The 72,089-nt window shown below is 36.7% G+C and overlaps 1 protein-coding gene across 4 annotated transcripts; it reads left to right on the top strand.

The window, feature by feature from the left end:
• The first annotated feature begins 19,957 nt into the window (after positions 1-19,957).
• Positions 19,958-52,788, top strand: LOC138715517 (zinc finger protein 227-like). 4 transcript variants are annotated; one of them, XM_069848530.1, is made up of 6 exons: positions 19,958-20,029; positions 30,185-30,282; positions 37,255-37,392; positions 42,450-42,532; positions 50,916-50,985; positions 51,097-52,788. In XM_069848530.1, exons 1-6 carry the CDS (start codon positions 19,960-19,962, stop codon positions 52,303-52,305), a joined length of 1,668 nt encoding a protein of 555 aa, XP_069704631.1. In that variant the 5' UTR covers positions 19,958-19,959; the 3' UTR covers positions 52,306-52,788. The 4 variants fall into 4 exon arrangements, with proteins under 4 accessions (XP_069704631.1, XP_069704630.1, XP_069704633.1 ...); XM_069848529.1 differs by having other exon boundaries at positions 37,252-37,392; XM_069848532.1 differs by lacking the exon at positions 19,958-20,029 and adding an exon at positions 20,551-20,707.
• The last annotated feature ends 19,301 nt before the right edge of the window (positions 52,789-72,089 follow it).

The following is a 72,089-nucleotide window of genomic DNA, read 5'->3' as shown; positions in this document are numbered from 1 at the left end:
TGAGGTGATTTTTTGCAAATCTCGTCATAAAGCGCTCGAAGCGGTTAGCAACTAGAAGCAATAGACTGTCCACGGTCGACTTTGGACTGTGTCGTATTTCCATCGAGTGCTAGCTCGTTGCGTATTTCACATTGATGCTTGTGAAATGTTCGTTATTGGTTGTAATGAAAATGTTAATGGCTAAAATACAATAATTGGAATAATAATATTTTACTAGAGACGTAGAAAAATTAAGTTTGTTTTAATGAAATTTATTGATCACGATTTATTTTCAATTCTGGTGGGATTATTATTGCTTAGGCCCACTTTTTTTTTTCAAAGGAAATGTTTTTAATTATAGGTGTTAATTTTGTTGTTATTTTTATTTGTTACTTAACTAGAGACGTAGAAAAAGTCTGTTACAATAAAATTTATCGATCACGTTTTATTTCCAATTCTGGTGTGATTATTATTGCTTAACCTCATCCCACTTTGTTAACTACGTAAGCCTACACTACAAGTACAGGTACACGTAAGTTACTCCATTAATTCATATTTCCATTATTATTGTTGTAAAGGGAAATGCAAATTAATATTTATTGGTTTCATAGTTAATTATCGCTATAATCTTGAATGAGTGAAGCGATTATAGTAAATTTCAGTTCGTTTTGCACAAACAAAAATAATATTAACTTATTTCTTGCAGGTATCTTCGAGTTTATGGTGGAATTTAATATACTTAATTAAAATAATAAATTAACTTTATGCATTTAATATTTCAATAATGGAAGGAAGGTGTTAATTTTTCCAAAAGAACACAACGAAAGTGTAACATATTTTGTCGTCTACTAGGACAGAGATCTGCTATGACGAGGCGATAGTAGCGATCCTAGTGGTGGGCAACTACCCATGTTTGCATTTTTACTACATATTGAGCTTCGCGACTGTATATAGTAGACTGTGGCTATATGCAGTCTTCACAGACATTCCTCACTGGGCGCACCATCTATGATATACAGTGACTTTCACTTTCGCCCATTTGGACAGTTCCAGAGTTTTAGAATAGTATAAACAGACTCTCCGATAGATTACATGGTGTTCAAGGACCGAAGAACAAGACTGAGTATGAAATTGAGCACAATGGTAGGAAATTATGTGTTAACCCGTAATATGTTTCCAGAAGCAACTTCTGCAGTGCAGTGCATATGGTGGATGCCACCTGAGGGATACGGTTTTTAAAAAATACCTTCAATTGTATAAACAAACAATATAAAATGTATAAATTAGCTTGCTCAAATACGTATTTTATTCACTCCATAAAGTTTTACCACACATTAAAAATAGTTCGCTGAAAATGCCCCACCTTTTCTAGCATAGCTAAAGTTTCGTGCTAATGTTATTTCGGAGAATCTTGCTGTAGTTTCATCCCAAATATTTGTATTCAATACCTCTCCTTCATTGTACGTTTGGGTATCTGGAGCGTGTATTCTTTGATATATAGTCACATTGTGCATAATAAGCGCATTAATAAATTGCAATTTATTATAATTTTTTTCCAGTGATTTTAATGCTTGGTAGTTACTTTGCCTTGTATAATATTCAGGGCATTCAGCTTTCTTCCTGCTGGGAACAAGTGCATCAGATATGCTTCATTATTTTCGATTCATTACCGCCCTTGTGTTTTTACTAATATGCCTTTTATTAATTATAGCATGCACACAATTATATTTTTATTTCGTGATGAGTATTAACTTGTGTTATAGGATTTGTTCGAAGTGATGTCAGTCTGTATTCTTACATTCCCAATATCTTTCAATGAAATTTTTATTCACACCGTAAAATAATCCTAAAAATGTTTCAGTACGGTGTACAGGAATAAACTACGAACTATAGACGGACGTAGAGACAGTATAAGAAGGGAAAATAGAAGCATTACAGAAATGCATAGAATTTTTACGTTTGAAAATAATTTTGGGAACTTATGAATGGAGAGAGACACCTCTTTGAACAACTCCTATAATACAGGTTAGTACTAATTTGATTATGAAATGAAAGGATAATTGTATGCATGCTATTTTTAAAGGTGGCCTGTGTGAGTAAAAATACACTGGAGCTTACTGATCGATAATGGCTCTGTCGACACTAGTTAAGGAGCCCTGTATGATGCGCATCTTGAAGGCAAGGATCGAGGTGAGATAAACTGTTTTTTGTCACTACTACCGTCATTTCCCCATTATTACCACTGCTTTACTAATACTGTACGATTACAAGTGCTATTATTACTGTACTCATATTATCTCTTAATACTATTTCTCCTACTACTACTACTACTGCTACTACTACTACTACTACTACTGCTACTGCTGCTGCTGCTGCTGCTGCACAAATTCCACAATTTGGGACATCTGGCCAACATCTACGGCTGACCACTAGGATCCAGAATACAAAGCAGAGGTTAAATTAAAAATACAATATGATTGCGGAGAGAATACAGAACAATGATAAATTTAAAAATAAAGTACAATTTGATTTCGGAGAAACATGAGATGAAAGTACATTGAAGAGTAATGAAATGAAGTAAAAAAAATACGTAGTATTATACAAGTGATTGTGTAAAATGGATAATGTATCTCTCAAGACCATTAGACAAATTTTGTTAATGTCCTCACTAGAAAATTTAAGAGAAAGGAGAGTGGTTTTGGTTAACTTAAATGAAGTTCCCTAGCTCCAAAAAGAAGTCCTTTCACTTCTCATGTATTAATATTCATTTTGTATCTCTCACTGAAGTGAGGAATACGTGGGTTGTAAATAGACCTCTTTTCATCGTTAACATTATTGGCTTGTTGATCATCCTTCTCAAAACGGACAGTGGGATCAAGAATGAGGCTTCTTTGATTCCGGCATTCAATGGCTATAATGTCTGTTCTTTTGGTTGACCCATTCTCAGCCAAGCAGTGCACTTCTTTGTAAACCTCCCACTTTGCCTTCCGAAGAGTGGTTGCGATGGATTTTCTCACTTTATGGTGGCGATTGTTCCTCAGTAGTTCTCCTTTAAGGCAATAACCCAAAACATGCCCAAGGATTTCTACTTCGCTGCATCCTGGATGACGACAGTTTTGATCTTGATAGGAACGACCTGGCACAAATCGTACTGCTGCGATATTTGTGGACATCTTTATGGCATTGGTCCACTCTGAGGATGATATCCCTCTTCTGTTACTAATCCAAGAGTTGTTTTTTGGATCTGCACTGTAAGTTACCGCTCCTTTACCTTCTTGTGGAAGATGACACCAATTATTAAATTACCTTAAATGATCTTAAACTTCGTCCTGTCATCGAATGTGCTTCTGCGTTGTTGGGAATGTTCAATTGTGAAAGAGCTTCTTGTTTTTCAGTTTCAAGATTCCTGCAGAAATGGAGATGTTCGTCATTTATTTTTAGCAGACTTCTGGCAATGTTATAGTGTAGAAGGTGTACTTCTCATTCAGCATTAAATAAACCAAGGCCACGAAGATTCTTCGGAGCATATAGCATGTCATTCGGATAATCATGTGGTAAACCCACAATTTCCTTAGCACCTGTCCGGACAATTTTATCAATATCGTGTAAGAAAGATTTTGGAATCTTATTCAGTGGTGTACTTTGGAGTGAATAAATGATCTTAGGCCATGTATGCTGATTCATACCATTCAGTTTTTGATCAGGTTTCAGTAAATTAGTGATGGTTAACTTGTCAATATATTTACCAAAAGTTAGAATAATACTTGGTTGATGAAATAAAATTTCTGCAGAAAAAGTAATTCCCAAATATTTGACGATTTTACCCGGTCCAAATAGAATTAATTACATTTCCACAATTCAAAGTGATAGTGTCTTGGCTGAGATTACCATTTTTAATGTTAATGAGACTACATTTTTGGGGGTTAATATTCAAACCTATTTTTGATAAATTTTGAATCGTCAAATCCGTTAATATAGGAACTGACTCGAGGTCCTTACTAATGAGGGCCAAATCATCGGCGAAGGCAAGAATTGAGACAGGGCTAACAGTAGGAGATAACTGGTAACCGAATTCTTGGGCTATTTCAGGTTCAGTTAATTCTTTAAGAATATTATCAATAGCCAAGTTGAAGAGAACCGGGGATAAAGGAGAACCTTGAGCTACTCCTTTATTAAGGTGTATGTCGCCACTTTTATTTAAGCCTGTTTCTATTTTGATAATGTTATCTTCCATTAAATTAATAATTAAGTCTCTGAGATTGTTTGGCATATCCATATGGTAGAGAGATTGTTTTAAATGCTCACGTCCTATATTATCGTAGGCTTTACTTTTGTCAAGGAAAGCTACGCAACAGTTCTTCTTCCCCAATTTTGCATCCTGAAGACACCCGTTGATAACTGGTGAATTTATATGAGTGCCAGGTATAGATATAAACCCCCATTGCTGATTTGACAAGTTAACGAAATTGCGGAGAAATTTATCAAGAACCTTCTCTATTATTCTTCTCACTACTGAAAATATTGATATCAGTCTCCAGTTCGTCAACTTGTCTTCTTCACCATCTTTAAATAGTAAAATTGTCCTAGCTGTCTTAAGAACATGAGGACATCTTTAAACTTCACCATGGCGTAGCTAGTAAGCAAAGTACTTTACTCGTCTTTAGTTCCTTTATTGTTCTCATGATTACACGATCCGGACCAGAAGACGTGTCAACTTTAATTTTTGAGACTACCATATTTATATCATGTTCAGATATCTGAATGTCCTCTTCTGAAGATATAGGATCAATAAGCTCTAGTGGTAAGTCATTTGTTTTACCAAACCTATTTGTAAAATATTCAGAAATATTACTAATAGGTATTTTACACATTTTATTATTTTGACTATTCATTATGTTTCTCACTACTTCATGCCGTTGATTAAAATCTGATACTGGGCCACTTCATATTGATATCGTTCTTTGTGCTGTTTTCGTTTTCTTGCAGCTAATCTACCAGGATTTTTCGTAGATAAGTGGGAAATATGCCTTGTTTTCTTATGGGCTTTACATTTGTTATAATAACGTATTGCAGGATGTCTAGGACCTCGCAACTTGTTAATAGCATTTGCCAAATAGTCAATGAAATCAACGACGATTTTCTCAAACTCCTCCATGTCACCATTAGTAATAACAGTCGTAAACTTCGTAAACTTATTTTCAAATTCTACAATACCTTGAGATTTACCATTTGGTGGGCTTGTGTGTGAAGACTGTAACTCAGTATCCCGAAGATCATTTCCATTTTCCTCTCTCCCAGGACTAGATGCATAGCAATGTCCCCTCAACTGGTTAGTTGCTTTGTTCACATCATACGAAGGGGATCCAGGAAATAACGACCGTTCGCGCATACCTGCCGCGCAGCTGACTCCCCTTCCTTGTTTGAAGGTCAACTGGCTTCCTTAACATGTGTTCTCATAATGTTGTGAATACTGGTTGCAACAAGTCGCCATTGTGCATTTTGTGTTACTTCAAAATGAACGACGTGATTGATAATCCCGCCGACTGTGAGGTGAGGAGTGTGATTCGATTTTTGAATGCCCGACATTTGAAACCTGCAGAAATTTACCGGAAATTGAAAGAAGTGTCTGGTGATACCGTAATGAATGAAAGAAATGTGAGAAAATGGTGCGAAATGTTCAACAATGGGCGAACTAAGTCCACGATGAAACTCGACCCAGACGCCCATCACTCATCACAGAAGACCTGAAGACTAAAGTGAACGACAGAATCTTGCAAGACAGGCACACATCACTCGACGAATTGCATATTGCCTTTCCTGACATTTCTCGTTCTTTGCTTGGTGAAATTGTGTCGCAACATCTTTGCTACCACAAAATCTGGGCCCGCCCGCACACTGCTGCTTCAACTCGAGAATTGCTGGATCAATTCGGTTGGGAAATCTTTGATCATCTGCCCTATAGTCTAGACCTTGCTCCTAGTGATTTTCACCTTTTCACTAAGCTGAAAGACTTTCTGGGTGGTACGCGTTTTGGAAGTGATGAATAGTTGAAGAAGACAGTGAACACCTGGCTTAATGAACTGGCGGCAGAGGAGTATAACACGGGAATTCTAAAGCTAGTGAACAGATACGACAAATGTTTAAATGTAGGTGGTGATAATGTAGAGAAGTAAAGGAAGCTTCAGTTATGTAACAGACTTTGTTTTTTCAAATAAATATTTTTTTTTAATTATTACAACAAAACGGTCGTTATTTCCTGGATCCCCCTCGTATTTAGATATAATATCCTTGTGATGAACATCCGGGCGCGCTTTACTTATATGAATGGTTACACTTTTGAAGAGTTTACCACAATATTCACACCGTTGAGTATTTTGACTATTATTCATTAGTATAAGTTACATGGCTGGTAATAAACAAACGTAAATTGCTCGCAAATAAATTGAAGATATCATTAATGCACAAAGTTATTAATAAAGCATATCACACTACAAAATTTCACTTTCAGAATCTTGATAAGAACGCAAATATTGATTTATATAATTGAATATGTGGTAACTATGTAAACAAACAACTAGTCCTGATAAGAACTATTATTCCTGTTGTAAATTCCGATAAAGATGTTAAATTTCCTTATACCAACACTAACACAGGTAGATAAGCGTTGGTTCTAACTCTTGAAGCCAATATAGAAATATATGAGTTCCGAGAATTTAATTATATTACAACAGTATATGCTTATAAACGTATTGCATCAAACTCACGCTGGTTTAGAATATTCTCATGCTTCTGCTGCTGCCGCCACCTCATAAATTGACTACATTTCCTTTTTCTCTATTTTACAACATATCACTTATTATTCCCTACTATTCTATTTCTATAACACTGAAACGGAAAGTCATGAAATTTCTAAATAAACACGAATATTAGTGTAATACTCGTATTACAGAAGTTGTTTCTGCTGCTCTGTTATGACTCGTACACCCGCAGAGTTGCTCAGGATGGCTTGACCTCGGCTGGGTCTGCCTTCTTCTTGGAGCTCTTCGCTCTCGTCTTGAAGATCGCAGGGTCGAGGTGGTTATACGGCATGTCACACCAGTCCACGCTCTGTGTGAGTGGGTTATTCACATCAGATTGGAGCAGATGCGGTTCGATCAACACGAACATTTGCTCAGCCCACGGTGTTAGGTCCATGGGCGTGAATTTAAACTGCCACTGGGGGAGACCCTGGTGTACCAGCATCATGCGGAAGTACTGCGTGAAGTCTGCAGCCAGGTAGTGCCACCCGAAACTTCAGTCCAGCAGCCAGATCTTGGGGTCCTCTCGTTTTAGATCGGATTCGCACTCACTCTTGTCCATGTACACCAGACACACCTTTCCGATGCCTTGGCAAGCGTCCAGTTCGAAGATCTTGCACTTGACGCCGAAGTTGGGGCGCTGAATGGGGTCGTCCTGCTCGCTGCAGATCTCGATGTCCAGCAGCGTGGGGCATTCCGCATCGCCCATGCTCTTGACGCCGGCCAGCCGTCGTAACTCAGACATAGAGTTGATCTTCATGTTGCCGATGGGGAGCACCTCGCCTTGTGGATATTCTCGACCATGGCTTCATTAAAGATCGGACATCCTCTCTTCTTTCTTCGTGGAAGTTTTGTTCTTGTGAACTTTCTACCCGTGCTCAAGCAGGTACGCTACACATTAAATGAGAAAGATCTCTTCTAACGAAACAGAGTTAGGAAATGATCCCAGGATGGAGGCAGCATTCCCTCGCTGAACCGCTATTCCAATGCGTTGACGAAGGAAATTGATACATCTAGGATCGCCGGTACGGGACAGTAGGCGTGTACCAATTTGGGTGAGTAGATCTTTAGCGTCTCTCTATACTCTATATATTTACGTATTTCTCTTTTTCTCTTCACTTCACTCGTAAATTTCCTTTTTTATTACCTCCTCCCAATCCACAACATTGAAAAATATGAAATATTTAATTCACTTAATTACGCTTCCAATTTCTCTCTCTTCCACTACGGATTTGTTCAGATGTCTTGTCAGTTTAATTTTCATCTATTCATTGTTTGTACGTCTATCTTACTACATTCTTAACTTAACACTTTCTTCACTATTCCTATTCTATTACTCTTGCCACCCCTGACTTTCTTGCACTCACTTTTTAGCACTCTCCTTCCTCGCTAGTTCCATCCTCCTCACTATTCCGTTTTCCATTTCGCATTTAATAACCTCTCGAAAGCCCTATCAATATTTTCTTCCTCACAATCACTACTGTCTGGTAGTTGCTTCGCCTTTGCTCAATCTTCTCTTGCATTTCCTCCGTTAGTCTTGTCTATGCTCCTGACCTCAGACATTTCCAACTGTTTCCATAATTCTTCATCAGCAGTATTTTCTATCTACCTCACATTTTGTTTTCCTCCTCCTTAGTTTATTCTGGTCAGCTGTTTCATTCTCAAAGTCGCCGTCACGTATCAACATTGCCTCATTTCACTGTTATTGAAGTTTTGTGTCGACTACACTTTTTCTTTCTTCCTAGTATGCTGCCTTGACGTACGCATATTTCGACGTTCATTGCACCACTGCTTGATTGCATCTTGATTCATCTGACATATATTATGGCGCCATGTTGGAAGACCTGGTCGCGTCGGGGAAGTTGCGCACACATCTAGTGCGAGGGAAGGTGTGGGGTAACACAGAGCAGAGGACCAGGGGGGAACATCTAGAAAACGTATCCCTCTGGAAGTTTCGAAAAGCCACGCGAACCGAAATTCGAGAAAGTGTGATGTAATAAATAAAAGCGCGAGCAATCTTCAAGTCAGTCAGCTGCGAGAGAGCTAGTTAGTCTTCAAGCAAGGTGAACCTGAGTTCGATGTGCAGTGAACTTGAGTGGGTCCGCAACTGTGGCAGCGTCCAGGCGAGTGAGGCATATCCGGAAGTCTTGGGTTCGAAGTGCAGTGAACTTTATCTGAAAGACTTGAGTTCAATGTACAGTGAACTTGAGTGAGTGAGCTAGAAGAACTAGCCAAGCCGAGCGAACTATTTTGTTTTGTACATAGTGCTTTGTGAACATTAGTTTAAATTAGGAGTACATTGTTGTTCTGCTCACTAATACACGTGAATCGTCATTGTCGTTCGGTGGAGTGCAATAATGACTACTGTGTTGCTGTGTTGAGTGAAATACCCATTGTTGACAGGTGTGTTATTAAAGTTAGAAATGAAAGTCACATTATTGTTGTGAATACAAGTTACAATATATATGGCTTTTATGGATCCAGGAGGTTCATTGCCGCCCTCACTTAAGCCCACTGTCAGTCCCTATTCTGAGAAAAGTTAATTCAGTCCCTATCATAATATCCTACATCCCTCAAATAAATTTTAATATTATCCTTCCATCTACGTTTCGGCCTTCTCAAAGGTCTTTTTACCTCTGACCTTTCAATTAACACTATATGCATTTCTGGATTCGCCCATATATGCTACATTTCTGCCCATCTTAAACGTCTGGATTTAATGTTCATAGTCATGTCAGGTGAAGAATACAATGCGTGCAGTTCTGCATTGTGTAACTTTCTCCATTCTCCTGTAACTTCATTCCTCTTGGCCCCAAATATTTTTCTAAGCACCCTTAACTCTGTTCCTCTCTCAAAATGATAATTCAAGTTTCACAGCCATGCAAAACAGCCAAAATATAACTTTTATAAATTCTTCAGTTTTTTTTGACAGCAGACTGGACGACAAAAGCTTCTTAACTGAATAATAACAGTCAATTCCCATATTTATTGTGTGTTTAATTTCCTCTGGAGTGTCATTTATATTTGTTACTGTTGCTCCAAGATATTCGAATTTTTCCACCTCTTCAAAGGATAGATCTCCAATTTTTATAGTATTTCTATTTCGTACAATATTCTGGTCACGAGACATAATCATATACTTTGTCTTTTCGGGATTTACTTCCAAACCTGTCTCTTTAATTGCTTCAAGTAAAATTCCCGTGTTTTCTCTAATAATTTGTATATTTTCTCCTAACATATTCATGTCATCCACATAGAGAAGCAGCTGATGTAACCCGTTCAATTCTAAACCCACTCTGTTATCCTGAACTTTCCTAATGGCATATTCTAGAGTGAAGTTAAAAAGTAAAGGTGATAGTACATGTCCTTGCTTTAGCCGACAGTGAATTGGAAAATCATCTGACAGAAACTGGCCTATGCGGACTCTGCTGTACGTTTCACTGAGACACATTTTAATTAATCGAATTAGTTTCTTCGGGATACCAAATTCACAAGAATATCATATAAAACTTCTCTCTTAACCGAGTCATATGCCATTTTGAAATTTATGAATAACGGATGTACTGTACCCTTATACTCCCATTTTTCTCCAATATCTGTCTAATACAAAAAATCTAATCAATAGTCGATCTATTACGCCTAAAACCACACTGATGATCCCCAATAATTTCATGTACATATGGAGTTAATCTTCTCAAAAGAATATTGGACAAAATTTTATATGACGTCAACAAAGTGATATTCCTCGAAAGTTACCACAGTTAGTCTTATTCCCCTTCTTAAAAATATGTACAATTATGGACTTCTTCTATTGTTGTGCTAGATAATGTGCTTCCACCCTGTTGTATTAATTCTGCTGAAATTTGATCAATACCTGGAGACTTGTACTTTTTCTCTTTTCTATCGCAATTTTGATTTCAGAAAGTGTGGGTTCGGGTATAAATGGCTCAGCATGTATTTGAATTTCGTCCCGATCATTTCTAATTGGCCTATGTACATTTAGTAGTTGCCCAAAATAGTTTTTCCATCTGTTCAGGATTGAATAAGATTCTGCAAGTGATGATATATATACATACACACACACAGACACATACACACATATATGTACATACATACATACATACATACCAGGTGTTTCAGACCACCCGTATCAGCCTTTTTTCTCGAAAACTATATGATACTGGTTGTTCATAAAAAAATTTTGATGACCAAAACCTAGTTAAGAATCGATTGATGGTAGTACTATTTCCTGTAACAAACCGGAAGTAGGAGTACCTGTGATCAGTTTCGAAATTCCAAATGAGAATATGAGTCATTGAAAGTACCATTGGAAACTACTTTTAAAAAGAAACAACTTTTACTGAAACTTTTTTTTTGTTTACTCACAAAGCAACAAAAATGGTATCTTCTGAGAAATGTATGTTGTTTATGTACGTACACTCTTCACAGTCAGTGTTCAAAATGTACGCCACCCTGTGCTAAACAATGTTTTGATCACCTCCTAACATCCGTGATTGCACTTCAGCACAGCTGAGAGACCCACAGGCTTCTCTAATTCTTTGTTTGATGTGTTCTCTAGTTGTTGGACGCACCTGGTAGACCATGTCTTTAATTCTCCCCCACAAGAAGGATTGCCCGTGATTCAGGATTGCATCACAGTACAGTGTTCAGAATTCTCAAATTTCATTCATACCATATCCATCAGGAACTTGGAGGACATGACTTCCAGACTCGTGTTGATAGCTGTAACTGGTTTCTAAACACGGACTGTGATTTCGAGGTCAGAATCTTGTGGACTGATGAGGCAATATTCAAAAGTAATGGTCAGGTGAATCTCTACAATGCCCATTACTGGTCTTCAGTTAATCCATACTGGCTACGTGAAGTGGATTACCAATACATGATGTGGCCTCCTCGGACACCGAGTCATAGGACTTACTTTTTTTGAGGAGAATTTGAATGTAGAACATACGCTTCCTCCCAAATATTTTGCACCAGTTGCTTCATAATGTTCTCCTTGCACTTTGGTTAATGGTGTGGCTCCTGCAGACAGCTGTCCGATTCACATTTCACGTAGGGCTCGAGTTATTAACTGGTTATTTCCCCTATGTTGGATTGGACGAGGAGGACCAGTGTAAATAACAAAATGAATTTATTACCAAATGTTATGTACAAGTTTATTGTGATATGATTCAAAATGACGTTTTGTTGTGTACCATTGTGTACTTCGAATAGAAAAAAAGAGTGGAGGAGCAATATCATTCCACGAATTTCCGAGTGATAGGGAAAGATGATTATATTTCGTGACCAGAATATTATACGAAGTGGAAATATAAAAATTGGCGTTGTATCCTTCGAAGAGGTGGAAAAATTCAAATATTTTATTTTAATAGGTTATTTTACGACGCTTTATCAACATCTTAGGCTATTTAGCGGACGTCTCGACATCTCTGAGGAGCAGTCTTGTACTTTTTGTGAGTTTGTGTCTATTTTACAAGTCCTGATCACTAGGCCCCGGGAAAAGCATTGCTATCAGCTTAGTATGCAATATAGCATACCAGTACCTGCTTTGAGAGGGATGGGGTAAACAACAACACACAGCGTGACGTTGGCAGTAGTACAGTTTGGTTCATGAGAAATGAAGTAATACATGAAAGTCTCATTATTTGTGCGTCCTTTTGACTAGTTTCCAGTGATCAGCTATGAAGCTTACAAAGTGCAATTCTAATTTATTCTCATTAAGAGACCTAAATATTTCATTGTACTTGACATACTAGTAATGATATTATTTACGTATTCAATTGTTGCAATGAACAATGATATCCATGACCAAGACATGTAACGTGTATTATATTCGGATAACGTGTTTCAAGAAACTTAGCAGATTTCTTCATATAGCTTGCAGCATCTGTAACATATAGTAACACATTTTCGGATTGCACACATGATGGCCATAGCAACTCCATAGCACTATCATAAAGTTCACATATTATGGTGGAATAATTAACCCTGTCTAACACTTCACTCATTAAGAGATAGGGTCTACAGCAACATTCCGCACTAAGGGCACTTACAACCACATTTGCAACGTGACGTCCAACGGAGTCCATGCTTTCATCAATAGAAAAAAAACCATATCTTCTCATTTTGTAATTTACACTTCACTTCACGCAGACATTTCTCATATCCATGTTGCACATACTTCTTCCGCAGTGTTGCTTTTTTAGGAATTTGTCTTCCAGTGTACTTTTCTGAAAAGCCACGGAGTTTCACGTTTTCTAATTTGTTTAACGGAATATTTGAAGCAATAAATGCGTCACACATATATTCGTAAAATGTTCGTTCAAGTAGTAGTTGTAAAGGAGATTCCTGCTGTATCTTGCTTAAATTCTGTTGTCTTTTACATGTGCGTTTATGCTTATTGCTATTTATATGCTTCTTAACGTTGCACGCCATGTCGGCTGCCAATTTCACGTGACACAATTCACAAAACAGTTCATTACCATGGATAGAAAACACATTTTCACCATATTGACGAACGTATTTCCATAGTGCTTCTATCTTGCGTACTTTTGGTCTCGGCATTCTGAAGACCCGTGTCGATTGCTTTTGACTGCGTTGTACTAAGCTGCACCGGCACTACTCCCACCTGCACAGTGATGCGTGCAAGAGTCCTCGGTTCATAAACATTAGCTATACTACATCGCGCGTTTCCCTGTAAGCAATACTTTCCCCGGGGTCTACAGTGATCACAGAATGTAGGGACGACTATTTTATTCTTATGCCAATTATTAAACTTTCCTGTAAAACTGAAACGTATTTTTATAACATTCATTATTAGCTTGTTTATATTTTAATACAATTTAATTAAAGATTCTATACTCCTACGGTCTTACTAATAAAAACTCTATATACAGACGTTTAACTGTCTTATACTTAAACAATGAGTAACTCGTTTATAAGTCGTGTATAAATTCCTTACTAATAATCACTACATACGTCGTGTATAACAGTATAACTGTTACACAGCTACGTCATAGTTTCGTCATTACTTCAATACGAAAGGTAATAGAATATCTGAGGTTCTCTACTGGATCCGGTAGAGCGCTCTAGTGTGGCGTGTTAAATATCGATAGTACAATTGGCTCTAATCGATTACCACACTACATTTTGATCAAAGAGTACAAGCTACAGCAATATTATTCTAATAATTCTATGATCTTTGGTTTGTTCTTCTGTGGTTACAAGGTAAACATCATCATAAAATGACAGTCGATACGAACAGCTATATACAACGCTTAAACAAGGGGTTTCGTGTATATAACTACTGCAAAGCAATTCCCATTGTATAGTTACAGCCTGTTTATACGTCCATAGCTTATTCACGGTTTATTAGTAACGTTTTCTGTCTCAACTCTGCATAAGTATCGTATAAAAACTATACACGGTTTATTAGTAAGACTGCTATTGTACTCCTTCAACCTTCCGACAGATGGCCTGAATGCACCGGAATGCTATTCGAATTTAAAATTTTGATTGCTTGTTGCCGACATGGAGGGGTTGAACTCCAAAGTAACTGGTAGCAGTGTTTCCAACTGGACGGAAATTCCGTCAAACCTGACGGAATTCCAATGTAGCGGACGGGAAAAGAATGGCTTTGACGGGTGACGGATTTTCTGGCAGAAATTACGATTTGCATCATCTTTTGACTTTTTTAGCTGCTGTCACTTTTAATTGTTTAATTTTTTTTTGGGGAACGTAGACCAACCCAGCACATCAACTGCAGAACTAGAGGCAGATGATGTGGCTGAATTATTATTATGTTAATCAAGATTGGTAAGGAAGTTGCGTTAATATTTTCTTTCATTTGTACACCGTGTTCCGCTTATAAGTATAACAAAAGAAATAGCTATAACTTCTGAATTAATACAAGTATATAGTTGAAACCAACTGCTACAAAGAATGAAAACTGGGAATTTTTGTTACCTTATGTTCCATAAACCTCAACATGGCTTCCATTGGTGGCACGGGAAATATCCAACCGGTATTCAACCTCGACCCAAGTGTTATGAAGCATCTGTGGTGTAACATTGTTGACAGCAGCATAAATTCTTTCTTGTAAGTCTGCCAAATCACGTACTGGCGTCCTGTAGACCTGGTCCTTAACAAACCCCCACAGGAAAAAATCAGGTGGTGTTAGATCTGGTGATCTGGCAGGCCATGTGATGTACGGTGATCCTCTTCCGATCCATCTTGCAGGGAATTGTTCGTCTAAGAATGTGCGAACCATGTTGGCAAAGTGTGGTGGAGCCCCATCTTGCTGGAAAATTGCTCCATCTGGGAGTTGTGGCACAGCATACAGTTGCAACATATCCAGGTACGTGTTTGCAGTGACTGTCTTTTCAGCAAAGAAATAGGGACCAATGATTCTGTCACGCATGATCCCACACCAAACATTCCATTTAGGGGAATCCCGTTGGTGTTCAATTACGACACTTGGATTTTCCGACCCCCAGATGCGACAATTGTGTCGGTTTACTTTTCCACTGACGTGGAAGGTTGCCTCATCTGAGAAACAGACTCGAGTTAGAAATGTGTCGTCATCGTCCACTTTATCCAACATTGTTTCTGCAAAGCGTTTTCGTTCCAGTTTATCATTCGGCGTAATCATCTGATGAAGTTGCAGCTTGTACGCTCGCAAACGCAATCTTTTATGGAGCACTGTATGCACTGTTGTTGGTGGGATGTTCAACTGCACACTAGCCTGTCGAATGGATTTCCGCGGGCTTCTCTGAAATGCCTCGCGAATGCGTTCGACATTTTCGTCAGACACTTTACGCTTGGAATGTTTACCTGCATTAGACAACAAACTTCCTGTTTCTCTGAGCTGCCTATCCCATTTCATTATTGAGACGTACGTCGGTACAGCTTCCCTCGGTCTAAGATTGTACTGACGGCGAAACAAGCGCTGTACACGAATTATGGATCTATGTTCTGCTAATGACAGCACACAAAAGGCTTTCTGCTGTGGCGTCCACATGCTGACTGACTAAAGATACGATACGAATTCTCTTATTTAATGATCTGCGCATGCGTGAGTCTTCTAAAAATAAGTAACAACAATGGATTAAAACTTCCCAATTTCCTCTTTACAATGGTACCAATCTTAACCCATTTGCATGCATTGTTATGAAATTATAACTATTTCTTTTATTATACTTATAAGCGGAACACGGTGTATATAGATATATTGAGTAAGTCTTATTTCTTTTTTTTTTTAACTTTAACGGATTCTGACTGATTTCCAGGTGTAATACTGACAGGGAATTCAGGGGCGTATTTTGCGGGCTACCGGGGCTACCGGTGGTAGCCCAAGGAAATTACAAAAGAAAAAGTTTATAATATAACATAATGTAATAATTTTGTATTATTAGTTTTACCATAGTAATTAAAATTAAAGTAATTGTTAGATATATTTTGTGTAATAATAGGGTCAGCGGTAGCCCAAACCCTTTAACCAGTATACGCCTCTGACAGGGATACAATTATGTGTCGGGAACACTGATTGACAGATTCTGCAGCATGAACTTCACACTGCTCAGGTAGTGAGTAGATTAACCACATTTTAACGACTTTTTAAAAATAAATTTCCCATATTGTAGCGCACTCACATTTTCAGCCACGAGCCGCCACTGGTGGTATGGTAAATGTCTTGTCTAAAATTAAGGAAGATAGATTGAAATTGAAATCACAATATAATTTTTTTTTTTTTTTTTAAACCTCAAAATAGCTTCCATTCTAAACTTAAAATGTTGACGCGAACAGATTATGTTAACATGTAAATTTCTCTTCACCAGGGGCGGCTTTCGAAGGGGGGCTGCGGAGCTGCAGCACCCCCAGACATTTGTGGCTCTTGTCTCGTTTTATGTTGTGAAATACATTTATTATACGGTCTCTATTTAGCGGCTCGAATTAAAAAAAAAAGCTCTCATTGACATGCACTCAATCGTTAGTGAAGTCACTTCCTCCCCTGGTGCTGCCAGAGCGAAACGAGAGACAAGGACGGATTGGTGAAGCCACTTCCTCTCCTGGAGCTGGCAGTCTCGTCTCGGATGCTTTGCGCGTTAGTTTTACCCCTCCCCCTGCTGTCCCTCGCCGTGGATCCAGGGTTTCCAGGCGCTGCAAAATTTGCAGCAGTTTGTCAGTAGCGCGCAGTTTTAAATACATTTTCTTTAATGTTGTGAGTATAACAAGTACAACAATGTTTAATTCTGTACAATATTTACAGTCTATTCAGTTCAATACCTTAACAATTCAGGAGAAATGTGAAATTAAGTGCCTGTCAGTTGAATCTCATAATGGAAAGAGCCTCTAAACAAAATAGCCCACAAAGCTCGCATATTTTTTGCTAATTTATCCAGTATCCCTGCTTTCTTCTCTCAATCTCCACTCAGTCTGTATTAGATTAATGTGTTTCAAAGACAATTCCATCAGCTGGGAAAACAAGATGGAGTTTTAAAATAAGAACAGTAAATGTTCATGAGAAGGAGCCATTGCTAGAATGTTTTCAAACCATAATGGAATCTGAAACATCTAACAACATCACATTAAATTAGTCAAGCGACCTGGTGCGTACTCTTGAAGATCCTGAATTCAATTTCTGGCTCGGTTTTTTTTTCTTCATTTATTGATGTATCATGTAGATCTAGTATACAACCAACTACACCATCGCCAGTTAGATATTTCTAAGGTTCAAATCTCCATATAACAAATTAAGTTATGGTTTATTTCACGACACTCGCAACTGCAGGGTTATATCAGCGTCGCCGGTGTGCCGGAATTTTTTCCCGCAGGATTCTTTTAAATGCCAGTAAACCTACTGACATGAGCCTGTCTCATTTAAACACATTTAAATGCCATCGACCTGGGCCGGGATCGAACCCGCAACCGACTATGCTACCGAGGCCGACTCTGCATCTCAAGCTTTGTTAATGTCATACAGACAATACGGAACAGTGCACAGTAATTTTGAGCAGCGAGATCTGTGAAAATTAAAACCCTAAAAAGCGTCGTAAGGTCGAAGGGATTCAGACGAGGGTTGCGGCAGCCTAGGAAGTATGTGACCTCATTTTCACACAAACTAACACCCGATTCCAGTTCATAGATCATCTGATATTATCTTCTCTTCTGTGTCAAGAAAAATTTGAATGCTACAAAAGCTCATTTCCTGAAAATGACGTAAATGTATGTATGAAGCTTTTTCCAATGTTCGATAAAGACAAACTAAAAACGGAACTCACTGTGTTGTATCAGAGACAAGAATTCAGAAATATCAGTGACGCAATTAAGATCTTGCAGGCCTCATTTTCAGAAGTTGTGGTACTACGCATAGCTATCACCACACCAATGACAATTTCCGAACCAGAACGTTGTTTTTCGTGTTTGAAGAGAGTAAAATCCTATCTCAGAAATACGATGAGAGAAGAGAGACTGACCGCATTAGCTATGTTTTGTATTGTAAAGACTATGTTAAACGAAAACGACATCGGATTTTAATAAGAAGATGATTCAAAAGTTTGCAACCTACTAGACAAGGCGCATGGAACTAATCTTTAAATAAGGTAAGTTGCACGGTTTATTTTTGTATGCAGCCCCCCTGAATTCAATACCCACGAGCCGCCACTGCTCTTCACATTAAAATAACACAGTTTTGTAATTATTTCTGCAACATAATTATTATGCAACAAGAAGTAAACGGAACTTATGGACACATTACACTAAATAAAGCTTAGCAATGATACGCAATAAAGTAATAATATAATATTTCTCTGAGCTCCATACACTGAAATAGAAAACCCAAACAAACATTACGGCTGGTCTAGATCGAAAAGGCATTCATTGACTGTGCCGAATTTCGCATTTTTATGAAAAGCTATGTAAACTGTGATATATTAGTTATCGGTTGTAATAACTGTAAATGGCTAAAATACAATAATTTGAATACCGGTAATAATATGGGACAAGGAGACGTTTGCGGTACTATAAATTGTAAGAAAAATAGGTTAGAGGGTAATTTCATAGAAGACGTGCACCTGGTTGTATGTAGTAAGTATTACCAACTTTTTATTTTAGAATTAAATGTTAGTAGTGATTTTTAGTGACTTTTATATGTTAGTTCTAGGTTTTTATACTAGGTCTCGTCGTGATTTTCTTTCGATTTGATTGGTTATAATTGTCATTTGACATAGAATTTTCATAATTTTGAATGGGCAATGACGTTGTCAGTTGTTCTCGGTTGTTTGACGTGAGTGGTGTTAGCCTGTATTGTGTCTGATGGCTAAAGCTACTGAAAGTTTGTCATTTTATGATTTTCGTGATTTGCTTTCAATTTGATTAGTTATAGTTGTCATTTGTTTAGAATTTTCGTAATTTTGAATAGGTAATGACGTTGTCAGTTGTTCTTGGTTGTTTGACGTGAGTGGTGTTAGCCTGTATTGTGTCTGATGACTGAAGCTTTTGAAAGTTTGTCATTTTATGATCTTCGTGACAGATGTGTGAACATAAACAGAGTATTATATTTGTGTCGATTTTGGTTTAGTTCTTTCGCTGGTGAATAAGAATTGTGACGATTGATGAGGAGAAAACTGTGTTTCTGTGGTTTCAAGGAATTATTACTGAATGTTCCGTGTAAGTTAAGATGTAATACCTAAGTGTTCGAGGAAAATTTCATTTTGTGTAAATAAATGGTTTAATTATGCGAAGTTGACTGTACGACAAAGTGTTGGTTTAGTTCTTTGTTGGCTGCATGGTTTAAATTTAGATTGCCTTGAAGCCTGTGTCATATACTGGAAGTGAAGTGGTTGTCGCTGAAGACGTCAATGAGGATTGAATTTTGTTTGAAAAGGTGAGGAATTATTATGTTTCTTTGTGTGTGTTTTAGTGATTTGTGGGAGTAAAGTGCGGACGAAAACTGCCAGAAAAGTACTGCCAACTATGAAGTTCGAATGCCACCAAACTCCAAAAAAATCAAAGTTGGAAAATTAAACATATTTTCATTTTTTTTGAAGGGCTTATTCTTCTTTAGAAATATAAATGTATGATTTCACGTCTTTGATTTTGTGATGTTTGGTGGCATTTGAACTTCATAGTTGGCAGAACGTTTTTTTGGTTGTTTTCGTCAGCCATGTTGGATTTTGCCCATCTTGTAGGAAATCACCGGTTAGAGTTATCCTTCTTCCGAAAGGACCAGAAAGGTGAGTTTATAGAATATAATATATATTTTATGAAAATAACATATAAACCTTATGTATTTCATATTTCAATAGTGAAAGGAAGATGTTAATTTTTTCAAAGGAACACGGTATCGAAAGTAGGTACAATACATTCTATTGTCTGCTAAGGAAAGGTCTGTGATGAGGCGATAGTAGCGGTCCTGGTGGTTAGCAACTATTTATGTTTGCATAGTTAGTACAAGAAACCATACACACATTCCTTTTTTTTTTTTTTTTTTTTTTTTTTTTTTTTTTTTTTTTTTTTTTACAGGAACATGTATGGTACATGAGTCAGCTTGAAAAGGCTTTTGGGTTTTACTTTAACAGAGATGGTTTACAAGCAGGAACGTTTATATTTTTTATTGAGGTGACCGATCTGATGATACTACACATCTCAGTGAACCTTGGGAGTCAGTGCTATCTCGCGGGAATTTCATATTTTCTCGATTACAGCTTTAACACAGGGATCAAAATGAATTGTCGAGGCCGGTAAAGGTGATGGGAAGCGAGCATCAAGTCGGCCGTGCATTTATTAACTGTTTTTACGACTACCTTCTTTCGAACACACGACATCGTCTATATTAAATTTCTAAACTTCGACGGTAATGGGAATAACTTAGCGAAGTGCAGTTTATTCAGCAATTCCCAGAATTATTCCAGGTATAAGTCCACACAACTAGTTTTAGTCTTAGGTGACGTAATCGATCTGGTCATAACCAAAGACGTTTACTGTACAGTATACTTAACTGTGAAACGAGCGTTGAGCGACTTCCGCCGATTTTGGAATAGACACCGACGCACTTGAACTGCCAACATAGAAAACAAAAAATCACTCAATCGCTTTCACCTTCATCTTGACGGGATAATAAAAGCCTAAACTAACCTAACCTAACCTAAGTGCGTCGGTGTCTATTCCAAAATCGGCGGAAGTCGCTCAGCGCTCGTTTAACCAATATTTCGTTCAGTGGGCGGTGGATACTCTACATTGACCCATTGGCATAACTTTGTAGGCTATCACACTTTATTTTCGAGGTTTTGCAGATCGGTTTGTATTTATTTGAAATCTGTGCTACAAGAGAGCAGCTCTTATTACAGTAGTTACAATTGGTACGGTATGTTACAGGCCTACACATGCACAAGGTAAAATTATAAATCCTACAAAGAAAACAAAAGGGGAGGAAAGAAGTGGGAGAGGTGGACGGAGAGAGAGACTGACAGACAGACTGGGGGGTGGGAGAGGCAGGGGAAGAGAGAGAGAGAGAGACCAGTACTAATGTAACAGTTAAGAGACAATATTCTAAATTAAATTGAAGGGAAAATTTCAGTATACGTATTTTTCACTAACAATTATAGGCCTATCTTAAAATACTAAAAAGAGCAGATTTGTCTGCGTTTGTCAAATGCGCATCATCATACTTATGAAAAGGCACTTTTCAGTGCCAATAATTTAGTTTGTGTACACAAGGTTGGAATTTTGAAGTAAGAAGGAAAGGAAGGAATCCGTGTTCTGAAATTTATCCAAATTGAAACATAGCTACAGAAAGTACATACATCAATTGAGAATTGGAAGTTTTGTCATTGGATAAATAAATTATATTGAATTATATTTCTATCATTACAAATAATTTATCAGCATATCAATAACAACCTCATAAAATTACTTACAAAAACACTCCCAAAAATAATATACACTTATGAAAAAAAAAAATAAATAAAAAATTATTGGATTAACAATATTTTCACTGTTACAATTACACATATAAACACTAAATATAAACATTTGCATAGAGATAAAAAAATTCACAGGAGAAATAGTTCGTCCAAAGGGCTGGACTCTGGAAGAGTACCCAAAACGCTCATTGCATTTCCGCGTTGAATAGCAATACTTAAGCGTTGACGCAAATAAGTAGTGCTTTCAATAATATCGTCTTATACTACATAAAGGAAAAACTGACATCTAAATCCCAAATTCTACACATCTCATTAGGCCTATATACAATAGGCCTAATTACTGAACACACGAGTATCAACAAAGGTGAATTTAATCTGACAGTGAAAAATTAGAGATGGGAAAACGATTATGGAAAAAAAAAATACTCAAATCTAAATAAGCCTACGTTATTTTTTAAAATTCAAGGGGTGGGGGGTTCAAACACAGTACGGTAACCCCTCTCCCTTGTATATGTCCCTGCTGTTGTTCAAGAGTAGTTCTGTGATTTCTAGGGGATGTTAATTTAAATTCAATTTGTAGACTATGGTATGATAAATTCTGTTAAGAAACATTGACTGATGATCAGTCAGTCATGAATCACTGTGCCGCATCAAACCTCAGAAGGTTTTTGGTCCCAATCACAATTTTTCTCCATCACAATAATTTTCCTCCAAGCTTCGTTATCTTCGTCATGGCCCTCTTTCCTCCTGTTCATTCCAGATCTCTTTGTACCCGGTCATTTCAGCGGAATCTGGTTCTTCTTAAAATATAATGATCTTGAAAACCACTTTTAAATAATTATAGTTTCATTTTTGTGGAATTTATCATTTTTTTTAAATAGCGCTGGCCTTCTGTGCTCGAGGTTGCGGGTTCGATCCTGGCCGAGGTCGATGGCATTTAAGTCTGTTTAAATGCGACAGGCTCATGTCAGTAGATTTACTGGCATGTAAAATAACTCCTACAAGACATAATTCTGGCACACCGGTGATGCTGATATAACCTCTGCAGTTGCTAGCGTCGTTAAATAAACCATAATTTAACCATTTTTTTTTAGTGTTAAAGGCAACTTATTTTTAATATTCCAGTTACATGCATTATTAATGTCTAAGCATATAGTTTTATTTACTGCTCCTCTGTTTTATGTATTCTTAAAGCATTAGGCCTAGTATTACTATCTGCACAGTTGGTTTTTATGTGAGTTGAATTGCATCCTGAATGAATATTGTCACATAAGCAATGTTACAAATGAATCGATCAAAGCTGAATGGGATTAAGTCAGTTTTTGTATCTTTTCAGGAGAACGAAAAAAACATTATATCGTGAAGAAAATAAAATAAATTTATTGACTGTTTATGTTAAGTTGTAGAATAATTCCCTAGCCTATGTGTGCTACAATAGAAACACAAATTCAATGTCTCATACACATAAAAATTATTTAGAAAAAATTGACTTAATGTTTTTAGTTCCATAGTTGCTACTTACAGTTCATAAATGCTTTACATATTGAAATATTACATAGTATTTTAGTTATATTTGTCAATTCATAGAGCACAAGCGTAGAGAACAAACATATGGTTAATAGTGTCCACAAGTAGAAAAGTATTAGCTAAGCAAAAATGAGTGACGACCTGAACGTCTACAGAGATTACATATTGTTGCTTCAATGCAAGACGGCAAAGTAGGTTTACAAACCGTGTCACTTCTGGGATCTCAGTAGATTTCTGCAATATTCTCGCTGCAGCAGTGTTAACGATTATATTAACCATCGGAAACTTGGAATTAAACCCAGGACCTAGCTCGATGGAAGCAAGAGACAGCAGCGAGGATGTGTTCAAGAAGGAAATGAATGTTAATGTTATGTTTTATTTAACGATGCTCGCAACTGCAGAGTTTATGTCAGCGTCGCCGGATGTGCCGGAATTTTGTCCCGCAGGAGTTGTTTTACATGCCAGTAAATCTACTGACATGAGCCTGTCGCATTTAAGCACACTTAAATGCCATCGACCTGGCCTGGGATCGAACCCGCAACCTTGGGCATAGAAGGCCAGCGCTATACCAACTCGCCAACCAGGTCAACAGAAGGAAATGAAGGACTACATGAAAGAAATGAGAGAGGACCGGCAAAATGTAAGTGTTCTTCTTAGAAAAGTTGCTAATGATTTAGATATACTTATTAACAGACACACTGAAGTTGAAAATAAGTTAAAAAATGTCGTTGAAAAAGAAAATAATGTTAAATTCTACAGTGAGAAGATGGGAAAGTGACAGTGTAATATATGGAGCCAAATTAACGTATAAGGTGATATGTTGTCCTGACATTAAATAATCACGTGAATTTGTAGATACGCAGCACACTATTTCCATAACAGTTAAAGATAGACGTTCCGTTGTTCTATCATTAAATAGATTGTTTCTCCAAGTCAGTAATGGTGTAGATACGTCAGAATGGCCAATTTTTTAGATACGTTGTTATGACTCTAAACCCCCGACTTGGTGTTAGAGTTTATGACTAAATATTTTGGTCTGAACTTAGAGGAAAGTGTTATAAATAATGCCTACAGAGTTGGTAGAGGAAGGAAACGTCCTATTGTCATGAAATTCAACAGCTATTTTATTAAAGAACACATTATAACAAATGCTCATCTACTCAGGGGATCAAATATCAACACAGACAATGACTACACAAAAGAAGAGACAAAAGAAAGAAATTAGTACCTGTACTAAAGGAAGCTCGGAAAAAAAAGGGACTAAGAACAACTCTAATAGAAGACAAACGAAAGATTGATGGAAATATCTTCGATTTGGAATTCTTCAATAATCACAGCATCGAAGATATAGTGAGTGACAACAATGACTATATTAGAAGAAGAATTATGACAAATAGAAACAGATCAACCTCACCACAACGGGCAAGCAGGAGCAGAAGTTCTTCAAGGAATAGAAAATCAAAAAGTTTAGAAGGGGTCGAGGAAGGAGGAAATTTTGACACATTCGAATAAGCAATTGGAAGACAACAGTAGAAAAATATCTGGACCTTCTAGAGGAGTTGATATTAGAGACTTCTTAAATGAAGCTGAGACCGGGGAAAATACAAATGCAGAAAGAAGAAACACTAGTGATGAAAGAAGATCCAGCATGATAGTAGTTGGAACACACAAGAAGATGACGGAGCTGGAGCAGGGCATCGAGCAGATGGAGTTATCAGAGATGACAGTAGGAAGAGCTCGAGGAGACACGAAGTGTCTACATCAGGGAGAAGCACAAACAAATCAGCAGCCAAAGAGAGTGCCAGAGAATTTAATGAATCTAGAACTGATCCAGCATAACTATTTACTAAGGGAGAGAGACCTTTGAAATGTCTCTCTTGCCAGAATACATCTTTGTCGGGTACAAGCGTGTCCCTGTGTGTGTGTATGTGCCGAGTCCAATGCGGTGCTTTAGGTGCCAACGGTTCGGACATATGCAAAAACGTTGCACTAATAATATCATATGTGCAAGGTGCGGTGGTGCTGAACATGGGGATTCCCCATGTGGCGGCGCCGAGCACTGTGTGAACTGTTCCAGGGATCACGCTTCTAATTCGAAAAACTGCCCAAAGTATATGCTGGAGAAGGCAATTCGATCTTCGAGTCCGGGAAAATATTAGCTTCTTCGAGGTGCATAAGCGTATTTTACATAAAGCAAAATGGCAATGGAAAAGTCCTATGCGTCTGTACTGCAGAAAGCAGCAGAGGGAATTGATGCCACCACACAAACGCCACCTCTTACAAATATGCCTGGGAAGCGAATTGAGATTGCAACCCAGACGTATGTAGACGCTGCCACTCAGACTGCTGAGTCAGACGACACGTGTGGGCTTGACATCAGGCATTACATCCCTAAGAAGATCGCTGCCGTTACAACAGAGAAGGATTCTAGGCCTGGCAGAACATCAGAATGTCGCACTCCTAGTTCGGGTGGCGGGTCGAGATCACGTCCTCGATCAAGATCACGATCAGGAGTGCGACAAACTGCAAGTGAGTCGCCACAGTCGAAGACAAGCAGTCCCAGACAAGGGCAGCAAGTCATAGTAAAGATAAAAAAAGAAAATCCCCTGTCAAGCCACCATCATGATTTAGCTCCTCGCGATGACTGATATTGTACAGTGGAATGTGAACGGTGTACACAGCAGATACACAGAACTACAACAATTGATCTATCATGAGAACCCTGCTACTTTATGTCTTCAGGAGACACCTCCGACCTGAACATTCCCTGAATATATCAGGATACAGTGTTCACCGGTATGATCATCTTGCCGGTATTCGCGCCAATGGAGGTTGTGCCATCTTACTCCGCCAAAGTATCTTTCCCTCTGTCATTAATATTAACACTCCTCATCAACGCATAGCCGCAACAATAACTTTACCGACCATTCAGTTTTCAATAGTTTGTGTCTGTATGCTCCCAGAAACTCCTTCCACAGTGAATGAAATTGAACATATCCTGTCACAGGTATCTGCTCTATATCCGTTAGTGGGGATTTTTTAGTGGGGATTTTAATGCATCCCACCACTCTTGGGGCTCTAATTCTGATGATGACAGAGGAAATAAAATAGCAGAGGTATGTACACGTCTAAATCTAATTACCCTGAATTCAGGGGAACCAATACACCTATCCTTTGCGTATGGTATAATCGACGCGCCAGCTGGAGTAATGACTGGCAGGTTAAAGAAAAGGTTAACAACAATAACAGACCTGTCGATTGCATTCTGTTCTAAAGCGATGTTGTCGCGTCTTTTTCATACTGCAGGGCGTACAAACGAGAAACTCGACTACTTTATAACTAATATAATAATAATAATAATAATAATAATAATAAAAATACTTTTATGCTATCTAACTACATTAATTAAATAAATATTAAATTACAGTTATTAATTACCTGACATCCTAGCTCTCATCTGAACTGCTTCCTTCACTGTCATTGTCACCTAAGCTTATAATGAACTAGTCTCTTCGTTTTCAGAATCGCGAACAATATATTGGCGTTCTATTTCTCTTGTCCTGTTAACACACTTTGTCCACAATTCCGAATTTATTAGTTTAACATATTCTCGTATAGTTCTGCATACACTGTCACTCCGTGATAGAGTCACATTTCGTTTTCGAACTTCATGTTTTAAGCGCGTCCAAATAAGTTCAATAGCATTTAAATTACAGTGATATGGGGGCAACCGCAAAACCTCATGGCTAAAATCTCTTGCAATTTTGTCAATGACAAACTCTCTACTGATATTATTTTCTTTTATAAATTCAAGCAATACAGATATAGTGGGGAGTGGATTGGGTACTTCTAGATTGTGTTGTAGCATGAAGCTAATAATATCATCCTTTCTTGTCGATCTATTTGGTAGCCTAAACTGTAGCCTGGAATGATAAGCAGCGTTATCCGTTACAATTATACTCGGAGGGCTTGTTCGAAGATTTTTCATTAATTTGTTTGCAAACCAGTCCTCGAAAATTTCAGAATTCATCATGTGAATCTGCTTTGGAGTCACCTATATTTCTAGCTGAAAGGAACAAACAATTTGGAACCCAGCCGTCACTACTACCTGCGTGCAAAACCATAATTCGTTTCCCACGAGATACAGGGGCATTGAAGGCACATGAGCAACTCCCATCATCCCAACCTTTTTTGGGGACATCATGTATGTCAGACCATGTCTCTGCCGATCTTTTAGAACGAAGTGTGTTCAAATATTTGTACCTCCATGTTACTATTCTCGACGACTCCATTATCACGCGTCTTTTGTTAAGAATTCGGAACCTGAATCCTAACTTTTTCAATAATTCTCTGTGTTGTTTCTTTGTAGGGGAATTCACACTTGGTTTGAAGTTCTATTAATATTTCACTAACTGTTGGCGACTGTCCATTTAAAAAAAAATCATATACCGTTCTATGAATCAGATCGAGGTGAAGTTATCAGCTTTTTCAAATTTCTGTTTTTTTTTATTTTAATTTTTTTTTTTGGGTGTTTTAGCACCTCTTTCTACAACTCTGCTTACGGCTTGCCTACTTAATCCAACAGCTTTTGCAGTCTCTGTAATCAGTCTCTTGCCCAATTTATTACTTTTGACGTAGGCATACACATTAAAAATTATTTTCTGAAACTGTTTATACATTTGCTACCTGTAATTGTCTTACTTCTACTAGTTGAAGGAACACACGCATTTACATTACTGTCAACTTCATCATCGCCTTCCCACGGCCTCCACATCTTAAATATTAACACCAACTTATAACTTCCACTTGAAATACTTTATTAAACTGAACGAACATTTATTATTAAAAATGGCAACCTTGGTTCTTACTCCACGTGGACTTGATATGTACACGTCAAAATTCAATCCTGGATTGCCATTGGCGGCAACAGTTTTTTGTAGAATATTATTGGAGCGGTGTGACTAAAAGAACCACAATTACAAGCGACAAACAATGACTTATAAATATTAAAGCCTCGCCGGTCGTTACTCCGGCTGTATATGTACAAGTTGCAGTGTCCAGTCGATCAATCCTAGTGAAATGGAGGAGTACACGAGAGCGGAATAAGTAGACCTGATTTTCGAATATGGGTGAGCCAATGGGAACAGTAGACAAGCTCACAGATTGTATCGGGTCAAGTACCCACATAGGAGACATCCGGCCCATACCATTTTTCCATGACTGTTCCAAAGGTTAAGGGAAGGAGGGCACGTGGTGCCAAATTACAATTCCATTTCCACACAACTATTTTTGCTTATAACTTTCGACTCAGTCATTTCCGGACCACAGTTCCTTATCTCAAATTGATACATGTTCCCTTCGCCATTATCCCTGAAAGTTTGTAACACCACCTAGGAAATACCAACACCCTCTCTCCCTCTCTCTCCCCCTCTCCCTCTCTCCCCCTCTCTCTCTCTCCCCCTCTCTCTCTCTCCCTCTCTCTCTCCCTCTCTCTCCCCCTCTCTCCCTCTCTCTCCCCCTCTCTCTCCCCCCCTCTCTCTCCCTCTCTCTCTCCCTCTCCCTCTCTCTCTCGCCATCTCTCTCTCCCTCTCCCTCTCTCTCTCCCTCTCACCCCCTCTCTCACCCCCTCTCTATCTCCCTCTCTCTCTCCCTCTCTCTCTCCATCTCTCTCCCTCCCCCTCTCTCCCCCTCTCTCTCCCCCTCTCTCTCCCGCCCTCCCTCCCTCTCCCCCTCTCTCTCTCCCTCTCTCCCCCTCTCTCCCTCTCTCCCTCACTCTCTCTCCCTCTCTCTCCCCCTCTCTCCCCCTCTCTCCCTCTCTCTCTCCCTCTCTCTCCCTATCTCTCTCCCTCTCTCTCTCCCTCTCTCTCTCCCTCTCTGTCTCCCCCCCTCTCTCCCTCTCTCTCCCCCCCTCTCTCTCCCCCTCTCTCTCCCCCTCTCTTCCTCTCTCTCTCACTCTCTCTCTCCCTCTCTCTCCCTCTCTCTCTCTCTCTCTTGAAAATATGTATGTACCCAATTCCTACCCACTTCACTTTATGTGATTCGGGTTCCGCATATTGCGGATAGATGGCAGGACTGTGACCCATTTTCTATCTGTAGACCACTTTGGCGGGCCATGCTGTACATGAAGTATATTGTTATGTCAAAACTGACTTCTCCCACATTGATTAAAACAATAATGAAGTAGATCTATTTCTAGAATATACGACGATTTTGTCCCAAGCAAATGGTACCATTAACTTTCGTCCCAATTCTTTTGTCCCCTTTGTTTTTATGTCGCAAGTTTTTAGTCCCAAACGCCTATATGTCCCAAGCTGAAGTTAAGGTAATTTGTATATTTTATGAAATTCTGATAAAATACAAATAAATTACAAATGATTTAAAAGTGTACTAGCTTTATTTAATTTAAGTAAGTACATATATCAGAAAAAAATGTCCTGAAACAGGAGCATGTGTGTGCTGTTTTTCACACAGTACCTGTAAGGTACCCATGGCCAAAAGTAATTGAGCTGAACACTGTTCTCTCGTCTCACATCCTCATTCAGTTTTAACATCTCCTCTCCTGTGTTTTGTAGGAAGAACTCTTTGTTGTTATATTGTACCTAACGAGAGGAACGAACAGAAGTGTGTCACCTTGGTGCCATTTGCGTGGTATAAACATTAATTTGGTACGAAAACTATTTTTGACGTTATAATTCCTGGGATGTTAGTGACCTGGGACGAACCACTCGAGACGAAAAGTTGTACTATGCTATTTCTATGAATTGTGTAAGATACATCACAATGAACCTAGCAATCATTTCTCACTTTCTTACATGTTGTGTACAGATGAAATTTTGGGAAATATTTCGAAATTTCAGAACTGTATGTTGCTGCTAGTATAAATTTTTCTCTGTAGCTCATGTTCTCCAATAAATGTAATTTCCCAATCAACTCTTCCAGTTGTGATGGATGTGATCAAGATGGAGCCGGAGAACTATACATTGACTATAGAAACCAGTGATACTTCAGACATAGAAGAGAAAAAGCCTTTGTCAGAGGTAAATTAAGAAGCATAAGTAGATCACAGCTGCTTCTTGTAACTGCTATTTAAAATAAGTTTATTGTAAGTGTTTTTATAAATGATGGACTTTTTAAAATTTGTTTAATGTTTCAATGAATAGAATATGTAAGTTCCAAAGAAGAAGATTATTATTAGAAGTATATAGTTTCATGGACAGCTGTCAGACAGATACACATATCTCCAATTAGACAATATTGTAGCAAACGATAAGTCACCTCTTGTTAATCAGGACACCCTTTTGCTATTCACTCTTTATGAATTGAAATATAAAATTATTTTTAATAGTCTTTGGTGGACCTTGGAGGCTTCTTTGACATTGTAGAGTGAGGTGAATACAAAATATTTGCATCTAAATACAAAATGTAATCACATTTCAAAATGAGATTGTGACAATAAAGGCGGGTTCAAACAGGATAGGAGTGTGTGTATTTGCGATCTGATTCAGCTGTTGAAATGCAGGTTCTAATAACTATTGTCACGTGATTGTCTTAATTAAGCAGAGGTGAAATCTTTGTTCATTTTGTAAAACATTCGACATTTGTACCAAGTTTATTGAGAAACACACACAAGCCATTGGAAATTAACATGTATTTGAAATGGGTGCCTAGTTAGAAGAATGAAGAGACACCCATCCGATAGTTCATTCGTGAGTGGCAACAGCAACAGTGACTCATATATAATATGTAGGGTGAATGCCATACATTTTATAAATACATAATTCGTTTCTTCGCACCTATACCACATTTCTTAAAAAATTGCGATTTGTGTCACTGCTTGTTTTCGAAATTTTTGCTTCATAGAAAAATCGAATTCCTAATCCATTTCTGATATACAGCGTGATTCACGAAGTTCTCCCCTGGTTTATGGGGGTAATTTCTGAGGTTATTGGGAACAAAAAACAATAAATTAATGAGAAACGTATTAAGGAAATGATAGCAAAGGCAAGGTCAGTGATAAGGAAGTTAGGCCTCAATGAAATCTCATGGGCTAAACATAAAAAATAGATGAATCTATTGTTACACTACAGAAAACCAGACAACTCATCACATAAAATTTCAGCACTGTTAAAAGTGTTTTCTAAATTCACTTATTTCTGTGAAATATGTGATCTGGTTTGCAGAATTTCCTATATTACATATAAACTTTATCTTATTAAAATAATATTGAGCAGTCCATTTGTTACTATATAATCTTCATTTACATATTATTACGTCTTCTATTTATATTATGTTTTTTAAACTATTTTTATTTTTATTTTTCATTTGCAGTTATATCTTTTTCATGCTTTTTATGTTTTTGTTTTTATGGAATAAATAACTATGGTTTTGTGCTGTCTGTTGTCATTGGGACTTCGCCTTGTTGTAGGTAAATAGATAAATAAATAAATTAGTTAGAAGTGTGACAATGTATGGAGCTGTGTCATGGATATTAAATTCAAAACTTAAATCTAAACTAGAATCTAAAGAAATGGACTTGCTCAGGGCTGCATGATGTTTAAAATGAGATAAAATAAGAAATGCGAAAAACTATAATCCTAGTAAATAAATTGGGTGAGACTCAAAAATAGAAGAGGTAATGTGGATAAGGATATTTGTCCCCTATGCGGATGTTTTGAAGATGCAGTTCATCTGCTCTTAAAATGCACAGCAACAAATGACCTGAGATTTAGCGGAATAGAAAATAAATAATTTTTGAAAATGAATGAGAAGATAACTTTAAAAAAACTACTAAACATTAACAAGCATAATAATTAGGTAAATTTTTGTTCGGAGATAAAATTAGATGGAAAAGACGGTAAAGGAACAATGTAAAGATAGATTATAATGTGAGAGACTACAAAAGCTATTAGTTGAGGAGTAACCAAATTAGTAATCTGTTATACAGTTACGGAAACAGGTGAAACAATAAATTAGAATAATAGTAGTAAAAGATTTAGGAATAGTAAATATAATGAATAGTGAGTTCATTATGATAATACCTTATACCGAACTACAATTGTATGTAGGTCATGTCATGAATAAGTATAAGTTAAGAACATTAAGTTAAAGTGTGATATTTTAATATTGACAGAAGGAAAAAAGGATAAGAAAAGGTTGCCTAAGTCGTGCAGTTTCCAATTTATTTTTTAAAGTTTACAAGCAATTCCCTAGATTATTTTAACTTAATTATCTTTTAATGTGTAATTTTTGGCAACTAATATATTCTTTCCATGTAGTTATCATAGATTCTAAGTACATTTTAAACTTTTTTTTTTTTTTTTCACAACCTGCAAGCAGTACCATTTTGGCAACCAGTTTCCCTAATCGTACCTAAATTGAAATGAAGGTCAAACTGGTTGTGTACAAAATTAATGTTATTTAATGTGACATTAATTACTACAAAAAGGTTTGCAGGTACAAAGTGTAGTAGTGCAAGAAAAGCATTAAACAACTTACAATATTTATATCATACCAATCCTAAAATACTGTGGAGAAATATTAATGACATCTTCTAATACAAACAAAGAATTACTTGAACACACTCAAAATCAAGCATTGCGTTTGATAACTGGTGCAGTCAAAACTACACCAATTGCAGCATGACAAGTCATCACCTCTAACAAACCCATTATGCTAGAATTAGAAACTGAAGCTCTGTTAAGTTATGAAAAGTTAATAAGACTCCAGAATTCTGATAAATGGAACAAGTACCAAAATTCCAAGCATACATTGAAAACCCAAAATGGATTCATACAAGAAGGAATAAAATTAAAACAAATCCTAAGAATCCCCAAACAGAAAGAAAATCTGCAGAGTAGTAACAACCCACATGACAATATTAATGTACAGTACAGATTAAACTTAAACAAATCCTTCAAGAAGAAAGATATACCTCTGTATGGAGCAAAAGGTTCTCATGTTAGAAATCCTGCACACAATATATCCACCACATGATTGGATTCATTTATATGCAGATGGTTCCCTCACAGACCATGAGGGAACCACCGATGTGGCTCAGTTGGTTAAGAGCTTGCCTGCCGGTCTGAAGTTGCACTCGGGCGTGGGTTCGATCCCCGCTTGGGCTGATTACCTGTTTGGGTTTTTTCCCAGCTACTCCCCAACCGTAAGGTGAATGCCAGGTAATCTCTGGCGAATCCTCGGCCTCATCTCGATATCACCAATCTCATCGACACTAAATAATCTCGTAGTTGATACAGCGTCGTTAAATAATCAACTAAAAGAAAACTGACCATGAGGAAGGGGCTGGAGCAGGAGGAACTTGCCAGTTCTTTTCTTTCTACAAAAGAGTTGGCAGGAATACTACAAATTTTGATGGGAACAAAGAGGCTATTTATACATCACTCCAAAATTGATTCAATTGGATACACCATTGCAAAAACATAGTCATATTATCAGACTGCAGAACAGCAATCCAGGCAGTAGTACCAACAAATCACCCAAAAATGCAAAAAATTAAAGAAATACATTCTATGATTAAACAAATTCAAAATCTAGATAAACACACAATTCTTCAGTGGATACCTGCACATTGTGGCATAAATGGGAATGAGAGGGCCGATATGTTGGTGAAAAGGCTCCAAAATTGAACAGAATACAAGTCTAAATCTGTCCTACGAATCTGTCAAACGAATCATCAAAAGCAAGATCAACCACAATTACAATATTAAAGTATTAGCAGACAGTGAGAATATCAAATGGAAAAATTCTGTTGGAAAACAACTACTCTAATCCTGGAACTTCCTCGTAAATCTGCTGTTGCTATGTTCAGGCTACTCAGAAGCGACTAGAAGCATTTGATGTGTGAATATGGAGAAGAATAGAATGTGTGAAGTGTACAGACAGAATAAGAAATGAAACTGTGTTGGAAAGAGTGGGTGAAGAAAGAATGATGCTGAAACTGATCAGGAAGTGGAAAAGGAATTGGTTGGTTACTGGTTGAGAAGAAACTGGCTACTGAAGGATGTACTGGAAGGAATGGTGAACGAGAGAGAAGTTCGGGGCAGAAGAAGATATCAGATAATAGACGATATTAAGATATATGGATCATATAAGGAAACAAAGAGGAAGGCAGAAAATAGAAAATACTGGAGAATGCTGGATTTGCAGTGAAAGGCCTGCCCTTGGGCAGAATACTATCAATGAAGGAATGTTGATATAGCCTGTATCAGAGACTTACACTAGACGGCCAGGAGGTGCTCCAGTTCCTAGAGGAAGGTGCTCCAGTTCCTAGAAGAAGGTGCACCGTTTTCCTTTTGAAAATTAACATCTGCAGGACAAAAATTGCAGAAGCGCTGCTGCAACAAACAGCAGTTGTGTTGACACCTCTCTCCCCATAGGGATGTGAACCCTACTTGATGTTTCCTGCATTGAGTGATTACACTGGGTGACTTTTTTGGATAGTGCAAAATCCAGACTTGTCGACATTGAAGATGTGAAGAGTGTTTGTGGACTTTTCAGCTGTAATTTTTTCCAAGATGTCGAAAAATCCGTGGACACCCTCCTTGTTGAATCCTTCATAACGCGAATTGAAGTAATAGCACATCAATATTATGATGCACAAAACTGGGAATTGTGGTAAATTTTTTGCGTGGTGCTCCTGTTTTGTCTAGCGATATGCTGCTGTTTTTCCACTAACAATCATTCACGGTTATATAGATTGCTTCCCATGCTGCACTGAAGGCAGCACTTTAATGGCAAAGAGATACAAATTCAAGACATGGCATGCCTGGATGGGTACTCTTGGGTCTATGACACAAAGTTTATTATCAGTCATTAAACAGAGAGACAGATATGGAGGAAGGGAGGGAGAGAGAGAGAGTGTTTTTCTGAAGCCACTCTCTGTTAGATCTTTGTAATGATCGCTTTCCCTTGTGGGCTGGTAATTCAAAGTTTGACATGGAATTCATGATCATGAGGTATCTGTGCAGTCCAGTAGAATTTGTAGTTCTTTCTCCTATCTGTATTCATTTCCTTATAATAATAGTAGTAATAATAATAATAATAATAATAATACTTACTTACTTACAAATAGCTTTTAAGGAATCCAGATGTTCATTGCCGCCCTCACGTAAGCCCGCCATCAGTCCCTATCCTGAGCAAGATTAATCCAGTCTCTATCATCATATCCCACCTCCCTCAAATCCATTTTAATATTATCTTCCCATCTACATCTCTGCTTTCCCAAAGGTCTTTTTCCCTCTGGCCTCCCAACTAACACACTATATGCATTTCTGGAATCACCCATACATGCTACATGCCCTGCCCATCTCAAATGTCTGGATTTAATGTTCCTAACTAGGTCAGGTGAAGAATACAATGCGTGCAGTTCTGTGTTGTGTAACTTTCTCCATTCTCCTGTAACTTCATCCCTCTTAGCCCCAAATATTTTCCTAAGAACCTTATTCTCGAACACCCTTAATCTCTGTTCTTCTCTCAAAGTGAAGTGCAAGTTTCACAACCATACAGAACAACTGGTAATACAACTGTTTTATAAATTTCAACTTTCTGATTTTTTGACAGCAGACTAAATGACAAAACTTCTCAACCGAATAATAACATGCATTTCCCATATTTATTCTGCACTCCAAGATATCTGAATTTTTCAACCTCTTCGAAGGATAAATCTCTAATTTTTATGTTTAATAATAATAATAATAATAATAATAATAATAATAATAATAATAATAACAATAATAGTAATAATAATAATAATAATAATAATAATAATAATAATAATAATAGTGGTAGTAGAAACGTGCACTTGAAAGAGCATTAGGGTGCTGTAGAGATATTTTAGCTTTTGCTGTAGTCATTTAGTGATTTCGTTCTGCATGAAATACTGGTTTTCTACGTTAAGTAAATTGCTATTAAATTACGTGTAATTGTAATTTACATAAAAACGTAATGAGTAAATTACCATGCAAACCCTGGTGACGAGGAAACACATGGAGGGAGACGATGGCTTTTATATTTAATATCAAATGAGTATGATAGAAATAGGCCTGTGGATGATATCTTCAAGGTAAGAGTGAAGGATGGATTAAATTCCATCCTGATTCTATGGCTCTGAGGGAAATGTGATATGTCAATTCTTGCAGTTTTTCAGTAGTGAGCATTCTAAGTTTGAATGCCCATATAAAGTCATAATAATCATGTTTCATAACAATTGGTTAGAGTAAAAAATAATAGATATAGCCTATGCATGTCATCTATTTCCATAATAAAAATACCGTAGAATGCACAACATATTGTAAAATCCGATTTTCGCCAAAAATTGACATATCACATTTTGCCTTGGAATCATATAATTTATAGGCACCTAAAGAAGGATGAGAGAAAATTTCGTGAATTTTTTTTGGACTGAATGTGAACGGTTGAGTTATGTACTGAGGGTGGAGGAATCTACGTAGAAGTTAGCAAGAATTCGAAGACATGCGAATCATACAAAGAAGAATGCTGTGCCACTAATTCAGTTACTGTAAAACAAAGCCTTGTGTACTTGGAAATGCCATTGCTGTATACTGATAAACATTTCAAACAATGCAATTCGTGTGGTTGTAAATTAGTCTTGTTCTCAGTCAACTGGAATCGTATGTTGTGTGGCTGAACAATTCCCCACTGCGCATGTGCAGTCCTTCTCATGGCTCAGTCACGTCACTTCTTGCCAATCACACCTTTACTGTAATGAAATACTGGACATTTACAGGCACTTTATATGAATGTGCTATTATATTCTAATTATAATTATGTAACTCATATTAAAGTATGTTTTACTTTCACACAAGAATCTCTACTTCTCTCTTTTCTATGTGCCTGTTAAATACTGGTCATATTCTTCTTTGAGTTTTTCTAGTCTTTGTTGTGCGAACCCAGAGAGCAGCTTGTAACATTTGAAATGAACTTCTAATGCTCTGTAATAGGTTACTGATTTATGACTTCGGGTTCAGCAGGTTGGGAATTTGTCGGATCTGTATGTGACTGGGGTGAAGGAGGAATATGTGGACCACTTGTACCATCAAACTGCAGATATTAAGGTTGAAGAAACTGCAGTGCCATTTGAATTTCATACTGTGAAACCTGAAGCTTTGGTGAGTGAAGCTCGAGGGATGTGCTTGATCTTATTATTCCAATGTTTGACTTGTATTATGTTCATCTCTACACAACTATACTGGCACTTCCTTTCGTTCTATGATAGAAACGTTATTATTTTATTATTTATTTGTTTAAAAGAAGCTTGAAATCGAACTGCTGTTTGACTTCAAGTTTGAAATTAAAAGAAATAATCCTCGCAATACAGTCTTACTGTCGGCAAGGAGCAAATATATAGGATAGGATAGGATAAAGTGTAATATCAAGGTACACATTTCCATTTTGATTATACAAAATCTTTGCTCAAGAGTTAATCATTTTGCAGCTTTTTCCTCTATTTATAAATTGTCACTTTTCTTCATTCATCTTTTTGACCTACTGCTCTTGAATCTTTAGCATGTTCTCAGTGTACGATAGCTTATGTTTTATTGTATCATCATCATCATCATCATCATCATCCTTCCATGTATTGGGCTTACTGACCGTTACAGTGTCTTGTCAATGTTTTAACTGTCTGCCGAAGGATCTATTGCCCATAGGACAGTAATTCAACATTTGACTTGGAATTCTGAATCTAGGCATTCTGTTTATACGTGATTTCCGAATTCACTTGTAATTTTGTAGGTTATCTATGTTAGGTTCAATTTGTAGTTCCTTCATAATGTCACAATTTCTCATGTGGTCCATTCTTGTGTATCCGAATGTACACTTCGTGCTAAAAAGAATGCGCAGCCGACAATTGATAAGTTCCAGATATATAACACTGTGCAGGCTCAGCTCGTCAAAAATGCCTTTCACCAGACAACACATAATTAAACCATTTAAATTTGCTGTAGTTCGTTTAGAAGCCTAAAATATGTTGTAAAATGGAATAGAGTGCTGATTTTAGATGCATCAGGGCTTCTGAAGAGAGAAATAACAATATAACTGATATATTCAAAAACAGTTAATTGAAGATGAACAGGAAAACCACGTTTTATATTGATCCGTTACTACAGTAGAGCCTCTATTATCCGTGGTAATGAAGGGGTAGACTGAACAGTTAATCGAAAAAATCGTATAATCCGTTCCATAAAATATATTTATAAAGGAAGTCCATAATATTTAGGCCTATAGTTTCGTAATTTTCTCCGTGGTGTTGTGTTTAACATGCTAGATAGTTGATCAGAAGTTCACTAATTTAAGTCTGGTTATCAGGGACGGGTTTTAAGGGTTAAGGGAACTCCTTGTGATGGTTGTCTTCCGAAAGATAGGAGTAGAGGCCTCATGTTGTAGATTTACACACTCATACTTTATACAATTTATCTTTTTTTATGAAATTGCACATAGTTGTAACGCCAATCTCGTATTCTGATTGGATATGAGATAGTTTCTGCTTTCCAAAATCTCTTAATTATTTGCCCTTTTTTATACTTAGCACAACACATTTTCTTTCGACACTCATGGAAGATATTTTACATAAATTACACAGAACGTCCATTCCAACAGCAGAACAAAGACTGAATTGTACACGGGTTTTGCAATTGTGTGAAAGTTCTTGGGGTCATTTTCTTGAAAACAGGTAGTAACAAGTTGGGAAAAACACTTCCTCCAACAAGTAATTGTATAGGACTTCATATTTGTGCTGTAAAAAAAAAAAAGAGAGAGTGAAAGAAAAAACAGTCCGATAATCCGCCAATCGGTTAATAGGGTGACAGATAATCGTGGTTCTATTGTATAAGTTTCAAGAGTGTAGATCATTAAGGCACGAGTCTACACAATGAGTGAATAGTACTAGTTCAAGGTTCTAGTCTCCCACTATCTTAATTTTTTTAATTACAAATTTCCCCATCATATGCCTCGCAAAGCTAGATTCATGTGGCAACATCTCTTACAGTATATATTCAAACTCCAGTAAATAACCGCCCCCCCTTCTCCCAAGCAGTACTGCTGTCTGTAAATAAAACGGTCTGTCTTGGCATTACTCTTGAATATGATGGACATGCAGCATTCCGTCAACAAACCGTTTCTATGGTTTGCATCGAGAACAGCCGGAGTGATTGGAGACCTGTTCCATAATATTGTGGACTCCATGCCATACAGAATGAGGACAGTTGTATGGACGAGATAGTAGTCCCTACCAGATGCCTTTTCTGTTTTTATTTATTTATTTATGTATTTATTTATTTATGTATTTGTTTGTTTATTTGTTTATTTGTTTATTTATTTATTTATTTGTTTATTTATTATTTGCTTGCTTTTGCTTGCTTGCTTGCTTTTGCTTGCTTGCTTGCTTGCTTTTGCTTGCTTGCTTTTGCTTGCTTGCTTGCTTGCTTGCTTGCTTTTGCTTGCTTGCTTGCAACGAACATTAAACATTTAAAATAAATCAATAAAAAAAGTTACTGAAGTAACATTTTTACTGTACTGGGAGGTAATCACTGATCACACAACATATGAAATGGAAAACAGACATCTCAAACATCTACACCTTGTGAGGTTCACTAGATTGTAGATGGATGATTTCCAATAAATGAACATTACAGCATTGCCTTCAAATGAAGTTCGTTTACACATGTGAACTGCACAGAGTCAGTCCATTCTTTTTGCTGTGAAGTGCATGTCTCCTATGTTTCATTTCTGCCACCTGTATTACATTATATTCAGTCATTCATAGTTTTCTGTGCAAGGCGGGTCTTTCACTGCAGATCCAGGATTCTCCAATATTTCCTATTTTCTGCCTTTTTCATATTATATTGTATTATATTATAAGAAGACGAAATACGAAATTAAATAACAGACAAACAAGGAATACTGTACGGATGAACGAAATATATAGAAGATCATATGAGACAGGAATCGTCCAAATAATTTAGCTATAGAAGACGAAGCAACCTTGTCAGAAGACAAAAAGGATTTTCTATTGTAAGAGAATAAGTTGAAATAGTGCTTGGGGAAATGAAGAATGGAAAAGCAACAGAAATTGATGGAATCCCCATTGAGTTAGTGAAATGCTTTTGTGAAGGCAAGAAGGAAATTCTATCATTATGCAACGAAAGACCTGAAGATTTTACAGAGAAGGTGTTGCAAAGAAATGTAATGAGTTCAGGACTATCAGCCTGATATTGCATTCGGCGAAGATTTTCCTGCAAATACTGAATTGACGTTTATATTTTAAGATGGAAGGACAGTTGAAAGAAGAGCAGTTTGGATTCAGGAAGAGAAAAAACACAAGGGATGCAATTGGACTACTACGAACAATTGGCAAAAGATACCTAGAGAAAAATAAAGAAGTGTTTATAGTATCTTTGGACCTAGAAAAGGCCTTTGACAGAGTGGATTGAAACAAACTGAAGGACATCCTGAAGAAAATCGGTGTGGTTTGGAAAGAGAGGAGGCTGTTCATTAACCTTTATACAAAACGAGTTAAAGTCAGAATAGGAGAAGAAATGTCTGAAGGAAGTGAAATAGGCAAAGGAGGACTTTATCTACCCTGTTGAACATCTGCTTGGAGGATTTGGTGAAGATATGTTTTCAGAATATGGGAGGGGTGATAGTAGGAGGAAGAAGAATAAAATGCATAAGATTTGCTCATGATACGTTTTTATTAGCAGAAGAGGGGATGATACTAAAGGATATGCTACTGGAGCTACATGGAAACTATGAGCAGTATGGGATGAAGAAAAATGCAAACAAGACGAAGACTATGGTTGTTGGAAGAAAAATAAAGAAGATAAACTTGTGAATACTAAATGATACAGTAGAGCAAGTGGACAACTTCAAATACTTGTGTGTACTATAAGCACTAACATGAGCTGCAGTCAGGAAGTCAAAAATAGGATAGTAATGGCAAAGGGAGCATTTAATAGAAAATGTGGACCTTTGGAAAAAGAACTAAGGGAAGAAATTAGTGAAGTGCTTTGTGTGACGGCATTGTATGGGAGCAGAAACATGGACATTACGACGAAGTGAAGGGAAGCTTTTGGAATGTGGATATGAGAAGAATGGAGCGTGTGAAATGGACAGACAGAATAAGAAATGAAGCTGTGTTGGAAAGAGTGGGTGAAGAAACAATGATGCAGAAACTTATCAGGAAGAGAAAAAGGAATTGGTTGGGTCAGTGGCTGAGAAGAAACTGCTTACTGAAGGATGCACTGGAAGTAATGGTGAGTGGGAGAAGAGTGCAGGGCAGAAGAAGATATCAGATGATAGACGACATTAAGATATGTGAATTATATGCGGAGACTAAGACGAAAGCAGAAAATAGGGAAGATTAGAGAATGCTGGGTTTGCAGTGAAAGACCTGCCTTGGTTGAAAACATGTATGTATGTATTATGTATGTAAGTATATTATATTATATTAACTCATACTGTATATTATATTACATTACAATACATTATATTATGCTGCTGCACATTTTATGATTCTCCAATATTTTAATTGCCATTTATGTAAGTTATATGGACAAAATACTTTAGATTAGATATGAATCAAAGTAACCTTTGTTGAATTAAGAAATACAAGCGAATTACTCACCATCTTATGTTATCCTTGTGACCAGCCTCATGGTCTAGTGGTCAGAGCTTCTGGCTATAGTTCATGAAGTCCCGGGTTCGATTCCCGGTTAGAGCACAGGAATTTTTCCTTAAAGGGGATTATTCCTGTGTTCGTCCATGGTCTGGAATTTAGGTTAAGTTTAGATTTAAGACCTCTCCTGGCACTACATTATCATAATCATCCTATCACATCATCGGGGTAATGTAACTCTGCCTTCCAGGCGCCCCAACCTCAGAAGTGGGTTACAACTAAGCCACGGCCAGGAGAGAAGACCAGAAATGTCGAAAAGACAACCTGGTGGCATTGGATAAAAAAAAATGTTATCCTTGTAGTTGTGCAATTGTCTTTTGTTTCACAAGATGATCACGATTGATGGTATTGATAGGGTTAGTAGAGATTTACAGTAATGATGGAAAGCTGGATGTGAACGGGATATCAGCATGTATATTAGTACCACTTAGTTATTTTCTACTGAAAAATTCTACCTCGTGTAAATAACATTCATTTACCCTCCGTTTGTAGGGAGAGCCGTGTGCCTTGGACACAGTGAAACTAGAGCAAATGCTGGAAGTAATTTCACCAGATGATGAAGAATTACCTGACAGGTGAGAATAATGCGTGCCTTATCACTTTCTATGTCTTTGGTTTTGCTGCTTCATAACTATGGTGTAGGAAATAAGTTTGTAGTGTGATATTGATTGTTATATTTCATATAAGGAAATAATTACTTTTAAATTATAACTTAGTTTATCTTAAGGATTGAAATGGTACAAAATCTTATCATCATGATCTCTACAATCATCACAATGTTTGACATAATGGCTCTTTGCCTCCCAGTGACAGCCTTCCAATTTCCAATCAAAAGATGTCTATCCTTTTTTTTTCTGATCATTTTTTTATATAATCATATGGCCATTTTATTTTCGGCTTGCGAACTTTTAATTTCCCACCCACATTTGCATCAGAAATCACTCTTAATATTGTGTAACTTTTCATTGTGATTATATGTCCAAGCCATTCAAATCTTTGGAGTTCAATATCAGTAACAGTACCGGCATCAGAATGAATATCGTTATACAAATTTTTTACTTCCTTATTTGTTCTAATTGGACATTCTCCTTGGTCATATTTGAATGTTTGATTTCAAAAACAACCTATGTTAAATAGGAAAACTGAAGAACAGTGAATTATTCTCGAATTATGTTTAGTTTTTTCTAAATAAATTTGTTGTTGTTTTCTAATGCCAGTGTTTGAGGAATGTCATAATCACGATTATCTTACTGTGTTCGTTTACTGAACGACTTTGTCATTCATTTGATTGAGTAATTTCACGATTTTGTTATCAGTATGGAAAATATATCTTCTTCTAATACCAATAAAATAATACTGGATTGAACTGTTCTTCAACCATGCCGTTATCATTATTAGGCGTGTAGCTATGTTGATGTGCGTGGTGAAGCCATGCCTCATTAACATGACAGACCACAGAGGGCAGAGAATTCAGCTGATAGCTCTGATCGAAAACGGCTTTTCAGTCTGAGAGACAGGTCGTAGACTTGGCATATGGCTTAGGGGTGGGCTTGCCATTATGGAAATCATGGGGAGTTCGGGAGATGTTCTGGTTCTTCTGGACATCGCATATTTCTACAAGAGAATAAGATAGAGTCTCGTGCAGAGCCCTTCTGCTCTGCTCGTCAGCTGCAGGCTGCGTCTGGCTTTCCAGGCTGTTCTCGAATGGTTCGTAATCATTTGAGAATAGTTGTTCTGGGGCCGGACATCGAACCCGGGACCTTTGGTTTAACATACCAATGCTCCACCAACTGAGCTACCCGGGAACTATACCAGACACTAATCCAATTTTTCCCTTTATACGCACAGACCTTAAAGTGGGCTGACAACAATCAAGAAACCAACATTCAGTGCACACTAACTCTGTGTGACTTAAATTGTGGTTTTCTGTTAATGAACAGTGACGTGTATTATGCAAATCAAGCGTTCAGGTATAACTCCCTCTAAAGTTGATTTGAATTATTCAAATCAACTTTACAGAGAGTTATACCTGAAAGCTTGATTTGCATTTGAGAATAGATTATAATATTAGAAGCAACTGAAGAGAAAATGATATTGGAAGAAGCTGTAGACCGTCTTGCTGTTGTGACAGTTTCGACTCGGAGGAGAGTTATTTTCTCTGGCAAGACCAGCATTTCGACCGATTACAATGGACCTATTGGAGTTTATCGAGACTCAGATTCGAAGTAAGACCCGCAACATGAGAACTGTCTGGACACATTAGTGTATCATGCCGGGTCTGGGTGTCATAGAGAGAGTCCCTGGCCACTTGGATTTGGCGCAGTACCAACACATTTTGGAGAACGTGTTCCTCCCAGCTGCTTGGGGACATTATCCCTAAGGAACATTGTTTGAGCAGGATAACTTTGTTGCGCATACAATAAGAGATGTTCAAGCCTTGTTTGCTGGAAGGTCCAAGTCGGAAGTGATCAACTGGCCTCCTGTGTCGCCAGATTTGCACGTAATAGAGAATGTGTGGGCAGAACTAAAAGTGAGGGGGCGCGAGAATTTAAAAAACAACCCCCCTCAGGATAACTTGTGGAATCTAGTTCTCAATATGTCGGAACACCTTGCAATGGATCGAGAACCATTGTTCCACAGTCTCGTCGATTCCATACTTCAGTGGATGAGAGCAGTTGTAGAAGCAGATGGCTGGTGGACGAAGTATTTGGTCCTCCAGTGTTTCTTATGTCTTTATTTCTTTATTATGATTAACTTTTTTTTTAATTAGGAGGACAAAATGGATCTTCCGATATGCTGTATATTCTTTATACTGTTGTTTTTTTGGGGTCAAGCCAAATACAATCCCATGGGACATGGGAAATAATTTATTCCACATAAAGAAAAAAAAACTAACAAACATTTGTCGCAGTTGTCTGAAACAATTTTATGTTAAGACAAAACAATTCGTCATCCATGAAGACTGAACCCATGATCTTTTGCACGTCGTTCAGACTTTTATGACAGGACACAAACTCTGTCATCTGCATGAAGTGTCCATCCCCTCATGACTGTCCGGTTCTAGTGTTGCACAGACAGGGAATGTAGTGCTGTATGCATTATCAAGAGTAGGTCAGAATTTTATTTTCGTATCTGTACATTCTTATCTTAACATTGTTTGAAATATATCTGCCTTTAAAGCATGTCCTCATGCTTTGACGCTGCTAAAAATAGTACCTCCTGGATTATTTTTGATATTTATGATAATTCTTTCTGAGCCAGAGAGTCCATAATAAATCATCCTGTTCAGAGCCAGTATGAATGTAGAAGTTTCTGGAAGCTTACTTTCTGTTTTTACTTCATTTACAGTTTGTGATAAAGATACTTTTACTAAATTTATCAGTTAATTGAGTATCCAAAAATCAGCTATACAGTGAAACATGGCCGATCAATAATAGAATCATCATATTGCATAAAATCAGTATAACTTATAACTGAAGTATTCTTACAAATTCTCTAACATTAAACATATTGTAAGAATCGTGTTCATGCACGAGACTGTGGATGAAGACATTCGTAGCAAAGCTTAACTTTGCTGAAAGTTCTATTCGTAGGCAATACTTCTGAGGCCTTCACTTTGACTTTGGTAAGTCGAGATTTAACAATCTGATTCTAATGTTGGCAATCACAATCATGGTCTTCTAAACGAATTAAATTAATGTATAGTTGAAATAGAGTAGGCATTGCCACAAATAGAGCCATCTTTTGAGTCAGAAATTGACGAAACAATTGAACATCGGTTTCAGGTTACACGATTGCTAGCCATTTTTGTAGCTTTATATTAGAATAATTATTTCATTGTAAAACAGTTGTGAAGACATGGAAGATAATAAGATGCCACCAGTGACAAACTATGAAAGAGACATATATTCTGCTCACAGTTGGCAGACTTGCTCCCTGCAAGTGCAGAAACTACTTTAAATTTGCCTGAAATCAAATGCAGAAAACAGTATTATGACGATCGCAGTAATTTACAACACGATTATAAATGAACTGTGTAATCTATCCTCTGTAGAGCTAAATACTCAAAATTGTTATTAAGCCATTAATTCTTACCTGTAGTGTAAAATCGAAATGATATAATAAGTTGAATTATTGGTGTAACAGACTGTTGTTATTATTATTATTATTATTATTATTATTATTATTATTATTATTATTATTATTATTCACCAATGCATGTTGAAATATGACGATGATATCTAATATGGTCTGTTTATCAAATCTGTAACTTGATTTGAAATCAACTTTCGTCAAAGTGCGTACTGTGAACTCGAATTGTGACTTTACTTCGAAGTCGCTGAAAATCTTCATTTTGACTTTACTTTACTTCGTGGACATAAGGAAAATTGCTGATACTTGGGAAACAGTTGAATTTGCCGAGAATATTGAGGACATCCAGGACATTATTAAATCTGTTAATGTTTCTTTGCGTATTATTAGACATAGGTACACAAAATTTCAAAATGAGTTTTATAGGTCAATGCTTAAGTATGTATTTTACTCCATGGATGTTTTCACGTTCAGTCACACGACTCCATGAGCACTCAGAGCAACGACTGAAAGTCGTCAAAAATGGTTTTCAGGCTTACATCTTATCAACATCAATTCTTGTTTTCGAACCATCTCCACTCCATGAAATGAATTTAGGAAGAGTACAGGTATCAGAAGACATTTAGTTGTATCCTCATAGCACGTAATGGTGCGCGACATTGATAGTTTGTTTCTTTTAAGTAAATAAATAAAAGTTGATTTGATTTATTTACTTACTGCATGTGTGTTGTAAGTTTAACCCTAGATCATATATGTAACAGATATGTCGGGGTTATAGGCTTTGAAGTTAACAACTTTTGTCACGTTTATAACGCTGCCATCTAGTTGTTACATAAGGAGTCACGTCATAATCATAATACCCATTTGAATTGCATTAGCGACTGTGCTGCCATCTCGTATTCATTTACGACGGATGGGTGGCGATCCTGGCGGTTGTTCTCTTCAAAGTGCTGCCGATTTTAACACAGCGAGGAGTTATCTGTTACATATATGATCTAGGGTTTAACTTACGAGGTCTACCAACAACATCGATAAGGTTGTTAAAAACACGATCGACCAAAAATTCTATACTGGAATTAAAATAGATACTATATACTATCACTACAACACCACGCTTCATGTGACTATTCACTATACAGTGTCCAACACAGTAAATATGGATGCATGGATCGATTGATTGATGGATTATTGAAATACAATTATTCATGGCATCGTCAGTGTACATCAATCTAACAATGATACAATGATTTTACAGTCATCTTAATCTATGGTAACATGTCACATGCTTATTAATAGGAATGTTAAATCTTATAATGCAGGTATAATTACTGTATTATCTAATCGGATTGGGGATGTTTGTTTATTAATAGCGATTTCGTGAATATTAAATTTTGGAAGATGAAATTATATTTATTATTTGGAATTATTAAAAGGTAGTTTTGAAGTAGAAATTATTTCTTTTCTTGTAGTTATGGCCGCCATAGTTACTTAGAATATAATGTTAGTCACTGAGTAAATAACGTACTACTAATACTGCTAATTCAGTCAGTAATGGATAACACACTAAAATAGCCACTTGTAAATAAGATGCTTAGTTTATTTTAAGAGATTCATTAATTTATTTATCCTCTGAAAGTGCCAATAAAAGTCCAATCTGTACTACAGAAAAGTCCACAATGTCCAAATGTCTACGTGAAAAGGTCCATAGTGGAAAGAAAACCAGAAGTTATTTCTTCATTGAAATTCATTTGCATCGTATACATATGAGCAAAGGAGTCACATTTATTATTACTTGATTTTTCACTTTGCTTTAGTTAATTGATTGCTTTGAAATTAAAATTAAAATTGTATGATTTAGTGCCTCTTCTAAATAATTTTTCCATTTTTACATATGTTTTGCTTCCGTTTTTCTTACCAGTACTGTAAATAGTTGCATTTCTTACTTCTGTATTATTTGCTATATCTTAACTATCCATTTTTTCTTTTATAATTGTAGATACTTCAACTTCTTCTTTCTTAACAACGAATTCCAATTTACACTTATATTTGTAATATGCTTTAAATTTCACGTCCAAGTAAAAGTGCCTTCCCCATTATTGAATTTACATTATAGCGTACTGTAGTCTAATTTCAATCTCGAGTTCCAGTCTGCCATAACATTATGCAGACTATAGTGGCATGGTTGTCTGACTAAACCCCCAACAGCAACTTAAATAATTTTATGCTCGACCATGCCGAAATGTAGTAATTATACACCTGGGAGCAGTCCTTTAATGCATGTCATTAAAGTACACCTATTCATTAAAGTTCAGGTTTTCGATTATTCTCGGATATGCAATCGAAAGACAACTAGGGAAATGTCACAGCGGCTGGAAATCCAATACTGTCGCAGAAGGTTATGTTCTGTTACCATAATAATTAGCGTTAATTGTAAATAATATTCAAATAAATTCAATTTGTCATCTCGTTTTTCAATTCTAAATCAATTTCCAGGTTATATCAAGACTAATATTCTCTAGGTTATATCAAGGTCAATGATATTCGTGCCTCAGAGAAAATCAATTCTTTCGCGTCTGCGCACATCTCACAATTCGGACTTACATAATCATAATATGAAAACTTATGAATAATTTCAAGTTCGAAATATGGTCGAGCATAAAAAGTCGTATGAAACTTGCCTATAATGGTAATTAAGACGCTTGTATGAAAATTATGAAACTTGTTTGCGCTCGTTTCATAAAAAAATATACTTGCGTCTTAATTGCTACCATTATAGGCTCGTTGCATAATGTATTATATAAAGTTCTATAGAATTATAGTATCATATACAATTACTCAGAATTTCAAATAAATAGGTAGCAAAATTAAGTTAAAACACCAGAGTGGTATAAAGCACGACTAATTAATTTGGTACAATATTGTATGCCTGAAGTTTTTTCATTATTCATCCTCAATAATTCATTATACACCTTCATTAAAGATAGTGTAATGATAGTTTCTTCTGTACGTATTTTTTAATCCCTGCTTTACGAAGAAGTACTTCTTCATCAGAAGAATCCATATTCGCGAATGTGCTCCACTTTGGTGTGAAGCCAACGACAAATTTCGCAGTGATTGTGGAATTACAAATTTTACTATTGCTCCCGCATCCCATGTACTGCGTTGGTGTGAGCAGACCTTTAATTTTAGTGTTAGTATTAATGGCATATTTTACAATTGAATGTGTTTGCAGAGGCGGGAAGCGCCTTACCGGAAAGAGAGCCATACCTGTTGCATTGGAGTGCTGCGCTGTATAGCCTCCTGCCTGTATATTTAAAGGAATTATCTTTATTATCCTCCTGGATCCTGAGACATTTGTTGTTTTATTTTTAAAGTTCAATATAATTCTGCACTTCAAAAAAAAGTCACTGACGTGAGGAAAAATGCTGAAAAAATTTTGCGGCTTACAGTTAGGGCACAAATGCAGGTATATTGTACTATTCTTAGAGTCTCTGCACATACATCTTCTATCATATACTTGTATGAAGTATGATATAGTCTTGGGTCTCAGGAGGTTATAACATATTATGGCGCTTGACCGATCTGTACTTGTAGCTATTCGTCCTCCAAATAAAAAAAAGTTTGGGCACTTCTGACCTAGACAGAGAGTTTTAAGAAAAAATTACTGGCAAACTCTTTTCTTAATTTCATGCAAATCAAAAAATAATATTTCATCGAAGTCACCTTCGCCTGGTAAGCATGCCGCTCTCCATATTCGCGACAATAAAATCTTTCTGCCGTTTGTAATCATCTAATGCCCAATAAAATCTTCAAATCTTTATTCGTGTGTTTCTGGAAATAAATGTATACATTTAAAAAGACATCAAAGGCAGTTAACAGGTTTTGGTTGTTTAGCTTGTCTATCTTTGTTTTTTATTTTATACTGATATCCTAAACTACGTTTCTTCTTTTCTTCATTCACCTTTCACAAACTCATTAATTTTCCTCCATATCAGTTCCTGTTAATTCTTCTGAATTCCCTGTTCTTCTTTGTGTGTGTCTATGCTTTCTTGATTCCATTTTCTAGAATTATCTTCACCTGAAGTTGTTTCGTCATCTGGTATGGAATTGGGATCTACATCAGAAAAATCTGATCCTATATCAAGCAATCAATTCTGTGTTGCTTACTTTCACTTTATTTTTAAAATGTGTACTACATGTGCACATCTGTTGTAGTAGTAGCTGCAGTTGTTATCTAAAATTAAATTTACCACGCATTTCTCACTCCCATATCCTCGTAATTCAAACACTTATTTATTATTTTCTAATTTATTTATTCTTACCTTAAGAATTATTCGTGTCCTGCAATGGAAGCATAACTAATCTCTTGCTTCTTGAACTCATGTTGGCTACTCCATATAGGCCTACCACGCTAAAACTGATTGATAATTTCAGCGCGTTTTACTTATTTTTTATTAGAATATTTTCATTATTGATTTCAAATAAATGCAAAGTGCATACTAATGTTTGCCAACTGTTTAAACATTCCAGTCAGATTTGAAGATTGTGACTTTTCCTAAGATGTTCAAAACTGAAATGCTGTCAGGCAGAACACGCGATGTGCATTTAGGTTTTCCCTGTTAAGAATCTGTTATTTGTGGACTTAGAATATTTGACTATCTTCATAACTTAAGGATTGGATAGAAATGTCATTAACCTTGTTCTGCAGATTATAGAGCAGAAAGTTCTGTACTTGGTTACCGGTACCATATAAATAATTTTTTAAAGTCAAGTTGGTGGGTTTTAATTGTAGTCCATAATATACAGATTTAAATATAAGAAGCTGTGTTACTGCTGCTGTACTCGCATGGTATATTTTCCTTCTAGAACTACAGCTGTCGTGGGCAGTACTATTTCATCAGAGTGTGATGGTATTCCAAATGAAGAACTCGGCACTGTAAGTCAAAGTCCCAAATGTTCAGTTTCATTTGATGAACGAGCATGCGAATATTCAGTTGATTGTCATTATTGTGATGCATAGTTCATAAGGAAATTAATTTCTTTTCAGAATGAATCAACAGACGGTTCAAAGCAGTGTAGCATTTCTGAGAATGTTTCAGCAAATTCTTTGTCACCTGAATGTTATTTGCAGACTCATACAAATGTGCAACATTTCGAGTGCAATGTTTGTGGGAAGTGTTTTCCTGACTCAGGACATCTGAAGAGCCATGAAAGACAGCACGCTGGCGAGAAAGCTTTCAGATGCGTTATCTGTGAGAAATCTTTCTCTTACGCAATAAGTCTGAAGAGGCACCTCGTGAAGCACAGAGGTGAAGAGCCATTCAAATGCGATGTCTGCGGGAAGAGCTTCTTCGAGGCAAGGCATCTGAAAAGACATTCACGCCTTCACCCGGGCGTGGAGCAATTCAAATGCGATTTATGTGGGAAGACTTTTTCTCAGTCTGGGAGCCTGAAATGCCACGAACGTGTGCACAGCGGCGAGAAACCATTCAAATGCGATGTCTGTGAAAAGTGTTTCTCGCAGAAGATAAGTTTGAAACTGCATCTCCTTAGACACAAAGGCGAGAGACCATTCAGATGCGAAGTTTGTGGGAAGTGTTTCTACGTGTCGGCTCGCCTCAAGAGTCATGCGCACCAACACACAGGCGAGCAGGCATTCAAATGCGACGTTTGTGAGAAGTCGTTCTGTGATAAGATAAATCTAAAAAGGCATGTGCTTAAGCACAAAGGTGAGAGGCCATTCGTATGTGATATTTGTGGAAAATGTTTTATGCAGTCCGGGCATCTGAAAGGCCATTTACGCTTGCACACTGGGGAGAAACAATTCAAATGCGAATTATGTGGAAAGTGTTTTTCTCACTCCGGACAACTGAATTACCATAAACGGCAGCACAGTGGAGAGAAGCCATTCAAGTGCGACCACTGTGACAAATGTTTTTCGATAAAGGCCGACATGAATAAGCATTGTCGCAGGCATTCGGGTGAAAAGCCATTCAAATGCGATGTCTGTGGTAACTCTTTCACGCAAAAAATAACTTTGAGTAGGCATCGCCTGAGGCACACGGGCGAGAAGCCTTTCAGTTGCGATGTTTGTGAAATGACATTCCGACAGAAGTCAGGTTTGAAAAGGCATATGCTCAGGCACACAGGCGACCAGTCATTCAAGTGTGATGTTTGTGAAAAGTGTTTCTCTGTATCCGAGCACCTTAGACGCCATACGTGTCTACATGCAGCAGAAACAGTTGAAGTGCAGTAGCTCTGCTTTATAGATGTCTCAACTTCATGTTCTGATAGAGATGCACTTCACCTGTGGCCAAGGGATGGAGTTCGGTCACCAGACAAGGAGATGTAAAGGAATGGTATAATGTTTATATGGAGACAATTGTGTTCGATTAATTTGCATTTCGCATATGAAGTAAAGTAAATTACAGTTTTTAACAAATTATTTGTAATATTGTTATGTTTTTGTGTGTGTGTGTGTGTTTTTTTTTTTTTTTTTTTTTTTTTTAATTTCCAATTCCAACATTAACGTAATCAATTATAAATTTTACGTCCACATTTGTTAAGATTTGAGAGCACATTATATTATATATGTTTAACCCTTAAATCGAAAGATACCTGTAATTAATGTCGAGAGTAAAATCAGTCTTTGAGTCCACTAGCCTATTGTTTTAAACATGAATATATTATATTTTTTATGGAGATACAATTAATGTTACAATAAATAAGCGTACAACATATTTAGGGAATATTATTTATTATTATTAAATACTTTCTCTAAACAAGGATTGCCTAGGAGACAAAGTATACCATTATACATATTGTACTATTGCTTTTCTGTATGTAACATTAACATTGATTGTTATTTACCTGAATTTACTATATCCACATCAGAGGAACATACTTTATCATTTGGAATGTTACCAATTCTTATTTTAGTGTTTCAGCAACAAGACTTACAAATTTTATAGGAACACTCCAAACTAATAGCATTCGTGCATTGATACATTTTATATGTACAATTTTTTTTTCTATGGTAAGGACATGCACTGCAGGTCTTTCCCGTTTGAAGTCTTATAGAGGCAGGTCTTCTCCAAGACTTTCTGAATACTTTCCCTCAGTTCTGCAGTCGGGTTAGTTATGGCCAGACGACGTTGAATATGAGGGGTTTACCATGTCTATAGCGAGATCGTTTATATGATGAAACCTGGTTAGATGATCATTTCTTGAATAACATGATACAGAACGTATTTATTGACAAGGTTAATATTCAAAGGAAAAAAAATACAGTCATTGGCCAACATCTGGTCTTTCACGTAGATGTGTAATTAGCATTATGTCAAATATTGCCACACCAGATAATTTTTTTTTCCAATTTCCCTCATTTAAATTATACTTGTGCAGTTGGCATTGATGAGACATTATTACATATACGGTATTTTTCTTTTCGGAACAAAGGCACGTGTCATGCATGCCCTTCGTAAAATCATAGACGCATAGTGACGAACCTATCCGGTTCTGGACAATGCGTCACAGATAACTGGTCATGGGCACAATTGGTCGCAGATAAACAATTCGTCTTAATTCGACATAGGTACAAAATTAAATCATGATTGCCAAAACATTGATTTACTATGTGAATTTAAATTGGTTTCAAAAATCTGTGAATATCAATTTGTTTAAAAATGTCCTGCCAGGTTGTGGCTTATAGTTAGGTATCGAACGATGGTGCCTTCTGCCTTGTATTGCGGGTATTTTTCAACTACACGTAATATTCGTCTATGTAATCGTACTTTCGCTTCTTTTGGAGGAGGGTGATCTCCTTCCAATCTCTCTGTATTCCTGTCCACTTCTTGAACTTCTAACTGCTGCTGCTCCAGCAAGGGTGCTATTTTCCCTCTAATATGTTTAACGCTTCACATGTATTAGAGCGCTTTCAGAATAAGAAGGCATATAAGGTGAAGCTAGTTCAAGCCGGTCTATGTTGACTAGGCAGTGACAGTGAAATGGTGTTGTCTAATTAAGTCGTCGCGAAGTCTTGCTGAAGAATCGCGTATTACCTTCTTTCTTGCGTGCACAATATTTATAGCTAGGAATTAATTTTAAGCCATGTCGTTTGATAGAGCCAAAAATTCTGAAACGAACTGTACAGGAATGGTATTTGTCAAACTGGCTTGCATGTTATCGCGTTAAGACCAGTTGTCCTAAAAAAAATGGCAGGACTATACCTGAACAAAAAAAAAATCCAGATCACAGCATATGACATTTTATTCGTTTTTTATATTATTATTATTATTATTATTATTATTATTATTATTATTATTATTAAATATTACAACATAATATTATTTAGCTTTTTCACTGTATTTTTTCCCTGCAGCCTGCATACATGGTCATTTAGGTGCTACAGCCTACATGTTAATTCACTCATGTCTAAAGTTTAAACGACAAACAATACATTAATATTAATTATTTACCTTGTCAAAATAGCTTCCAAATTTCCCTGCTCTCACTGTCTTTGTTCTTCGATACATGTCGCAATTGTTGATCTTCAGCTGATTAACCAGGACTTGACGTAAGGTAGAGCATTCCAAGTAGAAAGTGGTGGTCCATTAAGTTTGATGAACATTGCAGAAGAAACATTTTTTATTAAAAGTTTTGTACTTAACTTCGTAATTATAACGTTCATAGCACTAAATCCTCTTTCACATTCTGCCATGCTGCATGGAATAGTGGTTACCTCATTCGACAAAGGGACTAATGAAACAGGAATCTTCTTTCTTCCTATGTCGAAATATTCTCGAAATCCATTTAAAATGGATCGCACATCGTCAAAGCGAAATCTTGTGCACATTCTTCTATTTTTTTTCGCCATACGAATATTTCCTTTTTCCTTATCTGGATGTAAAATGTCAATATCTGTCAACATCTGCTCATAACTTTCAGTGTCATGAATGCCACTTTTACTTTTTTTATGTGAAGCAACAGTGTTAAAGCAACGCCTTTGAAGATTATTAATAAAACTGGAAAGGAATCCTACAGATTCAAAATCCCCTATATCCACTTTCACAACTTGAAGGATTTTGACAGTAACTGGTTCCAAACAGAGAGAATTTTCAACCAAACAGTGACTTTTAACAAATCTTTTACTTTAAATTTAGTGGCTTTTTCAATTCAAACTATATAAATCGTTAGAATTCATTTTTAGCAAGCAATATGTGGGCATTTATAAACAAAATGGTCTTTAGGGGATTTTGAATCCAGAGGATTCAAAATGTTCTCGAAATCCATCAATATTTACTACTTTTTTATTATTCGTCCATGAAATTTCTAGATAATGCATGTTCTTTGATGCATTCTCAGCTTCTGTTTCTTTTTCTCCTAGTTTTTGCTTCAGCGACTCTATGTACCGAATTGTTCTTTTAATTAATTTGTCTGCACGACTTATTGTGCAAGTTTGCTCTTGAAGTTGTAGGGACAAGTTTTTCAGTTCTTCCAAAACATCATGCATTAATGCTAGGTCCTTCAGGAACTCAGTAGATTCCGTTCGTTTATATAGTCGTGTAAATTTTATTCTTTCATTAGTTGTTTGTTTAGGATTAAAAGCTGCTTCTCTGAAATAGGTAATAAATGCTAAATATGCATTCCACACTGCAGACACTGCTAGCAACCCAACGACAGTCCAGGACTCTTCCAGTTTTAGTTAATTCAACACTCAGCCATGTGGCTACTGTTTGCAACTCTGCCATATTTTTTGGCGATTGACTAAACAAGGCATAAATTGCGATTAACGGCATTCATATCTGATACAGAGTCATGAACAGCTAACTCCAAACAGTGAGTAAGGCAGTGTCAAATAATAATATTGGGTTGTTGCAATTTATTCTGAAGCAATTTCCCAACACCAGAGGATCTACCAACAAGGACACTTGCACCATCACATACAAAGCAAATCATATTTCTTTGAAGGTAACTATCAGTGAAACCATATGAGAAAAGGTATTTAAGAAGTTCACTTGTAATTGTTTCAGCATTTTGATTTTGAAGATCATGTATGAAAGTTTCATTATACATTATTAAAGCAGATTGCTTGCCCAATGTTGTTGATTCTTCTATTAATACTTAAATGTTATGGGCAGCACTTGTAAGTTCTGATATGTCTCTTTTTAAATTCTGATGCAATGTGTTATGATTGCTTTTCGTAATTCACGATCACGTATAAAAAATCATACACGTTGTAGTATCTTAAGATGGCGGCTGGCCGCAAGATTAGGCTTGAGACAAAGAGTTTGTAACATATAACTAGGGACACCAGTTTCGCGTACAAAATTGAACCGCAGTTCGGCCGCCATTAGAGGGAGTTGATGCTTCGCCGGGAGTGCAAGCAGTTCATGGTTATTGAGGAGTACGAATAAATATAAGTACACTTGAAGGGAAATAATAAGAAAATGGTGAAATACTGCGCCGCAAATAATTGTTCGAACATAGCTACTATTGTAGGATGCTCAGGAAAGCATGCATATCTTAACATTTGGAAGAATGTTCCAAATGCAGTTCCTCCTTTGAATGTGTTTACAGAATGTCGGAATATTTCTTGGATAAAGTTTTTCCAGAAACACATTAATCAGGTTTATAAGGTTGATTTCAACAATGTATGTAAGGGTTAGTTGCCATCACATTACAGTGGATTATAATAGCAGAGTGCATAAGAAAATCCTCAGATTATATCTGTATAAAACTGTTTTGTATCACAATAAATGAATTAATCATGTAATTTCCATATTGTACAGTTTTGGTTGTATTAAATGCAAAGAAATTAGTGAAAATATAGCTGATGGCCTAGCTAGGCCTATTATTACCACCACTACTAACTACGTCTCACTACTACTAGGCCTACTAATTCCACCAAAACTAGGCCTACCATTACTACTACTACTACTAAACTCTTTGGCTTGAGACGAGCCGTTCAATGTACAGCCAGGCCAGATTCCCAAATCCACGGAATATAACCGAGAGCCGAAGTCGTAATTCACGAATACTGATCTCGATGTGCGAAGCAAACACTCACAGGTCACACAGCACGCCTCTACTTCGGATCCGAAGTGATACAGTGGTAAAAGTTGTGTAATCAAGATGTATACGCCTCTACTTGTCAAAATAAATGTTCAAAGTTTCTATGTTCCACAATTTTATTTAATAACCGTCTTTTACGAAACAAATTATACATTTCAATTACTGTGTACATATTAGATATGGACACGGTGTAGGTTTATGGCTAATTTGAAGTGATATCACTTAATAGAACATCGCAATAATCAAATAACGGCATTATAAGAGTCTGGATAAGGATTTTTTTTTTTTCAGAGGAAGGGGATGAGTTGTTTTATGTGGGTTAGGAAGTGGAAAACTGACAATACTTTTTTTTTTTTTTTTTGTAATATTTGTAATCTGATTGTTTCAACTTAAGTTTTCGTCAAAATACACACCTCAATTTTTAACAGTAGAGGTATAAGGTATAGAAATATTGTTGATGACAACTGATGGTATTAGTATTTGGCAAAAAAAGACAGGAATGGTGAAATCATTAATACAAGAATGTTTGGTGTACATTTGATAGAAATGGTTGGGAGCATAATCAAAAGTACCGTCAGCCAAGACCGTCGTTTTGTTTGACAAATTATTAAAGAATTTTACATATACATAATTATAAAAGAAGAGTATTCGTTTCATTGCCGGGGTTGATAAAACGGATTCTTGTAAACCAGGGTTGGGAAAATGTGGCCCCTGTGTCCGATATATTTGTTATTGTATGATTATTATTATTATTAATGTTATGATGATTACTACTAAATACCACACAATTGTTATTACCATTAATTATAACAATAAACCACTAATATTTTAAGACGTTTTTAAATCTTGTATTAGTAATTCAGCCAAGACAGTACTTCGTTTTATTTTGTCTTTCAGTTTGTTTTCAGTGTGTTAATGTGTCTGTTTATCAGGGGCGGCTTTTGGGGTAGTGCCAGTGTGCCATGGCACCACCAATGAAAGAAACAAAAATAATATCCTAGAAAGCAGTTGTAATAGTTTATGCATTTTATTCGTATTTAATTTGAACGAGCGCGCGCACATATCCGGACGCACTCTTGCAGGGTTTTTCCGAACGTTGGAGCCATTTCGCTGAGGCACTACCTGCGTCCATATAACACTGTACAAAAGGCTACTGCTTCTAGTTTATATGCGTTTCTTATGGCAGACTTTGAGCCGAATTCAGTTTGATATTAATATTCCGCCCACTAGAGCACAGTAATGTAGAAATTTCGCTAGATGGCAGGGTTGTTGGAGACGTTATTTGTCTATGAGTTAGAGTTCCGCGCCAAATGTTAATGTAATGTTGCCAGTTCTAAACTAATGCACATAACTTGGATTTGAATGTGTAAATTATCATCCATTTAGCTATATTGAACGCAGAGATAGTCATGGTTCTTTTTAGAAAGATAAATATTTTGTCATATTATGTAAAACTGTTTGTTAATGTTGTGTAATATTTGTTTTGTTTTGCGGCAACTAAATATCGCTACAATGTTGCTATAGTATTGATGCTTCTGTTAACTATACATGAGATCTGTGCAGGACATGAACATGTGTTATTCAGGTCGCTGCCTTGGATTCATCGGCCTGTTAAATAAAGTGCAAACGTGTTTCTCTATTATCTATGCCATTGTTTATCTCATGTGTTTTTGCCAGTAATTTTACTAGTTATAAAAGTTATTTGTATTTGACTAACAATACTGTGAAAGTTTTGATTATCTGTATCTGTAAATTTCGTTATTAGTTTCGGAAATGTTATTGTAACTGTTACTAGATGCATTATTAACTTACACCTGGTAAAATAGGTGGTTTAATTAATGTGTTTTATTTAATGTAATGCAAACGTGAACTGCGATTCTTAATTTCACTAGGGCAATTTGCGTACAACTTTTTTCATTTTTGGCACCACCACCAGAATGTTTCACCGGCCGCCACTGCTGTTTATTAAAATTCTTCCTTATATAATTAATTAAAAATATAACATGACTTAGATTATAAATGAATCGATTACTTGGGTACCTAATTACAAACGTATGGCTTTTAATGAACCCGGAAGTTCATTGCTGCCCTCACATAAGCCCCCATCGGTCCCTATCCTGAGGAAGAGTAATCCAGTCCCAAATATCATATCCCATCTCCCTCAAATCTATTTTAATATTATCCTCCCATCTACGGCTCGGACTCCCCAAAGGTCTTTTTCCCTCCGGCCTCACAACCAACACTCTATATGTGTTTCTGGATTCGCCCATACGTACTACATGCCCTGCCCATCTCAAACGTCTGGATTTAATGTTCCTAATTAGGCCAGGTGAAGAATACAATGCGTGCAGTTCTGTGTTGTGTAACTTTCTCCATTCTTCTGTAACTTCATCCCTCTTAGCCCCAAATATTTTCCTAAGAACCTTATTCTCAAACACCCTTAATTTCTGTTCCTCTCTCAAAGTGGGATTTCAAGTTTCACAACCATACAGAACAACCGGTAATATAACTGTTGTGACTACCTCTGTGGTGTAGGGCTCAGAATGCTGGTCTCTTACGCAGAGGGACCGGGTTCGATCCCCAGTCGGGTTGCATTTCCTGGGGGAGGTTTTTCAGGGTTTTCCCTTAACCGTAAGGCAAATGCCAGGAAATTCGGGCCACAACATCCCTGAATATCACCGGCCTCATTCATAACCGAAATCATATTCATAACAAATCAGTAATACATATAGGCCTACAGTCGCCATCTAGTTCACAACAATAGAACCAGTCTCAACAATAGTACACAGGCCTTCGGATTTCACACAGAAGATTAACTCGGGATATGACCAAGATGTTAAAGCGAGTATAAATAACAGCGAGGAAAAAAAATGATAAATTCTAACTTTCAGACTTTTTGCCAGCAGACTGGATGACAAAAGCTTATCTTTTCAGTTTGTTTTCAGTGTGTTAATGTGTCTGTTTATTAAAATTCTTCTTTATACAATTAATTAAAAATATAACATGATTTAGATTTTAAATGAATCGATTACTTGGGTACCTAATTACCTCAACCAGGAAACTTGCCCCGACCGGGAATCGAACCCGGGCCACCTGGTTTCGCGGCCAGACGCGCTAACCGTTACTTCACAGGCGTGGACACACAAACTTTCTTACACGTGAAACAATTCAAGATGTATTCAGTAATACAATACCATCACATTTAAATGACAGACTACTAATCCCAAACTAATTTCATACAAAAACCCTGTTGCCGTAGAAAACAGAAATGCTACAAACTTATACATCAATTTGCTGAATACCAATTTTGATTTCAAACGTTAAAGATAATGTAAAGAGACACATGCAAAAAATTTAATTTATAAATCAATAAATAGATAAATAAAAACGATAGATAAATAAGTACATACATTTATTTAAAATCTTAACATATTGTACATATAAAACATCAATGTAACGTGGGGAACCGGATTTATTCCCATTCCAAAAATAGCAGTCATTGATTACGAAATCTATAAATTTCAATTGGTGCATTATGAAGTCACCGGAGTCTCACTCAATGGGCAGGCAAGCTCGAACTCCTTAAAATCGAGGCCAACTTTGGCGAGCGTCTTTTTGGCTGCTTTCTGAGCTTCCTCGTCGGGCGTCCATGTGGAAAATTGAATTACTGTTACAGCTGCAAGGAAGAATTTATTTACGTCAAAGATATCAGGAGTGCTATTGGTAAAATCAAATTTAATGCTTCATAAATTAATATTGTAAATTTTGATACTGAACAACAATGTAATTTTATTATCTCAACAATAGGATTTACTCTCCACACAGTAACACAGTATTCGTTAGTGCACTCCACAGACGACAATGACAATTTACTTGGACTATTACGAACAACAATGAGCTGTTAATCTTAACTAATATTTACAAAGCACTATTTACAAATCAGAACTGTCAGTTCTCAGTTCACAGTTCTTCTAGCTCAGTCACTCAAGTTCACAGTATCTCGAACCACAGACCTTCAGAGACGATCCGCTGTACTCGAACTCAGGTCCCTCCAACTGCGGTCCACTGCACTCGAACTCAGGCCTTCTAATGCTCACACAGTTGCGGACGCACACTCAAGTCGAACTCCGGTACACGACTGGCTGGCTTGCTCTGTTCACTGGCTTACTGACTGAACTAATCATGAATCACACTGTCCGGGTTCACTCGCGTTTCTTCTTTTATAACCACAGCGACGTAGCCTGGAAAGTTCGAGTTCACGATTTTTCGACGCGCGTCCAGACAGCACTCCAGAGAAAGCACTCGAACAATCCGGACCCCTCCTCTCCGCCGCGATCACTCTTTCCCCTTTCTTCTCTCCGCAAGCACCAGATGCGCGCGCAACCCGCCCAAAACACGGCCGACTTAGCCTCTCCTCCGTCGGTCGTGAGATCGAATCTCACGTTGTCGTCACAATATATATCAGTAATTCTTGTAGTGTATAATAAAGGCGATATTAAATTTGTTGTTTATAGATATCAAATAATGTCACTTTCTGGAATATTCAATAATTTTAGCAGTGTACAAATATGTATAGCGTGTATCGTAATATGTGTGACTGGCAACCAGCGGTAGGAGACACCAAAATAAAGAGAAAACTCTATATGAACATGAATCCCTCTACCTTGTTTTTTACTTATCGGTCCATTTCTGTTGCAATACTGGTAGAGATGTTTACCCTTCACAGGACTATCAGCGGCTTGAATGCAAGCATGTTGTCATCCCTCACTCTTCCAAACGCACACGGTGTCTGTTGGATTCGTGGCAGCCACATTGTATTTACCGACGAAGTATGTCAATGTTGGGAATGGGTTCTGAATAACCAAGTTTTAAAATGGACTCACAAATAAAAATAGATCGGATTTAAGTCTGGGGAACGCGCAGGCCACTTGTTAGAAAATATTAAATTCTTCGAGTCCGTACATCAAATGTATATCTGTCAGCTTGTGGTTTGAATAATCCATGTTGTCACGTCTGGTGCACAACACTGTCAACTGCTCTTGTGAGGCGTACAATCTGAAATGGCCCCTACACACTGTAGTTAGTCAAAAGCTTACATGATACCGAGTACATTGTGGCTAGACGTGCACAGGCGGCTGTCGAACACCAAAAAGTGGCCGGTTGCCTTGCAGCAAACCTCGCCTCCCTACCACTTGCCAACATCCAACAGTACAAGCACCTAACCATAAGTCGGAAACGATGTACAATGGGACCCACGTTCATATAAAGTTTTCTCTTTGTTTTGACGTATCCTATCCGCTGGTGACGTAGTTAACACACGCACGCACACATCCCCTTTCGGATTGTTTCAGTTTTCAATCCCCTAAATTGTTGGGTACGATATGCCAATGAGAAAATTCTTGTGTGTAGTTTGAAATCATTGTAGAAATTAGTCTTAGCATGCGGTCGTCAGTGTGTTTGCTTCTGGAAGAAATTCAATTCAATCTATATCATTATCCTTTATGGCAGAGATCATCTCATAATTTTCGCAATTTTCAATAACTTCATAATAAAACGAGAGAAATGCTAGTAATAGTTAAAGTTCCCTACACGTTTCCATGAAATTAACGCATTTCGAAAAAAAAGTTCAAATGTTGGACTAAAGCGACATAACTGATCCAGCATGTTATGTAACAGATCAGTTCTTGTGTAAAGTCATCCCAGTAATATTTCCTGACAGCAGTATCGAAATATCACATATTATTAACTCCCACCACCGTTACGTAGTTATTAATGGATTTTATTGTATTCTATAATTTGGAAGTAAAATCATCCTTGACCTCCATTTAGATCTAACGTGAATTGTCTAAATTCTTACTAAACTGAGCCCTTGGTAGTAATGTATGTAGTCTGACACATGCCTTATCATTCTGTTTCAAAAAACTCTTAAATGCTGTCTTCCATCCCACCCCAAACCTATCCTCATCGTCATGACAATGAACAAAGACCGGTAGCAGTCAAACTCGAATTGTTTAAAAAAAAAAGCAATATTGTCACAGTCCCCACTGTTAATCTGGGAGTTTTGCGATTTTCATTTATTTATTTAATCTGTCAGGATTAGGGCCATAAGGCCTTCTCTTCCATCGTACCACATAGCAAACACAAATACGAAAAAAATATAAGGATTGACAAGATTCCGTTTCGGTATATTTTCAAGTTATTGCCATGTGGTTGTATGTTAAATATACCTTGTACTTCCAAGTTGCGAAATTATGTCTTTCTATTTTCGGTCGTGGTTAGATAGTAACCTATTTTGTGAATAAAGTGATTAAGAGAATAGTTTATATTCTACTCCATCTCAATGAAAGCTCATGTTACTATTTATAGTACACTCCAAGTATATGAACCTGTTCACTTGCTCTACTGCCTCATTTAGAATTCCCAAGTTTACCTTCTTTATTGTTCTTCCTATAACCATGCTCTTCGTCTTATTTGAATTTATCTTCTTCCTACACTGCTCACAGCTGTCATTTAGCTCCAGTAGCATAGCCCAAAGTGTCATCTCCTCTTCTGCTAACAACGCCATATCATCAGCAAATCTTATACCTTTTATTCTTCTTCCTCCTACTATCACTCCTCTCATGTTCTGAAAACAGTTCTTCACTAAATCTTCCAAGTAGATGTTGAACAAGGTAGGTGATAAAGGGCATCCTTGTCGTACTCCTCTCCCTATTTCACTTCCTTCTGACATTTCTTCTCCTATCCTGACTTTGACTCGTTGTTTCATATAAAGGTTATTGAAGAGCCTCCTCTCTTTTCAATCCATGCTAACTTTCTTTACAATTCCCTTCAGTTTATTCCAATCCACTCTGTCAAACGCATTTTCTAGGTCCACAAATACTATATACACTTCTAGGTATCTTTCGCCCATTTTTCGTAGCAGTCTAATTGCATCTTTCGTACCTTTTCCCTTCAAGAAGCCAAATTGCTCTTCTTTCAACTGTTCTTCCATCTTAGAATATAAACGTCGATTCAGTATTCGCAGGAGAATCTTCGCCGAGTGCGATATCAGGCTGATAGTCCTGAACTCGTTACATTTTTTGGCATTATTTTTCTTCGGTATTGGAAGCAACACTGTCTCCGTAAAATCTTCAGGCCATTCACCTTTTTCATGTATTTCGTTGCATAATGATAGAATTTGCTTCTTTTCTTCACCCAAGCATTTCACTAATTCAATGGGCCATCAGTTCCTGTTGCTTTCCCATTCTTAATTTCCTTAAGCGCTAGTTCAACTTCTTCCCTTAAATAGAAAATCATTTTTCGTTTTTTGATACGGTTACTTCGTCTTCTATAGCTACGTCATCTGGACCATTCCTTCTGTCATATAACTCTTCTACATATTTCGTCCATCTCTTTAGTATTTCTGGTTTGTCTGTTATTTCATTTCCGATGTCGTCCTGTATCAACCACATGGATTTTCTGCTGTTATTTATGACGTCCAAAGATTTTATTTCTCGGTGAATTAAATCACATCTTCCTCTTCTCTATAGCTCCTCTATTTCTTCACATTGGTCTTTCATCCAGTCTTCCTTTCCTTTATCAATTTATCTTCTTAGTTCGTCGTTTAGTTTCCTGTAGTTTCTTCTACCGTCTTCTGTGTTAATGTTTCTCCAGTTTCTCTTTTCCTTCTTATTTTGCAACATTTTCTCTGTGACCTAAGGGTTCTTAATTCTCACACCTTTAGTGTATCCTGTTGTTTCTTCTGCTGTTGTCTGTGTACAGCTTCTTAAATGAGTCCAGTACTAATTAATATTCTTAGGAGTGGATTCTAATGTAACGGCTTCCTTTTTAAAATTCACTTAAAATTTTCTTCTTTCCTCTTCGTTCTTCAGTTTTTCCATGTGCAATTTCGTCGTCGCCTATCTTCCTCCTATCTTCTTCAGACCAATATCTAGGCTACTTCGCCTATCAGCAGGACATGATCTGAATTAATATCCGCTCCTGGTAGAATCTTTGCATTTTTAAGCAATTTCGGAATCTTTCCCGTGCCAGTATATAGTCTATCTGATATCTCCTTTCGTCCCTCGGCCATGTCCATGTGTATCTTCTTCGTTTATGTTGTTGGAATAATGTATATTTTTCAACAATAATTGCATTTCTTTTACAGAAAGTCACCAAATATTCGCCTCTATCATTTCTCTTTCCCCTTTCCTTATTTTCCAACAGTTCTTCCATCTTGTCCTTCTCCTATGACTGCGTTCCAGTTCCCCGTTAGGATTACGCATGCTCCCTTCTTCTCCTTCTCAACTATCTTTTCTATCATTTCACAGCTTTCTTCTATTTCCTCGCCTGCTAAGCCACTACGTCACATATAAACTCGCGCTAGCACTAAGATCATTTTCCTCCCTTGTATTCTCCCATTATCATCGTAACGCACTGCTATCACTTTATTTTTCACACGTGGTACCAGTTATACGCCAACACCATGTCTTCCTTTGCACAGAGTTTTATATCTGAGTGTACACATTTAGCTTTAATGTGAGAATCACAGCTAATATCACACAAGTGTACTCTTAATTTCACCGACAATTTTGAACTTTGGAAATATAGGAATGGGTCTGGAATCCTATGATTTCACTGTAATTTTCTGGAAAATAACTTTCAATCTCTTTATTGAGAGCAGAGAGATGGGATACTACAGAATCATAAAAATCAAAAGGTACGGAAAAATCATTCTCACTTAGAAAATAATCTACTGTTGGAAAGGCAGAAAAATTGTTACTTTTGACGTACTCTAACCACAGATTGATTTTTTTTTTTTTTTTTTTTTTGGAATGACTTGACTTTCTCATAAGCTTTGAACACAGTGATGGTTGGGCTTTGAAGGGACAAATTGAGTTCATTTAATTTGGAAAATATGACTGCTGTAGGCCTATAAGTCAATGTGGCTAGCCAACTGTTACCTAAAAAAAAGAAGCCACGTAATCATTCTTACGACCATTAAAAAGTTATTCTATATGTGGGGATCAGTTTCTCACCTATAGAATGAGCTTTTCCAGCTTTAGCAATACGCAAACTAGCCAAATATGATTCCAAAGCCTTTTAATTCAGTGACCCTCTTTTAGCTACAATAGATTTTTCCCATTTAAATCGCATTAATGCACGAGCGAAGTTTTCTTCACTTTTATTTTTAACGTGTGAATATTTTGTTTCCAGGTGCCTTCGTAATTTATTTGGTTTCATGGAAGTATATGAGATAACTTCGTAACATAATACACTGTGGTTTGGGTTCGTCTTCATCACCACACCACGTAAATCCCAACCCCAAATAGTTCGCGTCATATTTACGCTGATATTGTTTGTTTCTTTCTTTTCGCGTCATTCGCCGAACTAGTCGCACTTACTTCAGAGCTCGAAGCAGGGACACTTGATTCACTATCACTCCCGGGATTGTTAGTTTCACTCGAGTGTACCAAATACTCTCTAACAATAATACTGGTGCTGCTATCTAGCGTCTTGGATTGTTTATACACTCCTTGCGGCGTGCTGGGTTACATGATTATAAACGGAGAGGAGGTGCGCATTTGATGTCAATAAGAAAACTCAAATTAATAGTATTATTAGAGTCACAAGGTTCATTCAGCGGTAGAATATGGGATTTCATTTTTAATAATTAATTGTATGGTGCGATTTATACCAAATTCTTGAAGTCAATTTTTTAGAGATCTAACTGTTGGTAAACATAATTTTCTTCATACAAATCCTTAGCCTTGAGGTGAACATTAATGGAATGTTGCGGCAAGACTTTTATCGTAACTGGAATACCGTTTCCCCATTTCTTTCTTTTTAAGCACACTTGTGACCAATGAATTCATCATCTTGAACAATTTTAATTAAACCGGCATTTGGACTTGCTGTGTTCAGAGTTGTGATTTCCGCTTGGGCCAGTTTTTATCTTTTAGGATTTATTGCATCGTAAAAAATGATCTCAATTTAGTGAAATATTAATAATGCCTTTAAAGTATAGGACTAGGCAAATCATTTGTCCGAATAACTACCTGAATCACTTATTATGAATAAACATTAGCCGACTTTCTTCACAAAATAAATAATTCACATGTTTATGTTACGCATAGCAAGACACACTATTTGGATGAAATTTATACGGAGAAACTATAAAGAAATTATGTTTTGTGTGAACAATGTAAAGTAGAGTTAAGCAGTTTAGTAACTGTTTCAGTTAACACAGGAATATGTCATTGCTATTACACTATCTAATTGCACGATAGAGGAGTATCGTCTATCGTTTCTGTCTGATATCAGAAAACTCGCAGCTTCCTCCATGTTTATATGTTTATTTGGAACCTTTGTTCTTTCATTGTGCTTTGATTTTTACTCATATTTTCGGAAGAAGGAGCTATTAAATTCAGTGAAGGGATAACTGTTATCTTCAATCTGTTATTTAAAAAAAAATAGTATTAAAAATTAACAATCCTACGACTGATTTGAAACTTCGGTACTCTTTTCCAAGTTATTACACCCTATTTTTACTTAGGCCTACCCCTAATGTTTTGAATTATGGTTACTGAAGTCCGATAATCAAAAGAGATCTCACAATATTCTGATTTTGTACAGATATTCTGTCCCTCTAATTTTAAACGTTTCGTCTAGAACTGTTGACAGCGTTTTTACGCATTTTGCTTGTGATATTGTTTGTGTTTTGTTTTTGTTTTTTTTTTTTTTTTATAGAACTTTGGGTAAGGACGCAAATAGCGATAGTAGCTGACGCGCCCTATTAAAAGTCACTGACTAACATCTTTCTACGATTATTTACCTATATGAGCATGTAGCTCCTGGGGATGTAATTGTTATTTGTTTAGTTTGTGTAATTTAAGGTCAGAAAATGTAAATTAATAACTCGAATGAACAAAATAGCTCGTGTCCGGGCGCAGTTCAACAATGAATACAGAATTATCAACTTACAATGCAATATACTAAGAATTGAATACGAAGTATGGCGTAATAATTTTAATGTAAACAAGAAATACTTACAGTAATAACAAGAAGTAACGTCAAAATCAGGAAATTATTTCCAAATTAATTAAAACACTTAGGATTGAAGTTTCAGTTACAATTAATGAGAAAAGAAAACTGATATAACTTTGTGAACAAGATATAATTAACATTGCAGTTTGTTTTACGAATCACTAATTCTGGGCGTTAATAACCGAAATGAAGAATAACAAACTCTGTAAACCACATTCCACTCACATCTTACAGATATTGTTCAAAATGTCCACCATCAGCTTGCGTGCAGCTTTCACATCTTCTAGTGCAATTATGACGAACTCTGGCTAGTAGTCCTTCACTGTTCCGAATTTCTTCCGCGGCCTGGAAAATACGTCCGCAAAGAGTTTCAACATTCGAAATGTCCGTATTATATAATCTCCTTTTCACATCTCCCCCCTCCCAAAAAAAAAGTATCAAGTGCATTTAGATCTGTGGCCGGTTTCACCAAGCTTCTTTAAATCAGCACAAACGACTTGTCAACAAATGGATTGTTTAATTTTAACGGAATCTTTAAAAGTTGACTATTTCACCAAGCCTCGTATCTTTAAAATTAACAGGCGTTTACTAACGAGGGGATTTTGTACTTGTATCTTGCATGTTTTGTTTTTCATACGACCATGGCTTCGAAATCGCGAATTTCATTGGTTACATATGATCATGGCTGACTTTGTTTGGCATGAAGAAACAATCATAGGCAAACGGGTAAGAGGCAGTAATTTTAAGAACATCTTCCTAAATACAGTATGTTGTCATACCGCAATTAAAAAAAAAAGACAGCTGCTTCCAAATGTAAATAATAGGAATGTAGAGCAGTTAAATTGTAGCTTCTAAAGGAAATCTGAGAAAATTTAGCTGACTACAAGGTCGACAGCTTAAAAATTGATGCCACAATTAATTATATACAAAGCATTCTAAGCAGTTATATTAGGCCTAAATTTAGGACGGGAAATCGCCTCTTCCATAAATTGCATACTACTTTTCCACTGTATTTCATGCAGATTTATTAGTACCCTGTAACAATTTTGCCATGCTTGTGTGACAGGATTCAGGAGAGATGTCATTAAATTGGATTTTAAGGGGTATCCATTGTCTCCTAAAAGAAAATCTCTTTGCACCCTTTTCATTTAAAAGGCATCCTCCTTTGGAATGTTGTGCTATCCGTGTAGACCGTAACATTATCTTAAACCGAGAAGAATCTGTTGGATAGGCGTTAAGTGGGTGATTCCTATCTGTCGTATTCTAACCTATTAAAATTTCAATAAACTAGCGCTGAGGTAGTTCTGAGGTAAAAGTGAAAATCGTTGAACTTATAAGGGATTTTTTTGTGGTAATGCAGTTGATCGTATATGCAAGGCATAACAAAAAATTAAACTAATCAAACATAACCTGTCACAGATTCGTATGTGCAAGGTGTATAAGCAGAGTACGAAGGAAACTACCTCAGCGCTAGTTTAGCCACAATTTTTCTATGCGGAGCGTTACATAGGCCTATGAAATTGTTTGCATATTGAAGGAAAAATAGGATCTTCTGTTGCAGAATCTTTTGGCTATATTACTGCTAGGATATACGATTGGAACATGTACACAATCTATGTTGTCTATGACAACATAAAATTTAGCTATAAGCTTATTAGGCCTATAGAAATAATGACTATTGTAATGTTGGTAGTACGTCTGATAATTTATTCACATATCTAGACAATACAGCTTTTGATACTCCATTCATATCATCAATTACTATTTCAAAACTTCCCGCAACATTATTTTAAAACGAGAAGAATCTGTTGAAGAGGCGTTAAGTGGGTGATTTCTATCTGTCGTATTCTAACCTATACAGTATACCGGTATTCAGTTTCTTCTAGAATCATTCTTACTACTTATTTCCTTAATGTGTAGCTTTCGTGGAATTCTTTATCACTTAAATCTTCAAAATGATTATTCCGAGTGTTATTACAACATATAAGTTCGTCGTTATGTTGAAGTTCTAAATAAAGAACTTCATCATCGAATAATTACGTCCGCCATGTTGTTGACTTCTTAACGCATCGTTACTGTTTTAACCCGACGAATAGGTCCTAATAAATTAACGATGAATTTAAAGATGCGTTAGTAATAATGATACTTGGTGAAACACAAAAACTGACTAACGTGTCATTAAATTATTTAACGAGACGTTATAATGATAACGAAGGTTGGTGAAACCGGCCACTGGTGTTCTAGCAGGCTAACTAACGGGTCCATAACGTCCAATCCCCCTTCCAGGAAAAGTACGATAATATGCAGTGGGGCACCATCATGTGAAAAACCACATGCTCCTCCTGATTATTAAGGGTACATTGTCTAGCAGATCTGAAAGTGTAGCTTGCAGGAATGCTGAATAAGTAGTCCCATTTAGCCGCACGGGTAGAATGTAAGGACCAATTAAGGAATCATTGACGATTCCTGCCCACACATTTACAGCAAATCTCTGTTGAAAATGATATTCACGTGTTCTGCGAAGATTCTCTTCGGCCCAAGTATGGCTATTGTGGAAGTTGAGAAGACCATGCTCTGTAAACTTGACTTCATCAGTTGCCAAGATTAAGTTCGGAAGATCTGGATCCCGTTCAAGGAACCAATTAAAAAATTCTAGTCTCGGGGCACTGGACTCGTTGTAAATGATTTTGTCGCAACAATTGCTCTTTCAAAATCCTCAGAATTGTAGAATGGGATACCTCAACAATGCGAGCTATTTCACGACTGCACATAGTGGGGTCATCGTCTACAAGATGTAAAATTTCTTCCTCAGCTTGATCTCTGTTTCGCGGCCGTCCTACTTCATACTCAGGGATTACGCATCCAGTGTCTAATACCCTCTGCACTGTCACAACGAAAGTCCTAGGACTTGGTTGTCTTCTATTCGGAAATCTTTGTTGATATAATCTGGCAGCTTCAGCAGCATTTTCGGATGTTTCCCCGTAAATCAGTATCATGTCTAAGTGCTCACGATTTCTGACCTCTGATATCTCGTAGTTTTGAAATAAACTAAACTGTATCGCTGTACGTCCAACTGCACGCTAATGCAATGTAAACCTCACAACGGCTGATCAGTTGCGAGTACTAGGCAAACTGTCTGCCGTCCGGACAGCGATGTCAGATTTTTAGACCTCCTGTACGTGACTCGACAATCAATGTTTCCAATGCTTCTTCAATCGATTAATTCGAAATCTGTGAATTTTCTAATTAAAATACTGCTGCAACGTGAACATAACAAACGTTCTCTTCGTTGTTATGCAAGAAATTAAACCGTATTTTAAACAGTATTCGTAAAATTCGCGATCGAAATGTCGGCATAAAAGTATTATTTAAAAAACTATCATGTTTGTTATATTTTAATAAATCATATCCTATAATTAATGTACTACCTTACCTTCCACCCTGTATATATATATATATATATATATATATAAATATTTATAAAATTAAACACTAAATAAGGGAATAAATATTTAGATAGGTAGACAGACAGTCAGATAAATAAATAAGAAAATGAATATTTACATAAATAAATAAATTAGTAAATAAGTAAATATGTAAATAAATAAACAAATAAAAGAATAAATAATTAAAAAATAAATAAGGAAATAAATGAATAAGTAAATAACTAATTTTTTCCCTTCGCCGGTGAACACTTTGAGCAAGCACCGCAACCTAAATAAGGAAATAAATAAACAAACTGAAAACTAATAACTAAATAAATATATATATATATTAATGAAAAAATAAAATAAATAAATAAATAAATAAACAAAGAAATAAACACATACATACTTAAAGAAATAAATAAGTAATATGGCGTTGTATGTCACTTTTCTTTACATTTTTCTTTTTCCCTTTTTTCTTTTTCCTTTTTCTATTTCCTCTTTTCTTTTATTCTGT

The sequence above is a fragment of the Periplaneta americana genome, chromosome 15 (genome assembly GCF_040183065.1).
Source record: "Periplaneta americana isolate PAMFEO1 chromosome 15, P.americana_PAMFEO1_priV1, whole genome shotgun sequence".
NCBI lineage: Eukaryota > Metazoa > Arthropoda > Insecta > Blattodea > Blattidae > Periplaneta > Periplaneta americana.
Note: the sequence above shows the minus strand (reverse complement) of the source record. Positions and strands in the feature narration are given on the sequence as shown.

Coding starts and splice junctions, on each gene's coding strand:
- LOC138715517 (XM_069848529.1), top strand. CDS start 19,960: ATGTTGGATTTTGCCCATCTTGTAGGAAATCACCGGTTAGAGTTATCC. Junction 20,030..30,184: donor CTTCCGAAAGGACCAGAAAG/GTGAGTTTATAG, acceptor CAACTCTTCCAG/TTGTGATGGATGTGATCAAG. Junction 30,283..37,251: donor AGAAAAAGCCTTTGTCAGAG/GTAAATTAAGAA, acceptor CTTCGGGTTCAG/CAGGTTGGGAATTTGTCGGA.